General features: G+C 42.9%; 3 protein-coding genes and 1 long non-coding RNA gene across 15 annotated transcripts in view; 1 reads left to right on the top strand and 3 right to left on the bottom strand.

Annotated features, from left to right (window-relative positions):
- stat1a (signal transducer and activator of transcription 1a) overlaps positions 1-10,107 on the bottom strand; it is a 15,624-nt gene extending 5,517 nt beyond the window's left edge. For 4 of the 11 annotated variants that reach the window (XM_085795024.1, XM_085795033.1, XM_085795074.1 and 1 more), the window contains exons 1-17: positions 9,986-10,106; positions 8,599-8,729; positions 8,369-8,513; positions 8,188-8,283; positions 7,773-7,856; positions 7,582-7,660; positions 7,398-7,489; positions 7,138-7,289; positions 5,518-5,676; positions 5,320-5,412; positions 4,811-4,870; positions 4,678-4,698; positions 4,497-4,587; positions 3,960-4,001; positions 3,777-3,866; positions 3,285-3,383; positions 3,063-3,198 (exon numbers count right to left, since the gene is read on the bottom strand). In XM_085795024.1, the coding sequence (XP_085651150.1) occupies positions 3,063-3,198; positions 3,285-3,383; positions 3,777-3,866; positions 3,960-4,001; positions 4,497-4,587; positions 4,678-4,698; positions 4,811-4,870; positions 5,320-5,412; positions 5,518-5,676; positions 7,138-7,289; positions 7,398-7,489; positions 7,582-7,660; positions 7,773-7,856; positions 8,188-8,283; positions 8,369-8,513; positions 8,599-8,726 (1,567 nt within the window). In that variant the 5' untranslated portion in view covers positions 8,727-8,729; positions 9,986-10,106. Of the gene's footprint in view, positions 1-3,062; positions 3,199-3,284; positions 3,384-3,776; positions 3,867-3,959; positions 4,002-4,496; positions 4,588-4,677; positions 4,699-4,810; positions 4,871-5,319; positions 5,413-5,517; positions 5,677-7,137; positions 7,290-7,397; positions 7,490-7,581; positions 7,661-7,772; positions 7,860-8,187; positions 8,284-8,368; positions 8,514-8,598; positions 8,730-9,985 lie in introns of all 11 variants that reach the window. The other 7 variants (XM_085794988.1, XM_085795007.1, XM_085795041.1 and 4 more) reach the window with 4 other exon arrangements.
- Positions 10,108-13,104: 2,997 nt separating this feature from the next.
- Positions 13,105-18,388, bottom strand: LOC146990512 (growth/differentiation factor 8-like). The gene is made up of 3 exons (XM_085794953.1): positions 17,972-18,388; positions 14,960-15,330; positions 13,105-13,606 (listed from the first exon to the last, which is right to left on the bottom strand). The coding sequence occupies exons 1-3, from the start codon at positions 18,315-18,317 to the stop codon at positions 13,226-13,228; spliced, it is 1,098 nt and encodes a 365-aa protein (XP_085651079.1). The 5' UTR covers positions 18,318-18,388; the 3' UTR covers positions 13,105-13,225.
- Positions 18,389-31,740: 13,352 nt separating this feature from the next.
- LOC146990511 (uncharacterized) lies at positions 31,741-33,257 on the top strand. Its single transcript, XM_085804019.1, has 4 exons — positions 31,741-31,829; positions 32,301-32,463; positions 32,546-32,747; positions 32,956-33,257. Exons 1-4 carry the CDS (start codon positions 31,741-31,743, stop codon positions 33,255-33,257), a joined length of 756 nt encoding a protein of 251 aa, XP_085660145.1.
- Positions 33,258-46,501: 13,244 nt separating this feature from the next.
- On the bottom strand, positions 46,502-47,621 carry LOC146990510 (uncharacterized). 2 transcript variants are annotated; one of them, XR_015037890.1, is made up of 4 exons: positions 47,521-47,591; positions 47,311-47,419; positions 47,136-47,204; positions 46,502-46,572 (listed from the first exon to the last, which is right to left on the bottom strand). It is a non-coding gene; the product is annotated as an uncharacterized LOC146990510 (long non-coding RNA). The 2 variants fall into 2 exon arrangements; XR_015037889.1 differs by having other exon boundaries at positions 47,311-47,621.
- Positions 47,622-61,802: the final 14,181 nt, after the last annotated feature.

The raw sequence follows: 61,802 nt of genomic DNA, 5'->3' as shown, positions 1-61,802 counted from the left end.
AATACACAATCCAACAACTCCACAACGCTCTGGTGGACAAGTTGTGACCTGCACATTCACCACGCTATGAGATAATAACACAACGTTACCAGACAGAGTTGTTTTAGAGGGAAATGCAGAGACTGCTTGATGAAAAACTGTCCCTGAAGGCAACACGCATCAGCGGTTTTGCATGAATTTCCCTCTAAAACAACTGTCTGGTAACGTTGTGTTATTATCTCATAGCGTGGTGAATGTGCAGGTCACAACTTGTCCACCAGAGCGTTGTGGAGTTGTTGGATTGTGTATTTGATGAGTTTGATGAGGGAAACCAAGAAATCCCATGAGCCTCCGTAGCGTAGCTCTGAGCAGCTCACGGCTCTGCTCCGCCGTTCTAAAAACAGCTTGCACTGACAACTAGAAAAAGCATTTCCAAAAATGGAAATGGTGTGAATGCTGAAAGCCATTGCTGAACCATGCTGAATTAGCAGAATAAATTGACAAAGACATGCGGAATGGCATACAAGAAACATGTCCAAGGAGGGAATTGAACCCACAACCTTCAGTACATCAGCCCACTGACCTAACCACTTCACCATAGTTAGATTCAATGAGAGAAGAGTAAAAGAAATCCATGTATAAGAGGTCACTGACTTCTGAAGAGAGGTTGAGACTTTGATGAATGTGAGATTTTTCAATGATGCTTAAAAGAAAGAAAGAAAAGAGTATAAATGAGCCATTAGAAGTTTGTCTACAGATGAGAATTTGAATGAAGTCTATCAGAAAGTACCACATGAATGAGGCAGGAATCGAACCCATGGCCTCATGATCAATAAACCTTTACTCTGCCATTTCACCACAGAGAGCACACACCTAAACATGTTGTCATTGATTGTGATGATGTGCTGCAAACTGTGGCGCTTAACGAACACCTGTAACCAATTGAAGGTGGGGGAGGGGAGCAGAATTCAACATAACATAACAAGAGTGCCCCTCTTGGATTTGAACCAGTGACCTTGAGGTTGGCAAGCAGCCACCTTACCCATTGGACTACAGACAGAGCTGTGGAGAAGGGAGGTTGAGACTTTGATGAATGTGAGATTTTTCAATGATTCTTAAAAAAAAAAAAAAAAATGAGCCACAACAAGTAAGTAGAGGACCTTTTTTGTGACTTGTGACTATTTTTTGATGAAATCAAACAAAGTATAATGCCCATTCCAGCGAATTAAAAAGTTGAGCTCCTGCTACTCTGCTGTGAAATAAATTGCATTGGGCTGAATGGCAGAGAGAGAGGAGGAGGGAGAAGAAGAGGGGGAGGAGGGAGAAGAGGAGGAGGGAGGAAGGAAAGAGAAGAAGAGGAGGGAGAGGAGGAGGAGGGAGGAAGGAAGGAGAAGAAGAGGAGGAAGAGGGAGAGAAAGAAGGCGGAAGGAGGGAGAAGAAGAGGAGGAGGAGGGAGAGGAGGAGAACGAGGGAGGAAAGGGGAGAAGAGGAGGAGGAGGAAGAGGGAGGAAGGAGGGTGAAGAAGAGGAGGAGGGAGAGGAGGAGGAGGAGAGAGGAGGGAGAAGAAGAGGAGGGAGAGGGAGAGAAAGAAGGCGGAAGGAGGGAGAAGAAGAGGAGGAGGAAGAGGAGGAGGAAGAGGGAGAGAAAGAAGGCAGAAGGATGGAGAAGAAGAGGAGGGAGAGGAGGAGGGAGGAAGGAGGGAGAAAAAGAGGAGGAGGAGGAAAGTGAACTTAGTGGAGACATGAAATGATGTGGTAATGGTTTAATTCAACCAGTTACTCTTTCTAAAAAATATGTTGATGTTCATCTGGCCTCTAAAAAATAGAGGAGGACCAACCTCCTCTGACTCTATGGACCAGCACATAGCCAGAACAATACAAGTACAATAGTTGATCACCACAAAACCCCTCCATGTGCTAATGATCTGATTGAATACACCTGTGTGGCAGCCTGCACCACTGCTTACCTTTTACTGGGTGGCACTGTGTGTGTGTGTGTGTGTGTGTGTGTGTGTGTGTGTGTGTGTGTGTGTCTTGATGGCCACCTGCACAACAGAGCAGGAGCAGAACAGTCAGTTTTGAGCTCGGCGCAGCTCTCCTAATGACAGCCAAAAAACAGAGAACCGTACCTCTTATCAGAATGTGGTAGAGACTATCTGCGCAAGGAGACCTTCCTGAGCATTCTGATGTGCATTAAGTGTTTGTAGGACAAATACTTTTCTTGCCGTCGCAAGGTAGAAAAGGGGGGCATTTCTGTTTTTCTAAAAAAATCAGCTCCTACTTTTCTATTGAAGTGGATGAGCCACTGGAGCGGGTCTAGCTGCACAATTAGGCTCATAGAGACAATTCTGTAAGTCTGTCTGCTGTTTTGAGCACATCAGATGAGACACGACAAGTGTGGCTACAAACCGTGAGGAAATCATGTGTCTAGAGTTTAATTTGTGGCCGTGCTGGCAATTTATCCAGAAAAAATCCTGAATGTTTTTTCGATCCCTCTCACTCTAACGATGATGTCACTCACTCTGACCCAACCCCATACACACTCATTGAAAAGTGTGAAATTTGTCAGAAATCCTCATGTGCTTTTAAAGGATTTATCTCAAAAACGGTACAAGCTATGAAAAAGTTGTAAATACAGGATGAATACATTAGAAGTTTGTCTACAGCTCAGAATTTGAATGAAGTCTCTAGCTGAAAGTATGTGGACGCTTTAAAGGCTGAAAGAAGTAAGAAGATTTGAAGAGTTTCAAGACTGTTCCAATGCATTCTCTATGGGGAAAAAAAAAATCAGAAATAGTTGAATATTGCAAAAAGTATGAATAGTTGAAAAGAGAAAAGACATAGCACACCTGTCCCGAAAAGGCTGAACATTTTGATATTTGAATTGTTGAAATAGCACAAAGTATGAAGGACTAGTTACATGACAAAGAAAGGCAGAAAATGGCCGAACCGAATAACAATAGTGTGAATGCTTCCAGCATTCACACTAATTAAAGGTAACGAACCTACTGCTATGACTATAGGCAATGGGTCAATTTGCCAAAATGTTGAACTATCCCTTTAAAAATGGAGTCACACACTCACCCAGCAGTTTGTCGGCCAACATGTTGAGCTGCTCCTGGTTCAGGCCTCGCTTGGTGACGGAGGAGAACTGCCAGCTCAGCACCTCGGACAGCTGGGACCACTTGGCCGGCGGCGGAGACAGGAAGAACTTCAGGTTCTGACCACGGAGAGAGAGAGAGAAGGATCCGTTAGTCACAGTGGAGTCGAGTGTGTGTGTGTGTGTGTGTGTGTGTGTGTGCTCACCTTGGGCTCGGTGGTCAGCATGTTGTACCAGAGGATGGAGGCCCAGCCGCTGGGCAGCTGACACACGTTGGAGATGACCACGACCGGCAGAGACATGGCCTACCATGACAACGACAACGACAGGAAGTGAGCTGAAGCCTGGTGATGTCACTGTGACACTCTTTTCTTGAAATCATTTTCCAGGACATTTTCAGCGGCTCCAGTGTGACTGGCATGTTATTCTACATCCTCTGTCCCGTTCATGCTTTGGAGAAGTCTTCTTTTCCACAGTTGTACCTTATTTTGTACATTTTTGTTTCTATGTTTCTTCCTCTCTCAGCCCAGAAGTCTGGTTTAAAGATGAACACAGCTTTTCCAGGACATTTGACTTTTTTTCTCATTTTCCATGTGTTTTCCACGACTGGAAAATTGGTCAACCATTTTCCAGGTTTTCCTGGTTTTCCAGGACAAGTGGGAACCCTGTGTGTGTGTGTGTGTGTGTGTGTGTCTCACCTCCAGCTTGATGTCGAGACCCGACTGGTTGAGCTGCAGCTCGGACTCGAAGCTGAGGGAGTGGAGCTCCTCCGTGACGATCAGAGGTCCCTGAACACACCACGGCAACACTTCAGCTCTTTTCTGCCCATTGATTGATGATGTCACAGTATTTTTTATTTTACAGTTTCAGTCGGTTCTCACCTCGTTCGTTCTGTTCCCGGCGACTTTCTGCTCCTTCAGTTGCTGTAAGTGAAGAAACGACATGGAATAAGAGACCTGCACTCCAAAAACTCAAAATCTTTCCAAGAATATTTGTCTTATTACTTGTCGAAATGTCTCATTTCTAGTCAAAACTAATCTCTTTTCACTTAAAATAAGACTCATCACCTAAAAATGAACTTGTTTTTAGATAATTTTCATTTGTTTCAAACAAATTTTCACTTGAAATAAGTAGAAAAATCTGCCAGTGAAAGCAGGTTTTTTGTGCTTGTAATAAGGAAGAAAAAACTTGCTCCACTATCAGATTTTTCTACTTATTTCAAGTGAAAATATGCTTGAAAGATGTAAAAAGTGTCTAAAAACAAGCTGCTTTTTATGTGATGAGTCTTATTTTAAGTCTAATGAGATTTGTTTTGAAATTAGAAATGACATTTTGACTAGAAATAAGACAAATATTCTTGGTAAGATTTTGAGTTTTTGCAGTGTGAGTGTTTTCAAACAGCGGTGACGGACTCTCACCAGGTGTCTGAACTCCGCCGCCAGGCTGCCGTTCGACTCCTCCATGTTCATCACTTTGGTGTTCGTTCCCAAGATGTTGAACTTTCTGAACCTGATGAAGAGACGGATCAATGAGCTGATCGGCTGCCGATCAATAACTCACCTGAGTGTTTGTTTTGAGGCTTCGGTTTTAGACACGTACCCTTTCTTCTCTGTGACGTCCCTGAGGAGCAGAGTTTAGTTTAATAATAGATTTAATATGATGAATGAATGAATGAATGAATGAATAAATGAAGAGTTGGTTGAAGCAGCAGAGAGACGTGACAGGAACTCACTTATCAAACACAGCTTTGACTCTGAGCTGGTAGTTGAACTCCTGCAGCTTCACCAGGAACCTGCAAACACACACACACACACTCAGACAGGAAGTCGCCACAACAGGAAAAACCTCCAGAGTTAAAGATAAAGCCTTAAAGGGATAGTTTAACATTTAGTCACATCCTCCTCTCACCATAACCCCTATAGTCACAGCAGTAGGTTCATCACCTTTAAATATCGGTGCATGTTGTTTTGAGATCTGCGGAGGGATTTTACATAATTATCTCATAGCGTGGTGAATGTGCAGGTCACAACTTGTCCACCAGAGCGTTGTGGAGTTGTTGGATTGTGTATTTGATGAGTTTGAAATCTCAAAACAACATGCACCGATAAATAAAGGTGATGAACCTGCTGCTATGACTATAGGGATTATGGTGAGAGGAGGATCTGACTAAATGATGAACTATCCCTTTAATGAACCATCAGACCTGGAGAGTTCATCTATAATGAACTAAAAGTTTCTCACCTCAGCTTCACAGTGAACTGGACGCCTGTTTTCAGCACCAGCGGCCTCTGAGGGTGGGTGGGCATACAGGGCTGCCTCTCTACAACCAGAGAGCTACACACACACACACACACACAAAGGTTTGAGCCGTACGATCAAACTCTGACTCTGATTGATAACCGATAGTAAAGGAAGGCGATGGATCGGCAGCTGGCTCACTTGGACAGCAGGTTCTTGAGCAGGTCGAGCGCTCGAGCCTCCAGGAAACTCTTCTTCTGTGTGATGGGGTCGCTGTCGTAGGTGAACTTCTGCTCCAGCTCCTGCAGCTTCTTCAGGTGCTGACGGACCTGCTGGAGGCTCTCGGCCACGGCTGTGAACCTGCAGCAGGAGGAGGACGAGGAGGAGGAGATGAAGAGGAGACAGAGTTTAGTTTATTATTATGGATCCCCATTAGTCTCTGCCTCAATAAAAAAAAAAAAAATATATATATATATACATATGCTCAATCCGAAAACATACACATATACAAATATTACATACATGTTAAAATATTTAAGACATTCAAGACAATTCTCCAGACCTGTCCTGCAGCAAACAACAACTACCGTACTTTCTGGACTATAAGCCGCTACTTTTTTCCCCGCCCCGGTGTCCCAGCTCTCGTCTCTGCACACCGTGACACAAACGCGCTCCGTAACCTGTAATCTTTTGTTTATGATGGTTAAGACTACACAAACACACAGGCCGTAACATCGTATATGTTATGTAAGGGATAATGTATAGTTCGGAGGTTGTTATGGAGAAATAAACCCCGACAGGTTGTATGGAACCCCGACGTTCAGTGGATAACCTGAACGTTATCCACTGCTCCATTTATTGATTTTTTGCCGGCTTCGTTGTCAACAGATGCACATGGAGGAGAGGAAAGCGAGCGCACTTGCACAGTTCCCTACTGTCTTTCTGTGTAAATATCTCATGTTACAACATGAAAACCTGCAGCTTATATTCAAGTGCGGCCTATATATGTATTTTCATTTAAAATTTAGCTGGTGCGGCCTTTATTCAGGTGCGCTCTATAGTCCGGAAAGTACGGTACAAATGACACATCAAGCCAAACTGGGAAGAAAAGAAGAAAAAAAGATGAATGAATGAATGAATGAATATGACAACATAATAAAATAAATGACAGTTTAAAAAAGAAAAATACAGAAAATAAATGAGGCAGATGTATAGAAGCCCATAACCGACTAGGAAAAAAGAACAGAAAAAAAAACCAAATCTAAATATTAAATGCAGTCCAAAAAAATCTCTTCCTGTGAAAAACCTTCTTTTAGTCTTTTCTGGAAACCAACTCTACTGGTGATTGAGACCAGATGCTAAAAACACCTCTTAACCCTCCTGGTGTCCACCTGGGTCAAGGAAGGAAGGAAAGCAGGAAGGACAAAGGAAAGGAAGGAAGGAAGGAAGGAAGGAAGGAAGGAAGGAAGGAAGGAAGGAAGGAAGGAAGGAAGGAAGGAAGGAAGGAAGGACAAAGGGAAAGATGGTAGGAAAGAAGGAAGGGAAAAAGGAAGGAAAGACAGATGGAGGGAGGGAACAGATTTGTTCAAGGAAGGAAGGAAGGAAGGAAGGGAAAAGGATTGTGGAAAGAAATAAGGGAGAAAGGAAGGAAAGAAGGACGGATGGAGGAGGGGAACAAATTGGGTCAATTTGACCCAGAAAGACAACAGGAGGGTTAAGGCTCATCTAGTTTCATGGTAGGAGGAAGAGGAGGAGGAGGAAGAGGAGCAGGAGGAGGAGGAGGAAGAGGAGGAGGAGGAAGAGGAGGAGGAGAAGTCTCACCAGTTCTGCAGCTGGTCCACGCAGGCGTTGGGCGGTCCTCCGATGCAGGCGATCTGCTGCCGCTGCTTCCACTCAGGAAGCTCCTCGGAGATCAGGTCGGACAGCAGCGCCTGGGTGACGTTCAGCAGGTCGTTGAGCTGAGTCACCACGTCCTGAGGAGGAGGAGGAGGAGGAGGAGGAGAGCACAGGTGCATGATGGGACTTGTAGTAAAAACAACACCACGCATCCGACACGGCAAGAAGTGGCGGGTTCACCTCACCTGTCGCTTGGCCTTCAGCTCTAACTCCATCCTCACGATCACCAGCTTCTCCTTGTCCAGCTCCTTGGGCGTCATGCCGTTCATCTCGTTCTCTGCTCAGACAGGACGCCACGCATCCATCAAACACACAAACACACACAAGCGCGTAGATAACCGATCGATAAGCAACGACGACGCTCCTCACCTCTGTTCTTCAGCGTGTTCATTTTGAAGTCGTACTCGTCCTGCAGGTCCTCAACGTTCTTAATGTTCTGATCCACGATCTGGAGATTTGGAGATATTTTATTACATTTCATTCACATTCTGCATCAAAAATGAATAAATAAAAAATGTCTTTGATCATCTGACGGACAGAAACATCAAAGTCCAACTCACCTGCAGTCTGTCTCTCATCTCCTTCACCTTGTTGTCCAGCTTCTGTTTCTCCACCACCATGGCCGACACAGAGACCTCGCCCTCCTGCTGTTGAAAAATATTTATTAACTCTTTTGATCATTAACTCTTTTTCTCTGCCGATTAGCTGAACACATCTCATCAGTATTTATCGCCAGAATAGATGTAAATTATGCATCAATCATGAAGTAAAGCAATAATAAATGCAGAAAACAGAGCAGGGGTGTCAAACGTGAATTTGCAAAGTGTAAAAAATTCTCATTATTTATACGTTATTATGCTTTTATTTTACTCATACGGTCCAATTGAGATCAAACTAAAACTAAAATGAGTTTAACGACCCTGAAACAGAGTTGTTTCCTCATCATTTCAAAATAAAAGCTGTTCTGTTTTGTACCTCGGCGCTCTTTGCGCTGGCCAGGATCTTCTGCTCCTCCTTCAGGTTTCTGGAGATGATCATAGCCATGTGGACCGGATCTTCCTGGAACCGGTCCTGTGGGAAACAAAACGACAACAAAGTTTCAGCTCCAACCTCCGACCACAGAGCAGTTTCTATTTTAACCTCCTCCAGCTCCGACCTGCAGGTTCCTCTTGATCTTGCGGATGTTGTGCTGCAGCAGGAAGTTGTTCTCCAGAGCGAAGCGGCTGTGCTGGTCGTCCAGCTGAGCCAGGAGGTCGTGGAAGCGGACGGTGGCCAGCGAGTCCTGCATCGCCACCGTGTCCCTGTGGAAGATCGCACACATTCAGTTTTAATGTGGCAACTCGTGTGGAGAGAAAAAAGGAGGAAGACGGGAGTTTGACTTCTCACCAGTCGATGCTTTCGATCCACCTGCTCAGGTACTGTCGGATATCCATGGGGAAGGAGTCGTCGTACAGCTGGTCCACCTGCTCCAGGTACTTACAGTCCAGCATCTGGAGCTGACACCACTGCGCCATCTTCTGGAGAACAAGAGCAGCTTCATGAGGACAAAACAAATCATCTGATTCATATTTATTAGTGCAGTGCTCAGCAGAATCGCTGCTGCTGCTGCTGTTAATGCTGCTGCTGCTGCTGCGGTCGGACACGCTTCCTACCATGATTTTATTTCAACATTCTGCTGTTGAAACTTCCCAGTTCATCGTTTCTTTCTCTTCCTGTTCACTTCACATCGGTGTAACATATCCTGTGAGGCGTCTGAGCCCAGTTCCTGTGTTTGCGCTGGACTCAGGACTCCAGACTTACTGTTTTTACCAGGAGCACAAGCAGGACATTTAGGGGTGCACACTGTAAATCGACTTGCAAAGCAAATATTCACAATTTACTGCTTACACATGTGCAATTTACTTGCACTGTGTCAGATTTTAGCAGGAAAACGCCTCCATTTAGGGTCTGAGTCTGCAGCCCTGACACTCCTCCAAATTAGAAACCATTAGAAATCTGTGAGGATGGTGTTTAACCTCGGCTTCGGTGAACAGTTAAGACGTCTACAGGAGGAGACGAGACATAATGTGCACCTGGAGGAGCTGGAAAACATTCAATTATTGTTGCATTGCTCATTTTTTAACATTTTAACTCGTATTACTTGGTGACTATTACTATTACAAAGTGAAAGGAGGATGACAAACAAACACCTGGTAGGTTTCAGTTTCCCCAGCAGCAGCAGCAGCAGCAGCAGGACACACCTCTACACAGGGGAGTCTGCATGTGGACAGTCTGTGTATTTACAGCTCCCATTGATTATTGATTATTAACTACACACTTTGATGGAAAAACTGCAGTTTTAGTGGTGCAATGTGTCACAATCTGCAGGTTTAGAGGGGTGACACCATCACCTGCCTTGGGCCTGTAGTGTGTTACTGTTCACTACGTCATGTAGTCGGACAGGTGGGAAGTCAACACCTGAACGTGTCAGACCCTCGGGTGGTGGGCGGTGACGTGCACGGTGAACCAGCGTAATAACTAGTAATAACTAGTAATAGAGTACAGCTGCATCTGTAATCAGTAATGACTAATTAATATTTCCAGGTGTGTGTTTGTGTATAGAAGTTGATAATATAAACGCACAGGTGTTTTTGTCTGACTTGATCGACTGGAAAAGCCAAAGTTGAACAGCTCAGTTTGTTGCAGCGTTATAAGACAGTCACGGTAAAACCACAGAGAACAGGTTCAGGGTTAATTAACGTCCCTAAAACAGGAGATAAGATGTTAAACTTACCTTTTATTTAGAGGAAGTGTGTGCAGTTTGTCGCAGGAGCGGAGTTTTCCTCCCGAAAAAAGCCCCGAGTCTTCCAGGTAAACCGACAGCCTAGTTTTTAGTGTATCTAACTGTACGGAAGCGCCGTCAGCCAATCAGCGCGTGGGATTCACCACATGCGCCCGCCCCATTGCATGCGACAGCCAATCAGAGCGAAGACGCGACGGCTGTTCTGTCAGTTAGCTCGCCTCCCCTCATCAACAACTACAAACCATCAGTGTAGTGTTAATTTACCGACAACAGCAGAAAGTTAGGACAACAAACATTTAGTTCTATGTTTTTTCAGACTTTAACTTTATAAAACTAAATGTAAAACCAGTTTTTAATGATTTAAAGGCCGACAATACAAAGTATTTACATGGAGGAAAGCCCGTACACAGAACAGCGCACAGTGACCACGTGTTTTCAGAGAAAGAGAAAGTAAGCCAAGCTCTATCTGAAACCAAAACTTATCTATTCACAAAGACCCGTTCATCATGATCATACTGTCCAAAACAAGTAGAAAATGTTTTAAATTAATTTAATAATTTAAAAGAAATACAAAATACTGCGTATTATTGTACAATAAAACTTTATTTATCAGCAGGATATGGTCAAAATAAAAAACAGCAAGAAGCACTTTATCACTTTTAGGTTTATGATTGAACCCAATATGATAAAAATAATAATAATAATAATAACAATGATGATGATATAAATGTTTTTATAGAATCATTCAACTGGATTTATTTGATAAGACTGAGATGTCTGAAGATGATTAATGAGACAGAAAAGTTTGGAGATGTTTTCCTCTAAATCAAGCCTTTTAATAATATTCTTTTCATTTACGATTATTTACAGTGGGTACAGTATTTTATTCAGACACATGGGAGGATAATACAGCTGTTAATCAACAACACTGAAATAAACCAAGTAGGCTATCCAAGAAGTGCAGTTTGCAAAGCAGCTGCTAATATTCTTATTAATGCAGAGACATTAGTAATGACAGTGAATGTTTTTCACACCTGCAGATGTCGGCTGTGGCTCCGACTTTTTTGCAGCACCAGGTATTTGGGACCTGGGTTACATGTGCAGATCAGTTTCTTCACTTCAGTCCTTCAGTGCAGCATCAGCTCATGTGTCTAGATTGTGAGTCTAAATGGCAACAATCAAGTCGTTCATGTAAAGATAAATACACAAATGCAAGATAAAACAAAAATGCTTAAACATTTTAAAATCAAAATGCTTGTTTGTTTCGTTTCGTTTTGCAGAAAAAGCCTCCGTGCACCAGTGAGCGTGTGTGTGTGGGCATCGCTGCAGCCGTGCCGTGTGTGAAGTTAACTCCAGTTCACCACAGTCATAGTGAATCTGTGTCACTGGTGGACGTTCTGTTCCAACAGCACAGTGAAGAAACTCCCCGTGAAGCACAACAACAGTCAGGACATCTGCACACAGACCAACCCCCACTCCCCCCCCGAAGACATCGCTGCTCTCTATCTGAGGTTGGGTTTTCAGTTTGTGTTGTTTAAAACCTTTTATCAAACTTTGATCCAAAACATTATTCTGATCCTGGCTGTTTGGTGGATTCAGGAACAAAATGTGATTTAAATTCAATTCAAACTGGTCAAATGAACAACATTTATAATGTAGCATATATTCATTGATTATATCCAGATTTCCATCCCTTGTTTTGTCATCCAGGTTCACGTAATCCATCTTTGTTTTACTCCAGTTGTTCAAGGCACAGTTGGACTGAATCAGTCTGATCCACATAAACTTTTCAACATTACTAAATCTGTATAATGGTCAAATAAACAACATTTATAATGTAGCATATATACATTCATTGGTGTTTGTTTTTCAACTGGGAAAAAAGTAAAGACGGACTAAATTATCCTGGATGGAAAAACAAGGGATTTCAAAATCTGGATAATCTTGATCCACATTCAACCTTTTGAACAAGTGGGCCCTGGAGATTAAAGTGTGGAGTCATTTAGATCATGATGAGGTGTTTCACACAGCTGACCCTGGGTCAGTGTCACAGGCCACTTCAGAAATACACAATACTGAAAGTGTGAGGCGTTTCAAACACAACGTCGCCATATAGGAGGCGACCTTTCCCAAGATTCATTGCGCAGCAGGAATGAAAACAATATGGCCGTCAGAGAGTTGTACAAACGTTGTCTGCAGGAGCTGTGATTGGTTCTTAGTTTCTGTCACATTTTCTTGCTGCAACATTTTTCAAACTTAACGAAAACACTTTCAGCTGCAACTCGAGTTCATTATTGTCTCTATCTGGGGCAGAGAGCGGGCGGCATGTCAGCCCAGAGTCACTCGGTTCATGTTTTTCAAAATAAGACGCCCTGCGGAGGTTTGTTCTGATCAGGGCTCAAATCAGGACACGTTTCATAAGACAGGAAGCAGCAGGAGTGTGTCCACGGATCAGCGCACCACGGAGCGTTCATGGATGAAAATCAGCAGAGTTGCATCTGATTGAATGTTAAAACGGAGCAAATAAAGAAGAAGATGGTGAAGCTGGGAAAAAAGTTCATGATTTATCCACAGTGTGCTGCTGACCTGACCTCACATCCTGTCCGTACGGCAACATCTTCATCTCTGAGGACACGCACTACCACCACCACCAGCATCACAAGGCAACAATAACTTAAAGGAGACATATTCTGTCCCTTTTCCACAAATTAAAATAGTTCCCAGGTGTCTTAAAGACATATCTGTGACATGCTTTGGTCAAAATACCCCAAGGATCAAACATCACAGCTCAAAACAGCTCTGTTCAGAACGGCTGGTTTCAGTGCCTGTCCCTTTAAATGCAAATTAGCGTCTACTTGCCCCGCCCCTTTTACTGAGGGGTGGTTTTATGCAAATTCGAATCCTAATTACGTCACTGGAAGAGAACTGAGGGAACAGCTCGTAAAACCACGTAGATTTCAACCTCAGGAGCCTGAAAATTATAGATTTTTTTTGTCAATTCTCACATTTTGGAGGCTGGAAGGCAAAACAAACACGCAAATATATGATAAAGAGCCTTCAAGAAGTGATATTTCCCCTTTAAAGAAGCTATGATCACTTTTTTTTCAATAATAACAATGGATGGAGTGAGAATGTGTTGTGCTTGTGTCTTTTTCTTATTTTTTTGGGTTCGGATAAAAGAATAAAGTCTGAAGCTACAGAGGAAATCCCCTAAGTCCTGCAGGAGTTCCCTCAGGAGCAGCCGCAGTGGTCCACCACCATGGACGGGATCTTCCCGTAGATGATCTGCTCCTTGCGGTTGAAGTAGAGCATGTTGATGGGCGACATCTTGGTGGGCGTGCAGCAGGGCCCGGCGCTGCCCCGCGGGTTGGCCTTGTTCACCAGGTGAGCGTGCGGATACTGCTGCAGGTGCATGAACTCGCACTCCCCCGAGCAGTAGTTGGCCCGGTAGCGTTTGGGCGCGATGATCCAGTCCCAGCCGAACTCCTCGAAGTCCACGGTCAGCGGGTAGCGGCAGCAGCGCGTCTCCGAGGACTCCTCGTCGCAGTTGAGGCCGGAGTCGCGGCGGGATCTCTTGGGGCTGTCGAGGATCTTCACCTCGATGAACGGTTGCTGAGGAGGAAAATACAACAACGTCACGTTTCATTCATAAAGCTGAGGTGAAACATCTGGACCCAGTTGTTCAAAAGGATCAAAATTATCCAGATTTTCATCCCTTGTTTTGTCAGGTCATCCATCTTTAGTTTTATCCTGGTTGTTCAAAGCATCAGTCTGATCCAGATACAAACTTTTCAAGATTAAATTAAAATTTCAAATTTTATTTAAATGTCCTAGCCTGACAAGCCAGACTATATCATGAACATGTCTAGTCTGGTAACGACCGGTAGACCTCGGCTCAATCCAGGGGGCGGGATGAAGGCTGTCTTTTAAACTGCCTCTGCACCAATAGGGTAGCGCTACGACCAATCAGAGCAAAGAGCAGGATGACGTCGGTAGATTAAACTTTTCCCATATCCCGTCGGCAAAACACCAAATACATCCTTCTTTGAAATGACTGACTTCAGTGCAGTTTCTTGCTCAACTTTTAAAGGTGTACAGAAATGGCCGTTTGTCCTGTTTGTCGCGCCGAGTTGTCACGAGCTGCAACCCGAGTTTACCCGAGTAAGGAAAACGAATTTGATTGGTCGTTATCGAGCGGGCGGGATATTCAAAGCTGGGGGGCGAGACCGAGCTCCGTGTGTGTGTGTGTGTGTCTCAGACGTTTGAATGATGGATTACGGATCCAATATCAGTGGCTGGTGAATCGTGTACAGGCTGACGTATAATCCGTGCGCCTGCATTATCCAATGCGAAAAAAAAAAAACACACTTTCATCCCGGATTTACTCAAAAATAGAATTTTGCACAAAGTTTGGGCTACATCGTCTGAAAGATGAGTTATCACATTAATTTTATGATTGAGTGGGCTCAAATTCAGTTCTCTTTTCTGTACACCTTTAAAGAAAATGACAAGTTTAATTCTTTCAAAGTTGATGCCAACGCCAATTCAAACGATTCTGCAAGTATGTCGTCATTAAGCCCGCCCAACGACTCTCTAAACAGATAGAGCGCTGTGATTGGTGAACACAAACGGTGTTGGAGACTCAAAAAGTTCCTATGGCTCGTTTCTAGACCTGCGGAGCAAATAGATTTGATTTCTAGGCTACCAAACCGCTGGGATCTGAATAATCCTGATGTTTTGGATCAAAGTTTTCCTGATCCGACTAAAAGTTTTGAGCAACACAAACCAGATTATAAAACCAAGACTGGATCACGTGATCTGATCCGATCTCAGAATCTGTTTTAAGTTTTGAAACGACACGTTTTCCAGATTTGATCGGATCCATTATCAGGTAACTTTTGAACATCTGGGCCGTGGTGACGTCGCTGCGGCTCCAGATGTTGCAGCTGCTGCCCTGCGACTCACCAGCCCCTCCTCGCCGGGCTCTGCCGAGGTGATGGCCAGGTCTTCTCCTCTGGAGTCGAAGGCGTTGATCTCGACGCTGTAGTTGGTCTCCGGCTGACGCAGCCAGACCTGCAGCAGCGACTTGATGTCCACGCTCTGCCAGGAGCTGGCCCCGGCGTCCGTGTCGATCTTCAGGGAGCGGACTCGGACCCGCGTGTTGTTCCCCTCCCTGCCGGGTTTGAGGTGGGAGATCTGCAGGAAGACGGTGGTGACGGCGTCGGCCGGACGCAGGTGCACCCACAGCTTGGCGCTCAGGATGTTTTTGGGCTGGATCTTTGGACTGAGGCTGAAGAGGCAGCAGGAGAACAACTCGTCCTGGGCGATCGGATTGGCTGGAGGAAACCAATCAGATCACAGCATGATGACCTCATCACATAAGAGCAGCTTTAAAACTTTGTTTCTCTACAACAACATGAACACCAATGTGTCTCCATATGGATGTAATTATATGATTTAATTATGAGACATAGATTTCACCATGAAACTTGCACCAAGTTTATCACTTACATTAAGACAAATATTTTTTGTATATGTTTAAATATGCAAATGAGGCGATATCTAATGAAATATGCGCTAATTTGCATATATTTCCAGAACAGAAATCTGAACAATGGATGAAGCTACTTTCAAAATTCTTATTTTGTTGACATATTAGAGTCAGAAGTTTTTACAGAGGAGGATTTTGGATATCTCTTTTTATCACTCTGTAAATGAGAAAATACTGTCACCAGCCCTAAAAACAATTCTCCATGTTTTTAGGAATACAATGTTGTATAAATGAGGCTGTGAATGATACATCAACAATCCCCTCTGTAAAAACCTTTAGAATATAGAAAGGGATCAAAGTGGAAGGTTTGGTGTCTGTAAGTGCTGCTGAAGTGGAGATTTCTAGCTCAGAGTCTGAGTCTGAAAAACTCACTTTAAAGACTTGTACTACTGTAAAATTCAAAAGGAAATGACGATTTTTGGAGCCTATAACATGAAAGATCATTGGGCCTCATTCACCAATATCTTCTTAAAGCAGATAACAGCGGCACGGCCGTTTCGGCTAATGCTGTGTTCAAGGCAGGCTTTTGAAACCGTAAGTTACAGCTTCAAGTCACAACTACGACTTGGTAGCGTTCCAGGTAACCCGTAGCTCGTGTTTTTACCGTCCTGTTGTCTGTGAAAGTTCCCTATAACGGCCACTCGTAACTTCCGACCCGTGAACTCGTACCAGATCGAACTGGTATGACTTCACAGGAAGGAAAAACACAAAGTACGAGTTTCCTTGAACGCACCATGAGTTAGCAGCCCCCGCCCTTGTCAGGCATCAATTGGTCCTCGTGCTACGTCACCACATTCACGCGCATCCCTTGGCTGCACACACAGCCCTTCATGCCGTTCTCTCCCCTCATTGGATAACACTTGTATCCCACAAGGAAAATTTTCTCCTCGGGTTACAGCAGAGCAGAGTGACGGAGAGACTCGTGTTTAGGCTGAAATACTTCATGTAAGTGATTGCTGACGGAAAATAGGACTATTTAGGACTTATATTAACAAAAACATTCCACTGATATCTGCTTTAAGAACCTTCTTAGATTCTTTCTTAAGTTGTTCTTAAGAAGTTCCTTAAGAAAACCCTACGTCAGATTCATCAACGCGTTCGTAAGCCTCAGAATTGTTCGCAGCTGTGTTCCTACTTGATGAATGCCAGCTCCTCTTAAGTTGAGGGCGTGTGCCAGGTGAGTCTAATTAACATAGGATTAGCATAGGTAACTGCCCCATCAATGCCCGTAAAAGGGCATGAGACTGCAGGGCCGTGTGCACACAGCACCCACAGGCACTGAGCAGAGAAGATGAAGTGAGAAAGAAAGTTGAAATGCTCAAATGAAAATCTGGGAGGGAGCACCAGACTCCAAACATAAAAAGAACTAAAGTAGTGAAGTGGCGCTACTGTGGCAGGAATTAAACAAAGAAACAAACAAAAGGCTTATATTTAGTTTATATTTTTATATTTATATTTAGGCTATATTTAGTTGCGTCAGCAGTGGATGCAGCTCTTCGGTTGTTATCAGAGAGACCACACTCTCACGTGTGCCATCATAAATATCATCATATTATCACATATGAAAAAAAAAACAGTTGTGTGTAGTGTGAACACTTACAGTAAGTGCACTGTTGCAGCCCGCAATTAGGAAAAAAATAAATCATATCGGCAGCTGTATGCCCCCCCCCTCCCCCAAAAAAAGATATGATATGAATTTAGTGTCTGTAATGTTTTTTAAGAGACTGCAATGATTTGTCAATTATTATTATTAATATATATGATTATTAAAAACATCATAAAAGATAAGAAAATAATTCTTATTCAAATCATATAATATCATACAACTGCAGAACAAAAGAAAACGCTATAATCGGTTATTTTTGCAGAAGTCTCAGCACCTAAAAGTGCGTAAGTATACTCCTGACTGTTCTTAGATTTTGTTCTTAGTTAAGAACAAATTCTGGATAAGAAAACATTCATGAATGCCACAATCTTCGTAAAAGGTAGGACTTAAGAACAAATTTGTTCTTAAGAACGGTTCGTGAATGAGGCCCATTGTTCAGAAGAGAGAGACAGAGCTACCTGACAGACGAAAGAGACTAAATTAAGGAAAATAAAAACCTTATTTTGGGTTTTCTACAATTTCTTTCCTCTATTCTGAAAGAAGACATGATAAAGAAGCAAAACAGCCCAAAATCTCAAAATTGATCCGTGCATTTTCGCCTTTCGTGTCTCGCTTTAATATTTAAATAACCCGAGATGACAACGATAATCTAAAGAGATTATATTTTGTGTTTAGCAGGATACAAACGAGCTGCCTGTCCGTGACTGTTTGGCGAAAAAAAAACTTTACGCACAAACTTTACGCACGGATTTCGCTTTTTACGCACAAAAAAAAAAAACATAAAAAGAAGCTTTGCTTTGGTTTGGTTTGGTTTAGTTACGCATGGTGGCCATGGTGATGATGGTCTCCGTGGTCGCGTGGTCCTCGTCCTCCACGCGCGGGTCGTACTGGTCCAGCAGCTGCGTCAGAGGCGGCGCTTTGGGCAGCAGCTGGCGGATCATGTCTCGGCTGATGTTGGGCGCCTGCTCCAGCCGCAGGATGCTGAGGATCTGGGACCTGATGTTGTGGAGCCGCATCTGCTTGCTGTGCTCCCGGAAGTCGCAGGCCGAGCACTGCTCTCCGCTGTCGGCCGCCGCCTGCAGCAGCTTGGGGCTCTGCTTACTGGGCTCCATGGACGAAGCTGCAGCTGCGGAGAGGACGACGGCCACAAGGAACCAGAGGAGCATCCTGGGCAGACGGAGAGAGAGGCCGGAGCGGTGACGCCGGCTGATATGAGTCTGGCCCTTCTGTCCTTCTCCGCTTTATGATTGGCTCCCGGGAGGAACCGTTTCCTTTTTTTCTTTTTTTTTAATCAGATGGGACATTTAAAGAGGTAGCAAAACTTTATGGTCAATATCCAGATGATTCAGTTCAGGATCTCCACTTCAGATGAGATCAGATCTGAAAATGCTTTTTATTTGAACAATTAAAAACTGGAGTCACTAAATAAAGTTGCTTTAGCTGCAGGATAAAATCAGCTCAGATAAAATAAATAAATAAATAAAAAAAACACAGACCATCATCGCCCTGCCCTGCGAGCTGTGTAAACTCCCACCCTCTGCAGGGACCCTGAAGGCACCGTCACCTGCTGACCTCAGGCCTTGTATCTAGTAAACAGACATGACCCACTTTCTACTTCTGTTTTCACCTGTAGCTCTAAAACTTTGGTGTTTTTTATTAGTTCTTTACTTTTTATTGATCTATTTCAATAAAATGAACTCAAAATAAAAATTAAACTGAACTGATTCAACTCAAAACAGACGGTAAAATAAAACTTCTGGGTCACATTATGGATCTGGAAAACATGCACAAAGCTCAAATATGGATTTAAATAAAGTTTATTCAACTATCCAATGAATTAAAATAGAGATCAATGACTTATAACTGTAAATGACAGGTCAGGGGACACAGGGATGTTGTTATGGGATGGGTGGGACGGATCGATGTGCTCCTCCTCCACTCTGCAGGAGGAGGAGGAAACTTTAAATCAACCTGCTCTCCGTCCACACCGGCCTTTACATGTGACAGTGGGTGGGTGGATTTCCTCCCCTGTAAGAGGCCGTACCTGGTTATTACAGACTGGTTTAACTGTTGTTGGTTCAACAGAAGCTCACAGGTGGTTATTTAGGGGGAAACACTCTTCTTCTAACCGCCACTTGGAAGCTGCCATGAGACTGAGAGAGGCTCTGTGAGATGGGATGTAACCAGTCCAGGAGCTCGGAGGAGGAGGAGGAGGCCGAGCGAGGAGGTGAAAGCACGGTCTTCCTGCAGGAGGAGGTGGAGGAGGAGATGGCATCCGACTGCTCCTCGCCGCTCCCTCCTCCTCCTCCTCCTCCTCCTCCTCCTCCTCCTCCTCCAGTTGGGACACGAGTTCTGGATTTTGCCCACAAGATGTCGGAGGATGTGTTGGCTCAGGCGCTGCAGCTCTGCTGGCAGGTGGAGGCTCGGCACAAGGACCTGCCGTTTATTGACGACGAGAGCGACTATCTCGTATGACAGAGAGATAAAACTGGAGACGTCATCAGTACAAACATCAACACATGTCTGAGCTTTTTCTGTCTCGGCTTCAGGAGGAAATCAAGCTTTCCTTTCCAACAGCATAACTCTCAGGTCTGGTGTCTCCTCCTCTGTGTCTCTAACCCTCCTCTCCTCCATGTGCATTTGTTTTTTTCAACGAAGCCGGTGAGAAATCAATCCATGGAGCGGTGGATAACGTTACACTCCAAAAACTCTAAATCTTTCCAAGAATATTTGTCTTGTTTCTTGTCAAAATGTCTCATTTCTAGTCAAAACTAAACGTTTCCCACTTACAATAAGACTCATCACCTAAAAATGAACTTCTTTTTAGATCATTTTCATTTGTTTCAAACAAATTTTCACTTGAAATAAGTAGAACAATCTGCCAGTGAAAGCAAGTTTTTTTGTGCTTGTAATAAGGAAGAAAAAGTGTCAAAAACAAGCTACTTTTTATGTGATGAGTCTTATTTTAAGTAGAAGTAGATTTGTTTTGACTAGAAATGACATTTTGACTAGAAATAAGACAAATATTCTTAGTAAGAGTAAGAGTTTTTGCAGTGTATTTATTATCTAGCATGTTACCATGTGTATATCTGTGTAGTCTTATCTATCATAAACAAGAGATTACGGGTTACGGGGCGCGTTGCGTTTGTGTGGCGGTGCCGCAGAGACGAGAGCTGGGACACCGGGTTGGAGGCTCTGATCTTACAAGGTTGGAAATCCTGCAGAGTTCCTCTTTAAAGCCCTAACACTTCCCTACGGATTATTTCTCTCCTACATCTGGACAACTGGACTAATCAAGTGAAAACCTGCAGATTGGTTGGTTTGAGGAGGAGGAAGACGGAGCCTGAGGCCTCGGAGACGAGTCACGTTGCACAGTGTCTCCTTCATTTACTGTGGGACGTGGTCGTGTGTCACGCACCTGTTGGACAGGACGACCTTGTCACTCGACGTGTTTACCAACCGCGCAGGCAGCGTTTCTGTGGACATGACAACAGAGGCAGACTGAGGGCGGCTCAGGGTTAAGTCAATGTTTCCCTGCTCGGCCTTTCATGTCTGACTTTGGCAGCAGAACAGAAAAAAAAAGACGACACAGAGAAACACACAAAATCATGTTGCAATGAAAACGACTAAAACTGCATTTAAATAAAGTTCATTTTGACTTTTAACATCTGTTTGAACTGTAAAATCATTTGTTACCTCGTTGTTTGCAGGAAGCCTCTGTTAAACCCACAGAGGCTCCATGGTAAAAACTATTCACCTGCACATTCCTGTTCCTTTCAGGTGAGTCATTCACCTGCACCAGGAGGCGGAGCTACACCTGTCACCTGAAATGACCTGCAGCTCCAGACTGCAGCGAGGAGGAGGAGGAGGAGGAGGAGGAGGAGGAGGAGGAGGAGGAGGAGGAGGAGCTCTAAAGATGTTCTGTAGTTACATAACAAACAAACATTATAATTATGATTACATAACTGAATTGTTATTTGTTAAATAATTTATGATCTGTTGCTACATTTACTCAAGAATCAACATCTTTACTCAAACTCAAGATAAAAGGAGAAGCTCAGATTAGACTTGAGATTTTTAAAAAAGACTGAAACATTATTTCTGTTTATGTTTTAAGTAGATTTTATTTGTTTCAAGATCAGAAATACAGCAGCAACAGAGCAGGAGTGTTGGGTATGTGCAGCACAGTTCATCCCAGTGCAGAAGACGAGAGCAGCGGCAGGCAGCGTCTCAGTGTGTCTGGTGCCTGGAAGACAAGACAGAGGGAGGTAACACTTTACAATAAGTACACAGAGTTAGAGTAGTTACTGAGGAACTAAGGTACAAGATTAGAGTAGTTACTCATTGTGATATCTCACTTTACTTTAGGGTCCAAAAAGAGTAACTAATGATTAAGTAATGGTTAGTAACAGTAATTTGATTAGGATTTACTGAAGAATTGACCATTAACTAATAGTTAGTTCCTCATTAGTTCCTCAGTAACTAATTTTCTGTACCTTATTTACTTTTAATTTATTTCTCACCTTCCTACCAGTTTCCACGCCCGTGGCCGCGACCACGCCCTTGCCCGTGGCCGCGCTTATGTTTGTGTCTGCGTCCATGTTTTCCATGGCCGCCGCCGCGCTCGTCATCACTGCCGCTCTCTCCACTGCCGCTGCCGCTGCCGCTGCCATGGCGACGATGGCGAGGGCTGTGGTCACGACTGGGGCTCCCATCGCCGCTCCCATGGCGACGGCGAGGGCTCCCATCGCCGCTCCCATGGCGACGGCGAGGGCTGTGGTCATGTTCGCGGTCTCCATGGTGATCGGGGCTGCGCTCGTCCCGGCGGTGGCGGTCATCGTGGTCACGGTCGCGGTCACGTCTCCTGTCACCATCTTCACGATCTTCTCCGTGCCGATCTCCTCCATGCCGATCTCCATGGCGATCTCCTCCATGGCGATCTTCATCCCGATCTCCATGGCGATCTCCTCCATGGCGATCTCCTCCATGTGAGCCCTGGTCGCCCGGCGCGGGGCCGAGGTCGTAGCCCGACGGGTGGCTGTCTGTGGAGAGACGAGCACAGAGGTGAATGTAGAGGAAACACATCTGCAACATCTGGAGAGACGGTTGTCGTTGGCATGGCGATGATGATACGATGTCTCACCTGAGCTGCTGCTGAACATTTCCTGTCTGTGATCTCCTTATGATGCACTATAATTAAATAAAAGAAGAGGAGGAAGAAGAGCAGGGAGGGGCCGTTCAACCAGTTTGACTGAACAGAAACAACATTTAAAGACTCAACAAAGAACAATGTCGACATTTTTACAAACCAACAAGTCAGTTTTGTTTTATTTTTTTGTATTTTTTTTAAGCATTTTTATATTTCCAAGTTGTAGCCTAAACAATTTAAAACTTTTTCAACCATAAAATCAATCCTTTCTGTTTAATTTCCCATAATTTAACAGCACAAAAAACAAAAACAACAGACAACTTTAATAGATAAAGTATAACGTAGAATAAATAAATAAATTGCAGAGGAATACAGTGGAATCAAGCATCAATAAATAGAATGAATAAATAGATAGGTTATTAATATTGACCAGTAAGATATACCATACATGATAAAATGGAATAAAATCATTATAAAGAATTTAAGAGACGAATAGCGACACTGAATTAAAATACTGTCGTCGTCCTCCATGAAAACTTTTCTAACAACAGAAGATAAATCTACTTACATGATGTGAGGAGCAGTCAGCAGCTTCTGTCGGTGCAGAGGAGACGATGACACTGTAATTAATAAACTCAACAGCTGCATTCTTGTGTCAGCACGTCAGTGAGCAGGAGGCGTCCACCTTTATTTGTCATTCAAATTAAAGAGGAGCACTTCATTTATGTTGCCTCCTTTTTTATTGTTGTCGTGTTAACAAAAAGAAGAAGAAAACTAAAAGGATGAATGTGAGGTGTAAAAACTGACTGAAAGAAACAGACATCTCTATTATTAGTAACTTCTGAATGAATCAAAGACTGAGAGCTGCTCTGGATTAATTCAGATAGATAGATAGATAGATAGATAGATAGATAGATAGATAGATAGATAGATAGATAGATAGATAGATAGATAGATAGATAGATAGATAGATAGATAGATAGATAGATAGATAGATAGATAGATAGATAGATAGATAATTTATTAGTACAGACTCTGGGTCCAGTTAAAAATACAACAATAACAACAACATACGGGGTAGCCTAGCAGCCCCTTATTAAGAGACACTTCTACCAGTGTTTCCAGAGCAGTGACGTGTAACGTGTGGCACTAAATGCAACGTTTGTCAGTTCCATCACAATCTGATTTTCTGAGTTGTTTAGGCGACAAATGAACTTATACATGATATTTCTTAAGACAGACTGGAGAGTGTTGACTCGAGCATTCACAAACATTTCAGTGGCGCTGGTCCATCTGGGCTGTTTTAACAAGATTCTCAAAGAGTCATTATATGCCACTTGTAGTCTCCGAAAACTCGTTTTTTTGTAATTTGTCCACAGATGTGCAGTGTACAGCGGTGTGCAATAAGCTTTAAACAGAGTCAGCTTCACATCATCAGAACAACAGCCAAATTTCCGTTTTAGCACATTTGCTTGCACATATAACATGCGAGACTGACGCAGAATGTCCTCGTCATCATTATATTTTATGTCATGTTGTTCTCCATACAAAGAACACACATTAAGAAGCTGCTGCAGGCCAGCTGAGCTCGGACTAAAGAGCACACAGTCATCCGCGTACATAAGATGGTTCACCACAGTACTGCCAACCATACAGCCAGTTTTACACATTTTTAACTCTTTTGACATGCTGTTCATGTAGAAATTAAATAAAATGGGTGATAAAATGCTCCCCTGTCTGACTCCATTACTGACATGAAAGGGGGCAGATACACAATTATCCCACTTCACCTGCATTGTTTGGTGAGCATACCAGTAAGACAGGATTCTCACTATGTATTTTGGGACGCCTGCTTCACTCAATTTATTGAATAACTTCCTATGGTTCACGCGGTCAAATGCCTTGGAAGCATCTAAAAAGCACATAAACATGGATGAGTTTTTTCTTTTGTAGTTACTCAACAATTCTTTTAACACATAGATACACATATCTGTACTGTGCTTAGGTTTGAACCCAAATTGATTTTCTGCAGCGGTAATTAATGCATTGACTCTTTCCAGAATAATTTGTTCACCAACTTTAGACAAGACACTCGCAAGAGCAATGGGTCTGTAATTGTCTGAGCTGCATACTTTCCCAGATTTATCCTTGACAACAGGAACCAGCAGCACTGACATCATAGAGTCCGGCAGACAGCCATGGACCATGAAGGCAGTAAAGCATAGTGCAAGCAGAGGAGATATCCTTGAGCTAGCAAATTTGAGATGCTCAGCAGAGATAGAATCCATACCTGTGGATTTATTGACTGATAGGTTTCTGATCACTTGATACACCTCATGGGTCTTGATTGTACTCACACTTTCAACATTATTTACTTGATAGCCTTCAGTTGGAGCACAGTTAAATAGTTTCTTATAATGCTGTTGCCAGAGTGCAGCAATTGCATTAGCACCAGAGACTCCATCTACTGTACATGGTAATGAAGGTCTGCAATTATTGACACGATTTACCTCTTTCCAGAAAGCTTGGCTGTTTTTATCTAAAAGTTTCTTGGCCATGGAATCGGCCCTCAATGTTTGCTCATTTTTACTGATGTAACGTATAGCATATTTATATTTTGCGTTTGTATGCTTCTTGTATTCAAAGATAGGTCCCTGTCTCGGTTTACCAGCCATAGCCCAGGATTTAGTAGCTTCACAGGCTTCTGTATAAAATTCAGCAACATACGTGTTCCACCCAGGTCTAGGTTTACCCTTCTTTTTTGCTTTAAGAAGAGGCTCGCTGGCTTTGAGTAGAGCTGTTACAATATCAATGTACACTGCAGAAATATCCAATTTATGATTAATGTTAGAACAATTAGTATTTTTACAAATCAGTGCCTCTCTTGGCAGATATATATTACTCAACAGTTGATCAGTGTGAGCAAAATAGAAAGCAATGTCTTCCTCTGGAAGAGAGGACCAGTCCACATGATCAGGAATAAAACACATTTTACAGTGTCAGGTATGATGTCCCATCTAATGCTCTTCTTTAGAGGGATGTGATCTGAGGTAGATACATTATATAAAATTTCCATGTTTGTCAGAGAAGTGTGAACAGCTGTTGAGAGACAATGATCCAACCAGGATGTGGTGTGCCATGCCTCACTTATATACGTGTAGCTTTCAGATGGCAACATCTCCCTGCTGGACAGTATTAGATTATTATCTCTACAGAGATGGTTCAGATGGTTAGCAAATACAGATCTACTGTCTAAAATATCAGCATTCATATCCCCAACAATAAAAACACTAGTAAATTGCTCATTTATTAAGAAAGAGCTGATAAACGCCAACTTATTCATATAGTCTTCTTCATTATTCTGGCATTCATATGGGGTATAGACATTTAGAATTACAATTTCCTTGTCAAGCTATGTCAAGTGTATGGCAATGCACCAGTCATTCACTACTGAGTCCAGTTTCTTGTTCCACAGGATTGCCACACCTCCTGGTATTCTGCCCCTTTTTATACCCAGGCTGAGGTCAGTGGTGGACTCACCCGCGCCATGGAAATTGTCATTAATTGAATTCAGTCCTTTCAGATCCTGCTTAGCTAGAAAAGTTTCCTGTAAGCACAGAATGTCACAGTGCTCCAACAACTGGTCCACAACAATGCGGCGCGCTTTATCCTCTGCGCTCTGCCCTAAGCGCAGGCCACGGCAGTTGTAAGACAGGACGCTTATCTCCATAGCAACATCGGGCCTCATTTATCATTGTGGATACACGTTTTTTTACACGCTCTTTCCCCCGTTTTGTGCGTACGCACTTTTCTCCGCCTAATTTGGGATCTATCAAACCAAAACTTGTCGGGAGAAAGTGCCGAAATTTACGACCAGTCCGACCATGGCGTACCGGCATTTACACGCTTTTTGAAGAACAGGAGGAATTGGCGACGCCGCTGCTGAGTCAGAGAACTGCAGTATGCGAGGGAGAGAGGAGCGTGGACACTGTTTGAAGTAGCAAGTGGTGGTGATGATGACCCCCCCCCCTGCCCCCACCACCACCACCACCACCACCACCACCGCACACGTGTTGACGTCGGCACTTTACATGAAAAGCACAGCGACTCAGATTTTTCCCCTGTGCATTTACACTAGTTTGCTCCTAAATACTGGCTTTATAAAACGAATTTCGTTTTCTTTTGATATCATATTGATATTTCCCCCTGCATGTAGGCTACACCTCTTCCACAACCCGTCTGTCCAGTCTGGAAAATAATGTCTGCGACGTGCGTGTGTTACGTAGCCAGACTGGACACACACAAAGCAAGCAGCAAGCCCAATAATGTCGGCGCAAATCAAAGCAAATGAGAAAACATGATCGATATTTTTTGTGTGAATAATATTTATTGTATTTAACAAAACTGGGTGCTGCCCAACATCATTTTAGGAAAAGTCACAGACTGGTGGACTTCAATGTTTTTTTTGTTTTTTTTTAATATATAGCTATGCACAAATGAAAATCAAAGTCTTCCAGTGAACGGAAGTTGGGGGTTAGTGGAAAGGGGTGCAAAGTACTGACTGGCAGTGGAAACCCTGCTTTAAATTATTATGACATAATCTAAAATAAGGGGCAGAATAAATATGATTCTTCTTCTTTCTGTTCTGTTTCATTTAGATTTGGGAGTTTTTTGTTTTTATTGTAGCCTTTCAATGCAAGATGATGTTTCTGACTGATATTGCCGTGTTACCGTGTATCTCGCTTTCAGAGAAATTCCGCTTCTTCCTCCGCTCTCCGTCCGTCTGTTGTCTTCACCGTCTTCCACTGACGTCATTCCACACGTTTCCAGAGTGCACATGGCTACTTAATATGCACGTAACTGATTTGCATTGACCACATATGGTTGCGTGGGGCCGTTTAGGGGGCTGGGTATGAGTTTTACACGCTCTTTGATAAATGAGGCCCCAGATCTGGGGCCAGATCTGGGGCCTCATTTATCAAAGAGCGTGTAAAAGTCCTCTTAAATTTTCAGTATGACGGAAAGGCAAAATGTGCTTACGACCAAAAAATATACACTCTTTTCAGATCTATCAAACTCCGCGTACACACGGCTGCACGGTATTTCCCTTGATAGATCACACCGGACCTGAGAAAAGCGTGGATGAGAACACGCCTCATACCCAGCCCCCTAAACGGCCCCACGCAACCATATGTGGTCAATGCAAATCAGTTACGTGCATATTAAGTAGCCATGTGCACTCTGGAAACGTGTGGAATGACGTCAGGGGAAGACGGTGAAGACAACAGACGGACGGAGAGCGGAGGAAGAAGCGGAATTTCTCTGAAAGCGAGATACACGGTAACACGGCAATATCAGTCAGAAACATCATCTTGCATTGAAAGGCTACAATAAAAACAAAAAACTCCCAAATCTAAATGAAACAGAACAGAAAGAAGAAGAATCATATTTATTCTGCCCCTTATTTTAGATTATGTCATAATAATTTAAAGCAGGGTTTCCACTGCCAGTCAGTACTTTGCACCCCTTTCCACTAACCCCCAACTTCCGTTCACTGGAAGACTTTGATTTTCATTTGTGCATAGCTATATATTTAAAAAAAAAAAAAAAAAAAAAACATTGAAGTCCACCAGTCTGTGACTTTTCCTAAAATGATGTTGGGCAGCACCCAGTTTTGTTAAATACAATAAATATTATTCACACAAAAAATATCGATCATGTTTTCTCATTTGCTTTGATTTGCGCCGACATTATTGTGCTTGCTGCTTGCTTTGTGTGTGTCCAGTCTGGCTACGTAACACACGCACGTCGCAGAAATTATTTTCCAGACTGGACAGACGGGTTGTGGAAGAGGTGTAGCCTACATGCAGGGGAAAATATCAATATGATATCAAAAGAAAACGAAATTCGTTTTATAAAGCCAGTATTTAGGAGCAAACTAGTGTAAATGCACAGGGGAAAAATCTGAGTCGCTGTGCTTTTCATGTAAAGTGCCGACGTCAACACGTGTGCGGTGGTGGTGGTGGTGGTGGTGGGGGGGGGGCGGGGGGGTCATCATCACCACCACTTGCTACTTCAAACAGTGTCCGCGCTCCTCTCTCCCTCTCACACTGCAGTTCTCTGACTCTGCAGCGGCGTCGCCAATTCCTCTTGTTCTTCAAAAAGCGTGTAAATGCCGGTACGCCATGGTCGGACTGGTCGTAAATTTTTGCTCTTACTCCCGACAAGTTTTGGTTTGATAGATCCCAAATTAGGCGGAGAAAAGTGCGTACGCACAAAATGGGGGAAAGAGCGTGTAAAAAAGCGTGTATCCACAATGATAAATGAGGCCCCTGGGCTGTCACGCCAGTACCGGGCACATAGGCACATAATCACACACCACAGGCTGTATTGCAGGAAACCGGGAGCGTGGTTTACCATCTAGTCCAGCAGCTCCAGAACCAACGCCTCTAGGCTGGCGTGGCTCAAAATAACGTCTAACAAAAGAGCCAGCCGACCACAGGTGCGGATCATACATCTCTGCTACATTGTTACATTCAGCAGTGACACAGAAAGAGCTGAATCCACTTCCAGATGTTTCAATTTTACGACAGATCACCTCCCGTCTCAATTTGTCTTTCAAATAGATGGATAGAGTGTCGGCATCCAGGTTAGGATCAAACTTTGAAGCAAAGACACTCACCATCTTCGTTGTAACAGTTTTTACCTACTGGCCGTGCCCGTTCCGATGATTCCCGTCTTCTTTCTCTCTGATCTCGCTGGCGATTTACCCCGATGAAGTCTGTGCTGCACCGCAGGATTTCCCGGTGCTGGCTTAACACGACCCGCCTTCTTCACTACCGTGGTCCAGGCAGGAGATTGTGTTTGCCCCGATGACCGGGCCGCCACAGTTGGGGTCAAAGCTGTGGTCTCCCGCTGGACAGTTGGTGTTAGGGCTGTGGTCACCGTCTCCCTCTGGACAGTTGGTGTTAGGGCTGTGGTCACCGTCTCCCTCTGGACAGTTGAGTCTGCAATCCGTTCGGCAGCCGCGGGCTCCGTCGCTGGGGGGAGCGGCTGCTCCACGGTCAATCGCCCATCAATGGCCGCCGTCACCTCCCGCAAACCTTCACAAACATTTGACTGGATTTCCAGGGCTCTCCTCATGCAACAGATCTCACCGTTCAATTGTTCCATTCTGCCCAGCAGTGCCGAAACATCTATATAGTTGAATGACACGGGTGGCAAATCGTCCAGAAAGTGTGACACGAATCTCGGGACGTCCTCCCCACACTCATTCAGCACTCTCATGCACAGTTTAACATTATTACTGTCTTTCTGTTGGCCTTTGTTGGTGATACAACGCTGAGACGTGTTAGGGCAGACCTCAAACAACCGCGGTAAAGTGAGCCGCTGTTTGATTTTCGTTGGGCGCGCGCTACAGTAAATACGGTAAACACGGTTCTCGAGCAAAGTGAAGGTCCTGAAAGATACATAAAGCCTATGTGCTTTTACTGGAGAAATGTGGAGGAAAATCACTTACAAGATTAATCAACTTTTTAGTTATATTTCACTGTCGTAAAGGGGAGAAAAATCACCTTTCATCGACATTTTACTGTAGAAATGTGGAGAAAAATAACCTTAAAGTCACCCCTATAATAAAACCCATTTACAGTATGCTGACCTTTGACCTTACGTCAGATCAATTCCTTCATAGGTGTCTTCCTCATCTCTTTTGAATATTGTTCCTGACATCTCACTCTACTTCTGGTATCATTTTGGTGGCATTCTACTGTAGAAATGTGGAGAAAAATCATTTTAAAAATCCCACCCATAATGATTTATTATTATAGGGGTGACTTTAAGGTTATTTTTCTCCACATTTCTACAGTAGAATGCCACCAAAATGATATCAGAAGTAGAATAAGACCCCAGGAACAGTATGCAAAAGAGATGAGGAAGACACCTATGAAGGAATTGGTGTGAGGTAAGGTCAAAGGTCAGCATACTGTAAATGGTGGGATTTTTAAAATGATTTTTCTCCAAATTTCTACAGTAGAATGCCACCAAAATGATACCAGAAGTAGAGTGAGATGTCAGGAACAATATGCAAAAGAAATGAGGAACACACCTATGAAGGAATTGATCTAACGTAAGGTCAAAGGTCAGCATACTGTAACTGGGTTTTATTATAGGGGTGACTTTAAGGTTATTTTTCTCCACATTTCTACAGTAGAATGCCACCAAAATGATACCAGAAGTAGAGTGAGATGTCAGGAACAATATGCAAAAGAAATGAGGAAGACACCTATGAAGGAATTGATGTGACGTAAGGTCAAAGGTCAGCATACTGTAACTGGGTTTTATTATAGGGGTGACTTTAAGGTTAAGGTTATTTTTCTCCACATTTCTACAGTAAAATGCCACCAAAATGATATCAGAGCATAGGCTTGTGAAGGACTTCTGTCCCGATGACCAACTTGCTGTTGAAGTGGCTCAAGGTATCATTGAGGTAATATAAACTTGCCTATATTGCTTCAATGTGAAGTTGTTTTGCAGTGCTTTACGTTAATGTGATTTGTTGTATAGCAGATAGATCACAGATAAAGAAACACATAGTCTACACATTAATCTAATACTCCCACATAATAATGTTGATGTATTCAAAATAAATTGTCCCAATTTGGTCTTTAAGAAGCAATTTCAGCACCAGAGCAGGTTCTTGGTGGAAAATGTTGGCCTAAAATGGTCCAATTACTTTGGGTTTGGTATATCCATGTTCAGAATGATTGCATGAAACTGTATTTTGATGCATAAACACATTCTAAATACATTTTGATTAAAAAAAAATAGCAATAATGTTGTTTTTTTAAAGAACTTATACACTCAACATTTACTTGTCACAAGCATTTTTGTGGTCTTCATGCAAAGTGCCTCCGGTTTGAAGGCTGTCCCTGCTGTCCTCTATGATTGGACATTTGAGATGTCATGTGATTTTGATCATGCAATATCACAGCTTGTGTGAGCCCACATTTACATTAACTTTCTTTTGCTATAAGACCTATACCCACTTGAGTTTAAGTGTCCCACACATTTGGCAAATTCACCCGTATTGAACATACTGTACATACCCCCCTCTCCTTCAGACTGGAAAATCGTTTGGTCGAAAAATGATGACTGGACATCTGTCCACAAAAGGAGTGAAAGCTTCTGCGGGCAGAGTGGGAAAAATGTTGAAAAATGTTCATCACCCCTACCACACTGAAAGACAGCAGGTAAGGTTTTTTCTGCATTTCAATCAAAAGGTAGACTCTGCCATTTAAGGATAAAAAATAATAATAATTTGTTTTTATATTTTAGGGTGCCAGAAATCTGAACCCCATACCCTGAATGCTGAATACATGGGTCACAAGCTGCATGTAGATCAAAATGAGAAGCTTGTGATGTTTGGGGTGACCCATGTAATGGCTATCGATGGTTTCAGCAAGAAGGTTGTCAGTCACTCCACCATGCCGATAAAGAACAACATTGTCATTTATGACGAAGTGTACAGGTAAAATAACTTCACAAGTGTTTACTACTGAGTTTGAGTTTGGGTTTTGAGTTTGAGCACTTTATTTGTCAGAATGTCTTCTGAAAATGTTCTTGCCTCTAAGGCACTTGCTTCTTGTGCAAAAAAACAACATAATACAACAGACAAACATCAGACAAAGTGTCACATCAGACAATGAACAAAATATAACATCAGACAATTAACAAGATATAACATCGGACAACCATCCAACATTTATTTGTTAATAAAACCCAGAAATTTCTCAGAAATTTCTCTCATTCACCCCCCTCCCCCCACAAGAAATACTGTAGATGGTGGATTATTAAGATAAAGACTTTAAGCTGTATGATATTTTTAGAGTGTTGAATAAATAGAAAAAGAAAACCATGATCCTAAAACCGTGATATGAACTGAACCGCGGATATTGTGAACTGTTACGCCCCTAATGTTTGTCTGTCTGTTTATCCTCAGACCTGCTGTGCTTTCCTATGGCCTATGGGACCAGGTCAGAGTTGACTGTGGGAGAGAATTTTATTTGATGTTATTCATCCAGGGAAGGCTGGCAGAGCACAGACACAATCTTCAAAGGCAGCCGTACCTTCAGACACCTTCAACAAACCCTAACCCTAAGAGTGTCAAGCAATCCTGGTGTCATGGAATTTTTGCATACTTCTAATGAGAGCATGCAGACTGACCTATCCTTAAAACCTACACAGAACCATGTGATAGAGAGAATGTGGGTTGAGGTGAATGCACGAGTCAACTACCCGTTGAAGACAGCTTTGGTACAGCTGGTGGACCAGGAAGAAGTGGACATGGAGGACAGCCTATCAAAGTATTGTGTATCAAACCTGACCTGCCAGATGGCTATTGGCCTCACAAATGTCGTGGCAGCATGGAATGCACACAGGATCCCTGGTATGATTCTGCTAGAGATGTAAAGATAAAGCCTACTGGATTCTCAAAAGCAGATGGGCATCAATACATTTAAGCAAGAATAAAATGACAAATGAAATGAAGTTCGTATTCAATATTGACAACTCCAAGATGCTGATGGATAGCTAAAACAATAATTTTGCCTGTCAGTTTCAACTTAAATCTCACTACTCAATGTCCTGTCTTGCAGGAAAGGGAATCCCAAATGAGCGGTCTAAGGAAGGGTGTCCTGCCAAAATACCTGTGGATCTCCTGCCTGTTGGTGGTGTTGCAGCTGACCTGTATCAGCAGGAGGTGGGGTCCACCTTGAAAAGGGAATCCATTTTTGGACGTGATCCTTTCCCCTCTGAAGCTGCCCAACAGTGGGCTGAAACAGAGTTTAGTTCCCACTTTGACTTGATGACACTACACCAAAATGTAGTTCACAACGACTATGGCCCTTTCAAAGATGCAATTCGGTCTCTTATTGAGATCACCAGAAGATGTGTGTGACCTGTAAATCCATGGTGAAGAAGCAGTAGCATTAGCCACATGTTTTTCAAGTACAGTACAACTTTGTAATTTTTCAAATACAATAAAAGCACTTACTGTACAACCTTACTAGAAATTCATTTTTGAACATGTAAATGAGTTGTGTTCCAAGACAGAAAGAATGTACAATCATAATCTGTTTTATAAACTTACATGGACGACAGCTTATAAGTATTGTGCATCAAATCTGACCTCCAGACCTCAAAATGTTTTGTGGACTAAACCCCACCTACATAGTGGCGAATGGCAAGTATGTCAACCATCAGTTAATCTGTTTTAACTACTTAATTGAACTGATTTTGAAGAGAAAATGCCGTTACCAGCTACTGCTCCATTTCAAAACCTGTTATAAAACACAGCAGTGGACAGTTTAGAGCAGGGGTGTCAAAGTCATTATAGTTCAGGGGCCGCATTCGGCCTAATTTGATCTCAAGAGGGCCGGAACAGTAAAATGATCGCATTTGCATATTAACCTGTAAATAACAAGAACTCCACATTTTTCCCTTTGTACTTTGTGCAAAGTACATTATTAAGATGTGTACAGTTTATGAGCTATCCTTTTTACAAAAAAATATGAACATTCTGAAATTTAGGGCTGGGCAATAACCAAAAGTAATATTGTAATATTTTTTTTAACTGAATGGCAATATAGGATATACATAGGCCTATAGCCTATTTATACTATTTCCATGATGTAATTATGAGTTTCCACCAATTAGCAGCCAGTAGTGGCTTAATATTTTTGTCAGAGGCAAATCCTTAAAAAGGCTGTCAGTTCTAGGTCAAAACCACATGTGGCAAATGACACAGACAATTGTAGGTATTGGGCTGATATTAAATTGTAGCTATAGGAAAAATACATCTCCCTCTCTCTCTCTCTCTCTCTCTCACACACACACACACACACACACACACACACACACACACACACACACACACACACACACACACACACACACACACACCTGTAGCTGCGCTGTCCCTCTCCTCTCTCTCTGTTCCCCTCCTCTGTTGCTTTGAGCTCCCAGCTGTGCGTGGATACGTAACTAGGGTGACCAGGTGTCCGGCTTTAGGCCGGACAGTCCGGATTTTCAATGCCTTGTCCGGCGTCCGGCGCAGCCTCAAGCCGGACGCTTATTTGTCCTCCTTTTTGGAGTTGCACCTGAACGCAACGCTGCATATCGTCCAATGGTGTAAGACTTTCGGTTAAAAAAAAAAGCTTGGTTAAAAATGATTGGCTAAAAGCGGTGTCACTCGATTTCTCATTGGTTGAAAATGTAAACAAGCCGCCCCCTGTTTCCGTGTGCTAGCTGTGTCTCTCATCTCATTAACTGAATGTTAACAAGCCGAAAAAAACGGACCTCATTCAATGCCGAATGGTCAAAAGAGCGCACGCTTGTGAGCAAAAGTAGCAAAGACGATTTGCATGCGTATTGCACACTTTGTTGTGTTAGCACACAATGAAAAGCGGCCATTGCAAGGCATCACGCCGGTGCTTTTTTCCCCTTTTTTTTTCCCTGAGCTGCTGCAGCAGGTGAAGGTGGATTTTGCTGAGGGCTGAGGCCGTATTGAAGAACAGGATACTGAGGACAGGGACTTAAATCAGTTAAAATACAGGTGGACTGCAGCTGCACACACACACATACATAAACACAAATACACTGCAGACATGTCCCCAAAGGACTGAATCACTGTGGAATACACTGTGGACTTTTCAGTTCAATATTCACCTGTTTTGGTGTTTTTTTTCTTACTGTCTTTTGTTGTTTTCATAAAAAAAAGTTCTATATGCTTATTAATATTAAGTGGAATGTGTATTTGTGGCCTGAAATTTTTTTCCGGCACATGTACCACATTGGACAAAAGTGTCTGTGTCAGACATAAAGGTTAAGGCCATACATGTTCTGCTTTGTGGCACTGCACTTTGCAAAACAGATGTAGGCTATTGAATAAATACAAATACTGTGAACAAATACTTTTCGCCTTCTCAGGAATATTTTTTCCTCTTCTGTTACACATACATGATATCATAGATAAATTGTCTTGTGTTGAACAGAGTATCTCAGAATCATTGTATCATGATACCATCGTTATCATGTACAAAATTGTATTGTTGTGGGGAGTACACTAGAGTTGTATGTTGCAATTTTTATTTCCTCACTAAATGCCGCAAAGTGTCCTCCTTTTTGGTGTTGTGGAAATGGCCACCCTATACGTAACTACAGGTTATATCTGGCTTATCACCGGGCCAGTTCTGCCCCCAGGCCGGTTCTGCCCCACCAACCCGACCGGACACGCCGGTTCGGATCGAGAATTTGCGCTAATGAGTCCGGCCACGTCGCGCCGGGGCTTCATCAGCAGGTCGGACCGTGTTGGGTTTTAACTTTCAGGCCCAGTGACGCTAGGGATCCACTGGCGTCAATGCGATTTCTTGCCGGACGCGACGCCTCTGAAAAAACGGACGCTTCGGTAGGCGGGAACACAGACCGGCGAGTTAACGGACAGTGGACAAGCAGACCCCCGCCCCCCCGAGCTGTTCTCTATCTCGCTCCCCATTGGACAGCGACCCTGCGTCGGACGCATTCATTTGCATAAAGTTGAGCTCCGGTCAACTTTTGGACGCGCCGCAACTGCTCGAACGGACGCGCCGCGTACCCAGAATGCTTTGCGGGCGCGTCATTAACGGTTTGACGCGTCCCATAGAAATGAACAGGCAGCCGCGTCGCGGCGGACGAAACGAACGCCAGTGGATCCCAGGCGTGAGAACTCGAGCCGAGCTGGGCCAAGAGCAGGACTTTAGCGGTGAATGTCGGTGCTGTCCTTACACTACGCAACGAGCCGCTGTTGTTGTGTTGTAGTAGTCAATACGTGAGAGTCGGCGGCTCTGTGTCTCTGTTGTCCGCTGCAACTTGAGGGAGGGAGGGAGGGAGGGGCGGGGGGGAGAGGAGAAGTGGCGCTCACTCAATCTGTGAGGGAGGGGCGGGGGAGTGAGCTCAGCAGACTGCTGAGAGAGGGCCGAAAGAAACGGAACTCCAACATTTGTCCCGCGGGCCGGATTGGACCGCCTGGCGGGCCGGTCCCGGCCCGCGGGCCTTGACTTTGACACCTATGGTTTAGAGCATAGGTGTCAAAGTCAAGGCCCGCGTGATAAGCCAGATATAACCTGTAGTTACGTATCCACGCACAGCTGGGAGCTCAAAGCAACAGAGGAGGGGAACAGAGAGAGAGGAGAGGGACAGCGCAGTTACAGGTGTGTGTGTGTGTGTGTGCGTGCGTGCGTGCGTGCGTGTGTGTGTGTGTGTGAGAGAGAGAGAGAGAGAGAGAGGGAGATGTATTTTTCCTATAGCTACAATTTAATATCAGCCCAATACCTACAATTGTCTGTGTCATTTGCCACATGTGGTTTTGACCTAGAACTGACAGCCTTTTTAAGGATTTGCCTCTGACAAAAATATTAAGCCGCTACTGGCTGCTAATTGGTGGAAACTCATAATTATATCATGGAAATAGTATAAATAGGCTATAGGCCTATGTATATCCTATATTGCCATTCAGTTAAAAAAAATATTACAATATTACTTTTGGTTCATATTGCCCAGCCCTAAATTTCAGAATGTTCATATTTTTTTGTAAAAAGGATAGCTCATAAACTGTACACATCTTAATAATGTACTTTGCACAAAGTACAAAGGGAAAAATGTGGAGTTCTTGTTATTTACAGGTTAATATGCAAATGCGATCATTTTACTGTTCCGGCCCTCTTGAGATCAAATTAGGCCGAATGCGGCCCCTGAACTATAATGACTTTGACACCCCTGGTTTAGAGTGAGTAGAGAGAGTACATTTACTTGAGTAGGCTACTGTACTTAAAGCAGAAGTAAGTGATATATTTGTGTTAATATAAGTCTTAAATAGTTATATCTTCCGACAGCAATCACTTACATAGAGTGTTTGGTCTGAAACACGGGTCTGTCAGTCCCTCTGCTCTGCTCTGAGCCGAGGAGAAAACATTTATCGTATCCTACAGTTTTTATCCAATGAGGAGAGAGAACGGCATGCAGGGCTGTGTGTGCAGCCAAGGAACGCCGTGAATGTGGCGACGTAGGGACGAGGACTGTTATGGTGCGTTCAAGGAAACTCGTATTTTTCCGACCGTGAAGTGGTACCAGTTCGATCTGGTACGAGTTCACCGGTCGGAAGTTACGAGTGGCCGTTATAGTGACTTTCACCGGTAAAACAGGTCGGAAAAACACGAGTGGGTTGCCTGAAACGCTACAAAGTCGTAAGTTGTGACTTGAAGCTGTAATTTACGATTTCAAAAGCCTGCCTGGAACGCAGCATTAGCCAAAACGACCGGACCACTTACTTCTGCTTTAAGTACATATCCAGAGGATTTGTACTTTACTTGAGTATTAGATTTCTTTGGTACTTATTACTCTTACTTGAATACATTTCCAAGACAAATATTAGTACTTTTACTGGAGTTAATTTGTAGGAAGGCTGAAAAGTACTGGTTACTTTCAGGTATTTTTCTAAAATCCTATTGGACACAAGCTGTGTTTGTCTGTGAAGGAAACCCTAACCCCTAAAAGCAGCACATCAGTGCAGCTGCTTTCAAAGAGTTCATTCTCACTAACAAGAGTTAAAAGGTCCTTACATTCGTTTAGAAACAATTAGAGTCATTCATTGATGTGAAGAATAAGACATTTACTCTTACTCTTACTTTTAACTTTAAATTTACATTTGAAAGCATGGATACTTAAGTACCTTTAAAAGCAAGTACTTTTTTACTCTTACTGGAGTAACATGTCGACTGAGCTACTTTTACTTGTAATAGAGTAAATTCTGACCAGTAGTATTTGTACTCTTACTCAAGTACTGGGGTGGAGTACTCTGTCCATCTCTGATAAAACATCAAAGATTGAACAGGTAAAACGACGACCCCCCGAGGCTATGCTCGCAGTGCGACACCTGCTGGTAATTCTTGGTAAATGCACAGCATGGATTTTACAAGGGGAAAACATAAAAGTTGTTATTGGATCTCCGGGGTGTGGAGAGAGGATTTACACATAATGTTCAGTAAACATCACACTGGAAAGAAATCTGTCACTGATGTAATCTTAACAATGATAATATAAATTGTATGCTGGCGCCGGAATGAGTTTTGAAATGGGCCGAGTCCGACATAGTGGGAAAACGAAAACTGTGTAGATTCATTGATAAAACTGTCGGGCACACAATGCCCTCAAAACACAAACATGCAAGAAGTGGTGCAGTGTGTTTCACCGGCGAGGAGCTGTCATTACCCGAGAATTGGCAAGAAGGCAACGACTTCAACATGGCTGACCGAGTGACGTTGTGGAGGGGTCAGAGAAGCGTCCAGGTACGCGAGCTGGATGTAACTCTGCAAAATGTTTCCAGAGTATTTAAGGTTAGTAACATTACAAAAAGTACAATTTCACTGAAAGGCCGGGTTGGTAAATTTGGAGTTCCAGCCAAATTTGAAATTGCGCACGCCATATTTATGTCTTTAATGTTATTTTTAACATTTAAAAATGTGCTTGAAAGCTCAGTTTTAATTTGTTTTGCTGTGAATGGCCGTGTGCGCGCCATTTCTCACGGAAGCACACAGCACAGTGATCAGGGCCAGGCCTTTTTCCAGAAGGCGGGTTGAGTGAAACCTTGTTAGCCTTGAGTTTAGGGAAAAACGTGGCTTTTCTGTTCCTGAAAGAGAGCCAGTGAAACAAACATTACTGCTATCATCTCGTACCCATGCCCCGTCAATTATTATTACTCCTCCATGTATAAAATTTTAAACTCGTAATACAAAATGAAACTTTGGACTACACAGGTTGTAACTGTCCAAACAAGATTTTTTTTATCATGCTAAATAAATTAACTCCACTGCCACTCCCGTGCAGTCCTGATCATCTCATATAAAACTCCGTATAGGCGGTATAGGCTCCCTCTAAAATAACCTGCAAAGAGAAAAAGTACAGCATAGATATTAAGAACTGAGATGGAATAGACAATTGACCTATTAAGTCTTGTTTAGAAACAATGTGACTTTTTAGTGTAGTGATTAATGTAGACATGTCTAGTTCCACCTAGGTTTGATGTTAAACGCCTTCTTATGCCCACAGAGACCCAGCAGAGGCATGTAGAGCCTTGATGATGTTATCATATAGACCTTTTCAGAGAGTATAAACAAAGACAGGTGTGGCTCATTAGAAAACGCTCTGGTACACTAAATGGAATGGAGCCTTAATTAGTATCCTTGGTAACACCTGTATTTGCTCTGAAAAGGTCTATAAGTCACAAAGGTCAACAACATGTTTTGGATCAGTACAGTTCATATTAAGACATGTTATAGCGTCTCTCGGCAAAACAACGTGATTTAATAAGCTGTCCGTTAAGACAGTATAACTATCAATGTTTTTCTTAGACAACTTAGCCCAATTTAATTTCTCAGAGTTTACAGTATTCCCAGAGTCCACCAAGAGGGGCACAGTCTCAACATTTAGCACCATAGCTATTGGTATGTGGTCAGAGGTAGCCAGACCATAGCAATGAGCAATGTAAGTGTTGCTCATGGTTTGCTTGTTTGAAAAATTTCAGTCGTCTCCTAGGTAACCTGAGGCTGAATTACAGTTTTTTACGATTGAATAAACACAATTTTGATTGTTTTGTTTTGTTTAGCAAAACCCAACACACGAATAGCACAACCACATACCCAATTAGCAAAACACCTTAACTCCTTTGCAAAATGAACCACTCTTGTAAAAACTATACACTAACTTATCAAAACCATATTTTTTTACCATATGAAACACACACGTTGCATATGACTTAACTCTGTTTGCACCAGTTACACTCTGCTGTTGAAAACCTTTAACACTTTCGGCTAATTCTGCTTCTAAGTGCATAGAGTAGTATGGGTGAAGCACACAGTGAATTTGCAAAACATTGCTCGGATTTGCACAACTGTAAACACATTTCCACATTTCCAGTCTGAATGCCCTTATGACAGATGCCACGGTGAATCTGCTGAGATTTGGCTGGACTCTCAGTCCAGCCTCCCTCAGCGTCAATCCATGGTTCACAACATGGTCCACAAGAGTTGCGCGAATTTCATTGCTTATAAAGTTGGACCTCTTCTCCTTTGAGCTTCACCTACTCCTGCTTGAGGTCTTCCTCTTCCTCTTCCTCTTCCTCTTCCTTCCATTTTGGTTAAGCTTGGTAAACTCACCTGCTGCATTTTTATAGTGCTTAAACCTGATTGGTGTGTCTACAATTAAGCAATCTTGTGTTTGCACACCTGATGGCAGTGTTCAATCAACTGGCTCATAGGTGTGGTAATTTGACAGTCAGTGCTTTAGAATAGCAAGGAAGTGACATCTTGATATACACTATATTACCAAAAGTATTCGCTCACCCATTCAAATGATCAGAATCAGGTGTCCTAATCACTTGGCCTTTGGTGGAGGAGGAATTATGGTATGGGGTTGTTTTTCAGGAGCTGGGCTTGGCCCCTTAGTTCCAGTGAAAGGAACTTTGAATGCTTCAGGATACCAAAACATTTTGGACAATTCCATGCTCCCAACCTTGTGGGAACAGTTTGGAGCGGGCCCCTTCCTCTTCCAACATGACTGTGCACCAGTGCACAAAGCAAGGTCCATAAAGACGTGGATGACAGAGTCTGGTGTGGATGAACTTGACTGGCCTGCACAGAGTCCTGACCTGAACCCGATAGAACACCTTTGGGATGAATTAGAGCGGAGACTGAGAGCCAGGCCTTCTCGACCAACATCAGTGTGTGACCTCACCAATGCGCTTTTGGAAGAATGGTCAAAAATTCCTATAAACACTCTCCTCAACCTTGTGGACAGTCTTCCCAGAAGAGTTGAAGCTGTAATAGCTGCAAAAGGTGGACCGACATCATATTGAATTCTATGAGTTAGGAATGGGATGGCACTTCAGTTCATAGAATGAGTAAAGGCAGGTGAGCGAATACTTTTGGTAATATAGTGTACTTCTGTGTCTAATGCATAGACGTGTGTGTTAGTGTTTCAAATCACGGTGTGTATTGTTTTGCACAAAGTGTGAACGGACTCATTGTGCTTACAGTGGTGCAAATCTGGGGCCAAGTTTTGCTCCTTGAGTGTAAGGTTTTGATAATTGGGCAAAACTTTAGATTTTAGTGTTTATTCAATCGTAAAAAACTGTAATCAAACAAACACTTTGCATGGCAAAATATGATGGTATCTGTAACATAAAGAAATCACATGGATTCTAACAAACTAGCTAGTAGGCTTAAATTACATGCTTTCTGGAACTGGGCTCACACTTGTGTATTGGCAGTGTATCCCTGACAAGCACCCAGAGTTCAGACCAGCAGGCAGAGCCGCAGTTTAAGACGCCCCTCTGCTGGGTCCCTCTTGTTGTCACCCACCCAGCCTATAGAAACTGTGTCTGCCTCGAGGCTGTCTAAGCCTAAACCCCAATCTAGAGGAGTTGTTTATAGCAACTTAGTTAAAATCAAAACCACTGCTCCAGCAAGCCAAACTAATAGAACTATTAAATGTGGTTTGCTCAACATTCGTTCTCTCCCATCCAAGTCTCTCCTAGTGAATGACTTAATTACAAGTCACCATATTGACATATTAACACTCACTGAGACCTGGTTGCAGCAAGATGAATATGTTAGTTTGAATGAATCTACCCCTCCTAGTTACATTAACTGTCATGTGCCTCGTAACACAGGCCGAGGAGGAGGAGTGGCTGCTATTTATCAGTCAAATCTGATTATCAACCCTAGACATAATAGTTCATATAATACATTTGAAAGCCTTACTGTCAGCCTCTCTCACCCAGACTGGAAAGCAGAAAAACCACTCTTACTTGCTGTAGTGTATCGTCCTCCTGCACCTTATTCTGAGTTTCTAGAAGAATTCCCTGACTTTCTGTCAAATTTAGCAATGAGTTCAGACAAAGTCATTATAGTAGGTGACTTTAACATTCATGTGGACGTCGATGATGATTGTCTGGCTACTGCATTCAAGTCACTTTTGGATTCAGTCGGCTTCTCTCAGAGGGTAAACAAACCCACTCACACTTTTAATCATATCCTTGACTTAGTACTTACTTATGGAATAGAAGCTGACCATGTCACAGTTCTTCCTCAGAACCCCGTCTTGTCTGACCATTCTTTAATAACATTTGAATTTACTTTAACAAATTATATCCTACCTGGGAAAAAATCCCGCTACAGTAGATGTCTATCTGACACGGCTGTTTCTAGATTTAAAGAGCTTATTCCAGCAGAGCTTGCTGCCACATCCTGTAACCATATTATGGGCAGTGATGCTGACTTCACCACATTCTGTAACCATACTATGGGCAGTTATGCTGGTTTCACCCCCACACAGGTGGACTATCTTGTGGATAGCACTGCAGCAGCACTCCTTGGAACACTTGATGCTGTAGCTCCCCTCAAAAAGAAAGTTATCAATCAGAAAAGAATAGCTCCCTGGTACAGCCCAAACTTGCGCGCTTTGAAACAGAAGACCAGACAGCTGGAAAGGAAAACACATTCCAGCCAACATGAGGAAGACCGTCAAGCCTGGAAGGATAGTTTATTAATATATAAAAAAGAACTCCGTAATGCTAGAAGCAATTACTATTCATCTCTAATAGAAAAGAATAAGAACAACCCCAGGTTCCTTTTCAACACTGTGGCCAGGCTGACCAAGAACCATAGTGTTGTTGAGCCATCCATCCCTCCAACTCTCAGCAGCAACGACTTCCTAACTTTCTTTACCGAAAAGATAGTTAATATTAGAACAAAAATTGCTAGTAATGGCCCACAGATTACGGTACCCATAGAAGCACCTCCCAGACTTGGTACACACTTGGACAGCTTCTCTCCCATCGACCTGTCAGACTTAACTTCTGCAATTACTTCTTCCAAGTCAGCCACATGTTTGCTGGATCCAGTTCCGACAAGACTACTTAAGGATGTCTTCCCCTTAATTAACATTTCTTTTCTGAACCAAATCAATCTTTCCTTAGCCACAGGCTACGTGCCACAGGCCTTCAAGGTGGCTGTCATTAACCCTTTACTTAAAAAACCTTCTCTTGACCCAGATGTCCTTGCCAACTATCGGCCTATATCCAACCTTCCTTACATCTCTAAGATCCTTGAGAAGATTGTCCTGGAGCAGCTACATGAACATCTGCACAGCAACGAGCTCTTTGAAGCTTTCCAATCTGGATTCAGAGAACACCATAGCACTGAAACAGCACTTGTCAAAGTCTCTAATGATCTTCTTATAGCTTCAGACAGAGGTCTCGTCTCTGTTCTTGTACTTTTGGACCTCAGTGCTGCATTCGACACCATCGACCACAGCATCCTGCTGCAGAGACTAGATCATGAAATAGGGATTAAAGGAACTGCCCTAAAATGGTTTAAGTCATACTTATCTGACAGGTTTCAATTTGTTAATGTTAATAACGACCACTCAGAGTATAGCAGAGTTACGTATGGTGTACCGCAGGGTTCAGTCTTAGGGCCAATCCTCTTCATTCTTTACATGCTCCCATTAGGTGGCATCATCCGGAAGCACTCAATCAATTTTCACTGTTATGCTGATGATACGCAACTCTACTTGTCCATGGAGCCAGATGACAGAAGCCGCCTCATCAATCTGCAAGACTGTCTGAAAGACATTAGATCCTGGATGTCCTCTAACTTCTTGCTACTGAATTCAGATAAAACTGAGGTTATTGTGTTTGGACCTAAACATCTCAGGGACACGTTCTCCAATCAGATCGCTACTCTAGATGGCATCACCCTGACCCCGAGTACTACCGCGAGGAACCTTGGAGTCATTTTTGACCAGGACCTTTCCTTTAGCTCCCACATAAAGCACGTGACTAGGACCGCCTTCTTCCATCTGCGCAGTATCACTAAGATTAGGAATATCCTCTCCCAGAGTGATGCTGAGAAACTAGTACATGCATTTATCACTTCTAGGCTAGACTACTGCAACTCTCTCCTGTCAGGATGTCCGAAAAAACTCTCTAAAGAGTCTCCAGCTGGTCCAGAATGCCGCAGCGAGGGTTTTGACAGGAGTTAGGAAGAGAGAGCACATCTCTCCCACCTTAGCTTCTCTCCACTGGCTTCCTGTGGGATTTAGAATAGACTTCAAAATCCTTCTGCTGACTTATAAGGCTCTTAATGATAAAGCTCCAACCTATCTGAAAGAACTAATCATTCCTTACTGTCCTACCAGAGCACTCCGCTCCCAGAATGCAGGTCTGTTAGTGACTCCCAGTATCTCTAAAAACAGACTGGGAGGTAGAGCCTTCAGTTACCGGGCTCCTTTACTGTGGAACCAGCTCTCTCCATGGGTCAAAGAGGCAGACACTCTAACTACATTTAAGTGTAGACTTAAGACCTTCCTTTATGACAGGGCTTTTAGTTAGGGCTGGTTCAGGTAGCTCTGAACCATTTTATAGCTACGCTGCTATAGGCTTAGACTGCTGGGGACACATCTGGTTACACAGAGCCCTCTCCTCCTCTTCTCTTCTCTTCTCTTCTCTTCTCTTCTCTCCTCCCCTCCCCTCCCCTCTCCTCTCCTCTCTTCTCCTCAGTATATTTTTGAACTGTCATTTTCTGTTGTACTTTGTAGTTTGGCCTTGGTGTCTCGCACTCTCTCTGTGTTTCCGCAGATCCACCGGAGCTCCATCTCTCTGCACCAGCCGCCGCCTGCATGGCCCCCCCCCCCCCCCCTCCCCTTCCCCTGCTGTTAGACCGGCCTCCCCTTCCTTCCCATGGACCAGTCTGCCACCCAGCCCTCCCATCGAGCTGGCCAGCTCTCCCTGCCCCCCCCCGCCCCCCCCCCCTCACCAGAGACTGCCTTCATCAACTCCTGCTAACATTTCCATATTTCGCACATTCTGTGACAAACTGTAAACTGTTTTCTTGTCTGTAACAACATCTATTGCACGTCTGTCCGTCCTGGGTGAGGGATCCCTCCTCTGTTGCTCACCCTGAGGTTTCTCCGACTTTTCCCTGTTAAAAGGGTTTTCCATGGAGTTTTTCCTCAGTCGATGTGAGGGTCTAAGGACAGAGGATGTTGTTACGATGCCATGTAAAGCCCTTTGAGACAAACTGTTTGTAAAAACGGGCTATACAAATAAAATTGCCTTGCCTTGCCTTGCCTATTGGCAATGTATCCTCTTTCAGATGGACAACACTGTCATAACATACCCAATCATTCCTCAACTACTGGATGTTGAGGTTTTTTTTCTCATTGTTTAGTGTATAATATACAGAAAAACCAAACAAAAAACACATTTCACAGCTCCCATTAAGGGCTGACTTGGTACACTGATCAGGTTTCTGGAGCTGAAAGCTGTTCACTATGACATGGCATTTGATTACAGACAAAGTGCATGAGTAAAAATAACTACGTATTAAAACATAGCCTACTGATAATGAAGTCTGAAAGAGGTGTGTGTGTGTGTGTGTGTGTGTGTGTGTGTGTGTGTGTGTGTGTGTGTGTGTGTGTGTGTGTGTGTGCGCGCACAGGGTGAGTGTGAACAATGGAAGTAGAGTAAAAAACAGACCTTGTCTGACTTACCTTGTCATCTTTGTTTTTGCAGGTGATTCCATCAACAGTGTACATGATGTCAGTGCTTGGTGAGCTGATTTTACCCAGCGCCACAGGATTTTTCGACTTCATTGATTTGGGCGGCAGGTATGAGGTGTGTGGGGAGGATGCACCCCCTCCAACCCCCCCCACCCCAAACATATCCAGCACACCACCACCAAACCAGTTCCGCTTTGGAACCAGGCCGGTGTCCGCTGCCGCAAGCCGCCCAGGACCAGGACCTGCACCGGCAATGGTGCCAAGGACCTTTACAAGGTTTGTTCTGATCTCAACCAAATTTTTTCGAGGGAAACTGGTCCAAACAATGAGGGCAACCTTATACAATTATTTGTGACAAAATTAAACAGTTGTATGGTAAAATGAAAAGTGACATAAACTAATTCAATGTATCTTCCCATTTCTGGTTATCTGTCTGTTACCCTTGGTTCAAAGATGAGCCAGAACTCCAGTATAAAGTTTTAAAACAACACTTGTTTCTTTATTTATACAAAAGTTATATTCAAATCTATTTATTTATTGGCACATGTAAAAGGAGCAATAATGATTAAAACATCTCCTCTAATGATCAGGATACAGCCGGCCTGGCTCCCTCGGGCTTACTGCGAGTGAGAGAGGGGATAGACAAAACAGTGATTTATAACATTACACACACGCACCTGGCAGTTACTATAACACGGCACCTCTATAGAGCAACCAGACACTGCACACGCTCAAATGCAACTCCTGCCGGTATACACAGCAAACCCCTAAGCCCCTCGAGTTAAGGCAGACTGAGCACACTTGGAGATGGAAGCCGACTTAACATGGTCAATAGGTGGGAGAGTGGTAAAACAAACAAAACAAAACAAAAACAAACAAACAAAATAAATGACGGCTCAGCTGAACAGCTCCGCTCTGTGTAACTTAACACGAGGCCATCAAGGAGCACAATCCTGCTCCGCGGTAGCTGCTCAACTGAACACATCAACCAAACCACAAAGAAGAGGAAAAAGGAACAGCAGTCAGGCCATGCACAGCTGCTCCTCATGCACCTACAACACAAAACAAATACTGCTCACAAACAAACATTTAGCAAGCAAGCCATGCAACATACAAGCTATAAAACATCCATCATGCAATATTACAATACAGACAACACATGGAATAAAATTAATTATGTTACCATACGACTGTCACAGGGTGCACACACACTGATCTGACCGACCCTTGTTGGCTCGCTTCCCTCCTGTAACTGTTTCAGTGACAACAAAAATGCAATATGGTCAGCATCAACATATTCACACACACATATGCTGGGGAAACAGTGGACACTTTATTATGCCTAGAAATCAACATACCTCCTGTTCACCAGCTCATTCCTACCCAGGAGCCCAACCTGCTCCGTGTTTCAGTGTATGCGCTGGGCACTTGTTGTGCAGTTTAACATACAGGAACGGCACCTAACAACTTGAAACACACAACCACACAAATGTACTAATGTCGTGTGCCTCTACATATATTCACAATTTGCCAATTCTCAGTATGGTCTGAAAACTCTAAAAACTTACGATCGGCAGTGCCCTCACACAATCCTCCTCACCAGCCTGCAGCAAATCAGCCGGTGAGGACTTCAGACAGACAGCTGCCTTTCTGCCTGATTAGGGCCTCCTTAAATCTGCCTGTCCGAATTTATAACCCCGCCTCCCTCCAGCGGCTACATGTCCAAAGGAGCATAACCATTGGAAGGGTGGAGAATGGGGCACTTGTGGCTGATGGCGGAATGCTTTACATTGCCTTCCTGGAACACGAGGCAAGCGTTTCGTCCATTAGTCAGAAGGTGAGGCAGGAGTTGCAGGCGGAGGAGGACATGGTCCTCTGTGACCTACAAGGAAACCGCCTGCTTGAAGGTGCCGGGACCACAGGTATGTTTTTATGAAAACTTTAATCCTGCTTTGTGTCACTGATATATGTTGACGTTAAATTGGATGGAGATTAGCATTGCAGTAACTATTTTTTTAGTGAAGCTCTATTTTACTACACGTGCTGAACATAAAACGTGTGGTCATGGTTGCAGAAAAATATTTCCCTTAGTCTGATTAAACTAACTGGCAACTGCTGACTTCACATTGTTAATGTTAAACCACAAAGGGTCAAAAGGTCAAAATTCAGCCACAGTGAGTTTAAAACATAGCCACCACTAGTTGTAGACATTGTGTCAGGAGAGAGCTGCACATTACAGGCTACTATTTTATTTATTATTTTGATGTGGAACTAGCTTTATGAGCAGAATAGGGAAAATGTAGAATTTTAAGTGTTTAATGTGAGAGTCTTTATGACTTCCAGCGTCCCTGTTTAAATGTTCCATGTGTTTGCACTCCTGTTTGCCAGGAAGGGGCTTTCTCTTGATTTTGTCTTCCCTTTATTATTTAGTTGTGTATGTAATCTGAACTACATTGATTTGCAAGAAGACTGTAAAATTTGACAAAGTGCTTCAATTGATTTCCAGATAATTTTACACAGTTCATTTTTTGTTAATCTTGTATTTTGTCTTTAATTTTGGCGACAAAACGCTAGAAAAATAATTGCACTGCCAGACAGTGCATACCAGGAGATGGTGAGGAGGAAGAGGAGGAGGACAAGGTAAAAAAAGAGGAAAAAATGCTCACTTCTTTCATCCTCACACTCCTTTCTGACACCAACTACACACCCACTCAACCAATAACTCATTCTTCTACCCGGCCTAGGCCGCATGTACCGGACAGTCAAATTCAGAAGAGCCTAATGCCTGCACACATAGCCACCCTAAATAATAGACCTCGCTGACATTCTCCTCCTGTCTCATACCTGCTGCCATGTCTGCCGGAGCTAACTTTTATGAATGTGTGATTAACCTATGATGTGTCTGCTTTCTGTAGTGTATTCCTTTGTTTGTTGCTCATGTGTGTGTCTGCACATGCAGTCAAGTAAAAACAAATCTCCCCTCTGGGGCAAATAGAGTGTATGATAGTCGAAACCAACTTCCCACCAAAGACAGTCCTTTAAACGACTGTCGTTGGCACTTGGAGCACAAAAGGGAACCAGTGACATCATCACCCTTGTGAACGCCCACACAAGAGGTTAAATAGTGAGTCTCCACACCAGATAGTTGGACCAGTCCCAGCCTGGTCAGATGCGTACATGAACTGATGAAGCCTCTTGGATGAGAGGTGAAACGTCTTCCTAGACAAATAACTAAGTCCAGTTGCGTTCGATTTAACCTCCTTTGAAATACTATGACCTGGGCAAATGAGAATATGCACCGGCGATATCAATAGTGACATTTTATGTAATGCACAGACTGTTGCATTGTACATCTAGGCTAAATGTGACAATACAAGCAATTGACAGAGACCTATCAAAATTCTTAGTCACACTAATTACAATTATGGGGATGTTCAACAAAGAAGTTAAGATGTCACAGTCAATCATGAATTAATGATAATGCTGACAGGTTGAACAATGAAAAGATGAAAGATTACTCTGTGGAGGGGGGATGATTGTGAAACTACATTGTGTTGGTTCTTAGTGTTTAATTATATGTAGTCATTTAAAATGTTACTTTCATAAAGAGGTCATTAGAAACTGAAATGTGGTTGAGAAATTCAGCTGTACATAGTGTGTGTGTGTGTGTGTGTGTGTGTGTGTGTGTGTGTGTGTGTGTGTGTGTGTGTGTGTGTGTGTGTGTGTGTGTGTGTGTGTGTGTGTGTGTGTGTGTGTGTTCAGCTACATATTTTGGTAGTATTGTGACAAGTGAAGCCACAACTGCGATGTGTGAACTCACTTTCTTGTATGTCACCTTGACCCCACAAACAGTCGCGTATACTGAGGCTATGGAGAAGGTCGAAGAGCTGCTGCTGGCATCGGAGGAGCTACCAGCAATTTCAAAAGCACTGAGGGACCTAGGGCATGTGGCCCATAGTACAAATGCCAGCATGGTGGCACTGGACGAAGCACAAATAGCGAACATAAAAAATACGCTAAAATGCCTGATTTGCCGGGGTAAGTGACTTATGTATTAATTGCCAACCAGAAAAAACACAGTACATAGCAAACACACCGAAAAATAAAAAATTATTTCAAACTGTAGTGCACATCCTTGACTGATAAAATGAGAATTGTTTGTTTGTTTGTTGCTTAATTACCGGTTAATAAGTGCAAACAAGTTTTTCAGTTTGTAGGCTGGTAGATGGGACAGATATTACACACTTAAACCTGTTTAAGAACACATTAACAATACAACACTTGTGTAAAATTGTCCTAACAACCCAATTAATTCCTGTATCTTCCAGATGTGATGGACAATCCAATAATTGCCCCATGCTGCAGGAGCTTGGTTGGGTGCCGGGCATGCGTCACGCAGTGGGTGGCGAAATCCACCCACTGCCCGAAATGCCGGGACGACACCTTTGCAGAAAGGAGGTTTGAGGTCATCGGAATGGAGGATGTGGTTGGACCACTGCGTCCATTGGCCAGAAGTTAAAAAGTTAAAAAATGATTTGTTCTTTGTGTTCTGATTTTTTTGTTCATGGTTTTAATTTTGTGTTATCTATTCAATTTGTTTAACAAATTCATGTAATCTAACTATTTAATTTGTTATGTTTAATTGATCACTGTTATGTTTAATTGATCACTGTTTGTTCTTATGTCATTGCTATTTTGTTTGTGTTCATTAAAATGTATCTTGTGTTCATTAAAATGTATCTTTATTTATACATATATATATATATATATATACGTGTATGTTCTTTAAGACACCCTGTTATGACTATGGTGGAGAGGTTACTTTGAATGGTTTTGTAATACAATTATTAAATAACATTTTAAAGCATGTGGACAGTAACCCAAGTATCACAATATTTAAGTAACGTAATTTACCGCTAGTTTTATGTTGTAGGTTACAAATACAATTATTTTACATATATATGACTGTTTATAGGTTCACATGAATAGGTGAAATGCATTATAGCAACATTGCTTAATGGTAACTTTCCCAACATGAAATATAAGATAAGGCACATATTATAACATACCTGTCAAGTTTTGGATTTGAAAGTAAGGGATATTTTCCAGCACCCATTACGAGCTGTCCCAACACCCCAACCAAGCTCCTGTATGTCTTACATTTTACAGTAAGGCAGATGTGCGAGACAGCTAAAATCAGTCTTTTGTATTTTTAAAACTAGCACCGCCGTTGCACACTTAGGCCTACTTATAACCGCCATGAGTCGTTCATTGGACGAACTGTAATAAAGCGTTAATTAGTGCTGTATAGGGGTTACATTTGTCGTAGTCTTTTAACAGCTACTCTGGGCCATGAAGTAGGCTGGGGGGGGGGGGGGGGGCTTCAATGTATTTTTGAAATAAAGTTATGCACAAATGAAAATCAAAGTCGTCCAATGAACGGCAGTTGGCGGTTCTAGAGGCTAATACCAAGTAAGAAGCTGGTTGTTTCCTTTGCTCTGGAGCTGGTGGTTGCCGTTTGATGTGCAGCACAGTTGGATGAGTTTGACCACAGACTTTGCATGTTAAGCGCCTCTCGCATTCACGACTTATGTGACCATCACACAAGCATGCAAAGCAAACTCCCCTTTCCCTCAGAAGTTGAATTTTTTCTTTGTGCCCTTTTGCACTGAACTGCTTACACTCCTCCAACGTGTGACTGTGTGAGCAGCAAAGGCATCCAGCTTCGACTGACTCTCCAAACTCTGCCGGTGGCTCCTCCTCCTTCTCTGGCAATGTCATAGATGTTACAGTGGTGGCAACGATGTTTCCCTTCACCATGTGTCCAGGATGTGATTTAAACCTTGTGAGAGTCTTTGTGCCGGTTGCCCCAGATACCGGATCCTGGATGTCGCCAAACAGAGGATCAGAAAGAATTTTAACATGACGCTCCAGAAATGCAACCAAATCAGCAAAGCGAGCTCTCTGTTGTGTTCTTTCCACGACCCCATAGGCGCTGGTCCTCCATTGCTCCCTCAACTTGTATGGCAGCTTTGCAATGACAGCTCTCATATTTGCAGGCATATCCAACTCTTGCATATACTCCAGCTCCCCCATTACATTGCAACAGCCACGCAAAAACAAACAATACTCTTGAAGTCCTTCAACATCTTCAGCCTTTATGGACTGCCAGGCTAGAACCTTTTCCATATAAGCATTAGCAATCTTACATTGATTTCCAAAATGTTCTTGCAGCAGGACCTTGGCCACTGCATAGCCGCGAGCAGGAGCCAGATGCTGACAGCTACGTACCAGTTGTTGTGGCTTTCCTCTGGTAAATTGCTCCAAATAGAAAAGACAATCTTCTGCTCCTGCTTTATCCTCCACTCCTTGCTCAAATGCCTTCATGAACGCTCTGTACTGCAGAGGGTTCCCTTCAAACACAGGAATCTCTCTTAGTGGCAGAAATCTTGTTATTTGCTGTTGTACCAAAGCAGCTGTTATTTCGTTTTGTCTGCGCATGATGGTAAGTATGTCTTCGGATCCACTTTGAGGCTGAATGGATTGATGGGTGATTTGAGGTTGAGTGAATTGATGAGTACTTTGAGGCTGAGTGAACTGATGAGTGATTTGAGGCTGAGTGAATTGATGGGCGCTTTGAGGTTGAATGAATTGAGTGATTTGGGGTTGACTGATTTCCTTGTTTGATTGAAAAGTTGTCATTTGACCTTTAAGTTGGTGTGAATTTCTCATGCTTTCTTGCTGGTCATGCATATTGTAGTGATGTTCAGAAGCCATTTTAAACCTTGAGCCACGTTCCTTTGGTTGCACATGAAGTGGTTTATTTGAATTTATTGAACACTGTTGTTGCGTTGATTTCCACATTCCCGGCTGATATTCATTTGCCAAAGGATTTAAAACAATCACAGGCTCACTCTTCCCCTTTTTCTTTTCTAGGTAAGAGCTCATTGCACCTTTGGATCTTGAACCAGTACTGCTCACCTCAGAGGATTGCAACACTGCCAACTTAGCATTTGTTGCAGCTATTTCCACTTCCAAGTCAAGCTGTTCTCGTTTCCTCCTCAATTGTTGCTCTTGCTCCTCCAATGCATGCCTTTACTTCAGGGCTGTAGCACGGGAAATAAGAGCAGCTTTATCAGCTTCAGCTATTATGCGTGCAGAAGCAGTGCTTGATCCTACACTGGCTCTACTTCCTTTACTTGAGCGTTTGCTTCCCACATTAGAAGCGCTGTCATTTGGGCAGATGTCATCCACCACCAGCCCATATGCATGTGCATTGTTTTCATTGTTTGTGACGGCACCAGTTTGATTGACACCAACAACCTCATTTTCGTTTGCATTACCTTCATTGTTTGAAACACCAACATTTTCTTGTGTATGACCATCAAAGTTTGCAACACCAACATTTCCTTGCATATTACCTTCAAAGTTTGTAACACCAACATTTTCAAAGTTTGCAACCCACACTTCAGCATCATGAAAACACTCATTCAAAGACAGCAATTTTGCTTTAAACCATAGCTATTTCATGTTTTTCTTGCTCATCACTTGGCATGAAACCCAACAACTGTTCATGTATAGATTTTGCATCATCACACAACCCTTAATTCATACAAAGCATCACAAACCATTGTTTTGTCACCCTTTGTGATTAGATTTTTCATTGAGTCTCGTATATTGCTAGCTTTATTCAGCTTAGCCTTTCGTTCTGCTTGCAACCTTGAAAGTTTATCGGCAAGCGCCTTTTCAGTCATTACAACCTTTCGTCCACTCGCGGTTTCCATTCTTCTTCAGTCAGTCAGTCCACAGTTCGCAACAACAAAGTTCACGCAAAGTCACTCACTTATTTGTTTCGTTTACCAATGCATTGGATTTATTCATTCCCCCCTAATTGTATGCACACAGGTCAAATGGCCATTGTTGTGTAGCGCTATTCATACCTCGGCATCTGCATCCGTGAGCTGGGCGCCATCGGTGATCAGCTGATCCGAGCGTGCTCCGCTCCCTCGTCGCTGCTGCGGTCTCCAGCTGAATCGCTGCCGACGCCTCCACAGCCGTAGCCGAAGTCCGCCGCCCGAATCGCTGCAGCCGTTCCTCCAGCCGAAGCCGAACTCCGCCCGTACCGCTGCGGTGGCTTCTCCGGCTTTGTCGAACCCGCCCGACTCGCTGCGGCCGCTGCCGAACTCCGCCTCAGACCCAGACTCAGTAGCAACGGCAGCTCCTCCACTCGTCCTCCCACTACATGGCTTTCTTGGGCAGCGAAGGCCCACAGCTCCCACGCCAACAGTTTCCCAACGAGTTCAATGGGAACAAGGTTTTGACAAGTATAGCGGCCCTTTGTCACTATCGACGCACGCTGCGGTTTAAAGGGCTTTACGCGTGCCAATGTAAGTGTAGGTGTATGCAGGTGTAGCCAAAGTGCATAACACAGCAACTGTCCAGTCAAAGCTTCTCCTTTGTTGCAAATTTATTTATACAGCCGACTCGAATACTCACTAAACACAACAACACATTCTCTCTGTGGCAAAACACGACATGGCACGGTCAAAACCGTATGAGTTCCTCAGCGTGCGCACCTGCGCTGATTACCCACCTACATTTATCACTTCAGACCAATGATCTGAACAGAGATCGCCACCTACTGGCACAAAATGTGTATAACATCACAAAACAAAGAAAATGACCAATTTGGCTCCTACACCAAGTGTTACACATCCTTGAAAGGACAATGAATCCTATCTATCTATCTATCTATCTATCTATCTATCTATCTATCTATCTATCTATCTATCTATCTATCTATCTATCTATCTATCTATCTATCTATCTATCTATCTATCTATCCATCCATCCATCCATCCATCCATCCATCCATCCATCCATCCATCCATCCATCCATCCACCCACCTACAGTACGCTGAAGTTAGTCTCCGATTCGTCAGCCACTGATTGTCGGTTTTTTTTGTGACACTTCTTGATGTAAGACATTTTAGACATTTTAGGTAAGACATTAACTTTGCCTGACAACCGCTATTGTATTTGTGAAACGTTTATTTTATTTGTGAAAACGTTAAGGGAAAAGGGGGGGGGGGATCGGAGGCTGGCGAATCGGAGGCTATAACTTCAGCGCGTTGTTGCAACTTACAACAACGCACTGCGGTCACGCCAGCCGTCTCTCGTTTTCAGGCGGTCAAGCCAGCCGCTCCAAAATTTTAAGTGCGCACTTATTACAGACTTTATGGTAAACGCACAGAAGCGAGTCGGAAAGCCAGCGCGAACTTAAAAAGCGTGTAGGAACTTCCGGTTTTCAAAATAAAACGTCAGTGTTACATTTGAAATATAGCCTATTCAACATTCATAAGATAAATAAATAAATAAATGTGTTCAAATGCAATAAAAAGTGGTGAGTGTGATAGAGCAAGCTTAGATCTACCATCCTGCGTTGATTCTGAGCCAACAGGTCACATGACCTGGGAGTTATTAAGCTATAGGCCTAATGCTCATATTTACAATATGACAGGTAATAAAAATTCATAAAAAATATTAAATGTGTCCAAATGCAATAAAAAAGTGGTATGTGTGATAGAGCAAGCTTAGATCTACCATCCTGCGTTGATTCTGAGCCAACTGGTCACATGACCTGGGAGTTATTAAGCTATAATGCTCATATTTACATTATGACAGATATTAAAAATTCATAAAAAATATTAAATGTGTCCAAATGCAATAAAAAGTGGTGTGTGTGATAGAGCAAGCTTAGATCTACCATCCTGCGTTGATTCTGAGCCAACAGGTCACATGACCTGGGAGTTATTAAGCTATAATGCTCATATTTACAATATGACAGGTAAAAAAAAAATCATAAAAAATATTTAATGTGTTCAAATGCAATAAAAAGTGGTATGTGTCATAGAGCAAGCTTAGATCTACCATCCCATGTTGATTCTGAGCCAACAGGTCACATGACCTGGGAGTTATTAAGCTATAATGCTCATATTTACAATATGACAGGTAATAAAAATTCATAAAAAATATTAAATGTGTCCAAATGCAATAAAAAGTGGTGTGTGTGATAGAGCAAGCTTAAATCTACCATCCTGCGTTGATTCTGAGCCAACTGGTCACATGACCTGGGAGTTATTAAGCTATAATGCTCATATTTACATTATGACAGATATTAAAAATTCATAAAAAATATTAAATGTGTCCAAATGCAATAAAAAGTGGTGCGCGTCATAGAGCAAGCTTAGATCTACCATCCTGCGTTGATTCTGAGCCAACTGGTCACATGACCTGGGAGTTATTAAGCTATAATGCTCATATTTACAATATGACAGGTAAAAAAAAATTATAAAAAATATTTAATGTGTTCAAATGCAATAAAAAGTGGTGTGTGTGTCATAGAGCAAGCTTAGATCTACCATCCCATGTTGATTCTGAGCCAACAGGTCACATATTATGGGAAGCCATTGAGGTAATAATGGCATAATTTATTAGAAATTAAAACAAAATAAATAAATAAATGAAAAGTGCAACAGTTTCATGTCAATTTAAAAAAAAAAAATCAACACATACCCCAACTCTTCTTTTCTTTTCCAGTGTAAATAAAAAATAAATAAATAAATACCACTAATAATAATAACAATATTAATATTAACATTTAATTTTTTTTATGAATTTTTATTCGCGCAACGCAGGATGGTAGATCTAAGCTTGCTCTATGACACACACCACTTTTTATTGCATTTGGACACATTTAATATTTTTTATGAATTTTTAATATCTGTCATAATGTAAATATGAGCATTATGGCTTAATAACTCCCAGGTCATGTGACTTAGGCTGTCTTTACACTGCACGGTTCAAGTGGCCCAATTCCGATTTTTTTCTCTCAAGTGGCTCAGATCGGATCTGTAACATGAATGTGTAAACGGGACAAATGCGCATGGAATCGGATATTGTCAGATCAGATTCAGGCCCCCGTTATATGTGGAAATAAATCAGATACAAATCGGATCTCTGCCAATGCGTCTGCAGTCTAAACAGACAGATCGGATCTTCCTTGGCAATGCGTGTCATACGTCATCAATGATAATATTAATTCACGTGCTCACGCGTCTCGCTGAACCTCTGTAGTCCGTGATTGACACGTGGGGCTGACCTGGACTACCGTGGCCAGCTGTGGCCAGCTGTAATCAGAATTTAAATGTGTACACAATGTATATGTGCAACTATGTGAGAATACCATGAATGAAATAAATAAAAATGAAATCACTGTCACAGGCGTTACAGTGTTTAATAAACTCGTCGTCCCTGTAAATGAGGGAAACCTCAGTGACCAACGAGTTAAAATAAAGGTTTAAATAAATAAAAAAATAATTTTTGTGGTGTCCGCGCGTCTGTTTTTTCCCCCTCACTAGTTCTTGTTTTCATATAGCCACTACAGTAACATTCATTTCTATGCGGATCGATACGAGGGCAAGCGAGGGAGCGCGAGATAAACACCAGATTTCACGTTTTCCTACCGGCAAAAACTGAACCGAGCCGATAAGAAATCAAGAGAGGAAAAACAAACATTGTATACAAATGTGTGAGGCTGTCCCGTCCTCACGACGTGAGCGACGGAGGATCAAACGGTGGCACAACTGTCACCGTCACTCAGCTGCTCATCTCACAGCAGCTCCGCTCCACGCAGCCACTTCACTAACGTTATTTTGTAACGTTCACTTTGTAAGTGACGTGTTGGATATAAACTCTGAACACCAGACTCACCTTTGTTTAAAAATATTCTTATATTATTACGTGACAATTTCCTGAAATCACTAGTTTATTTCCAGCGGGTCGTTTCATGCAAGCACAGCAGGTGTAAATGCAGATTATCAGATCTGGGTCACTTCTGATAGAACATGTAAATAGACCGTCAAAAAAATCGGATATAGGCAACAAATCGGAATTGGGCATCAAGACCTGCAGTGTAAAGACAGCCATAAAGTCTGTAATAAGTGCACACTTAAAATTTTGGAGCGGCTGGCTTGACCGCCTGAAAACGAGAGACGGCTGGCGTGACTGCAGTCATATTTTAGCTCTACTCTAAAACAAATAAAACACAAGTGATTATCCAAGGTCACCGTGACCCAGATAATTGAGATGTCCCACCGCTGTGAAATCAGTCTGAATCAATCTGATACGGCTGCAGTCCCCCTCTCCATTCACTCTACCTGTAGCCTAAAACAGCGCCACTCTCCATTGCAGCTACATTGTGGTCAAATGTGGAATTGTCCCAAAATCGTTTGACCTGCAATTCAGTATGTTTCCACCTAGTGGCTACATTTGTCACTTACTTCAAAGGAGGTTAAATCGAAAGGAACTGGACTTAGTTATTTGTCTAGGAAGACGTTTCACCTCTCATCCAAGAGGCTCACCGGCCCACTTGTCACGCGTTGCGTGAATCTCGCTCCCCGCGAGTGAAATGGCCACTTTGAAGTAGTAGCCTACCTACTGTAGCCTATAGGTTGAACGAAGTTACTGTACAGTCTTTGTCACTGTACAGAGTAGACACTCTGTAGCCTACTCACTAGCCTATAGCCTGGCCCTATAGGCACACCCCTCGCTTTCAATAATACACACGATATGTTGTGAGCCTCCGTCGTAGTAAAGCCCTCAGATCTACTCTTCATGTAATAACTGCGCCACCTTGTGGCTAAACATCAACTAGGCTACACTGAAGTCATCATAACTTCATAAGTTCTCATTTTCATTATGAATAGCCTACTATTATTGTTATTTGAAGCCGTGTCAGTCTTGACTGTGGGTGATGGGGTCCTCTATGTCTGCTAGTGTCTGTAGCCTACTAGCCTACAGTAATATTTTTGTCGACATTATCAAATTGAGGAACTTTTATTTTGAAGGGCACAGGGCAAGGAAGCACACTAGCCAATCAGAGGACCCGCCCACCCACGGAAACAAAATATTGAGTGGTAAATTTGTTTTGTTAAATAAGAACCAAAAACGAGAAAACAAACTGAAATTTTGATTTCCGTTTTTTTTCCAAAACGAAAAAACGGCTTGTTTCTGTCATGAACAGGCAGTCAGATAGGCAGAGGTTTCCAAAATCGAGGGGCAAAAGGCAGGTCGACGGAGGTACGTTTTATCAGTCTGTTTTCTGGGAATAATTGACATAAGGAGAAACCAGAAACAAGCCGTTTTTTCATTTTTTCGTTTTGGAAAAAAAAACGGAAATCAAAATTTCAGTTTGTTTTCTCGTTTTTGGTTCTTATTTAACAAAACGACTTTACCACTCAATATTTTGTTTCCGTGGGTGGGCGGGTCCTAGTGTGCTTCCTTGCCCTGTGCCCTTCAAAATAAAAGTTCCTCAATTTAATAATGTCGACAAAAATATTACTGTAGGCTAGTAGGCTACAGACACTAGCAGACATAGAGGACCCCATCACCCACAGTCAAGACTGACACGGCTTCAAATAACAATAATAGTAGGCTATTCATAATGAAAATGAGAACTTATGAAGTTATGATGACTTCAGTGTAGATGTTTAGCCACAAGGTGGCGCAGTTATTACACGAAGAGTAGATCTGAGGGCTTACTACGACGGAGGCTCACAACATATCGTGTATTATTGAAAGCGAGGGGTGTGCCTATAGGCTAGTGAGTAGGCTACAGAGTGTCTACTCTGTACAGTGACTGTACAGTAACTTCGTTCAATATAGATACTACTTCAAAGTGGCCATTTCACTCGTGGGGAGCGAGATTCACGCAACGCGTGAAATGTGAGTGACAGTGATCATAAACAAGAGTATTATGACTGATAGCTCCCCTGGTAGAACAGCTCCCTCATTAAGCTGATCCATCCACTAGTGTGGGTTCGAGTCTCTGTTTAGGTTGTACCATTAATTAATGTGTTTTCTTTTCTCATCATCATTATGATCACATATGGCTTAAGTTTGAGCAAATAAATGAGCAAATGAGCATTAATTCTCCGCCGGGCCGAGGCACCAACTTCCCTGCTTGTGTACATGTTTATAGGGATGTGAACGTGTACTTAAATAGCCTATGTACACGTGTACACTGTGCATTTTCCTGGCCAGCACAGGTACCAGGAGACCAAGACCCCCTGTCATGTCGGTCCTCCACCCTTCCTGATCCGCCGCAAGTTGCAAGAGCCCCGCGGAGCCCAGTCTCTCCCTCCTCTCCCACTTCAGCACCTGTCCTGGGCTGTCAGTCTGCAGGGACGGCGCGTGTCATAAGCCGTTGCAGACAAATACGTACACAAGCAGGGAAGTTGGTGCCTCGGCCCGGCGGAGAATTAATGCTCATTTGCTCATTTATTTGCTCAAACTTAAGCCTTATGTGATCATAATGATGAAAAGAAAACACATTAATTAATGGTACAACCTAAACTGAGACTCGAACCCACAGCGGATGAATCAGCTTACTGAGGGAGCTGTTCTACCAGGGGAGCTATCAGTCATAATGCTCTCGTTTGTGATCACTGTCACTCACATTTCACGCGTTGCGTGAATCTCGCTACAGTACAGTAAGTTACTGTACAGTCTCTCACTAGCCTATAGGCACACCCCTCGCTTTCAATAATACACACGATATGTTGTGAGCCTCCGTCGTAGTAAAGCCATGGATGTATTATAAAGCCCTCAGATCTACTCTTCGTGTAATAACTGCGCCACCTTGTGGCTAAACATCTACACTGAAGTCATCATAACTTCATAAGTTTTCATTTTCATTATGAATAGCCTACTATTATTGTTATTTGAAGCCGTGTCAGTCTTGACTGTGGGTGATGGGGTCCTCTATGTCTGCTAGTGTCTGTAGCCTACTAGCCTACAGTAATATTTTTGTCGACATTATCAAATTGAGGAACTTTTATTTTGAAGGGCACAGGGCAAGGAAGCACACTAGCCAATCAGAGGACCCGCCCACCCACGGAAACAAAATATTGAGTGGTAAATTCGTTTTGTTAAATAAGAACCAAAAACGAGAAAACAAACTGAAATTTTGATTTCCGTTTTTTTTTCCAAAACGAAAAAACGGCTTGTTTCTGGTTTCTCCTTATGTCAATTATTCCCAGAAAACAGACTGATAAAACGTACCTTGGTCCAGGTCAAAGGGGCAAGCAGGGTCATACACGAAAACAGGCTATGGCTTGGTCTATGATAAGAGCTGGGACGAGGACTGTGAGGTACAACGAACTGGCAACTAGACTGTGAGACACACAAGGTAAAGTACAAGAGGTAATGAGGGAAGATGGGAAACAGGTGGGGAGAACAATCAGGGAGCAGGTGTGACAGGACGGGGGAAGGGCGTGCAGGAAGTAAAGCTAGAACAGAGACAGAGGGTTAGTGATTTCAAAATGAAACAGGAAAGACAAGACATAAACATGAAATGTGCAATAGCAAACAGAAACTTGACAGACATGACAGTTTCTGGTTTCTCCTTATGTCAATTATTCCCAGAAAACAGACTGAAACGTACCTTGGTCGACAAAGATGCCATTTTGGATTTCAACCCAGGCCAAGTAAAAAAATAAAATAAAATAAATAAATAATAAAAATCTTAATTTAGCCAATTTCATAACACATGACAACAGAACAGCAGCAGTCACTGTTAAAATCCTGACTTTATATCCATAAATAAAATTTCACTTTGCTTTATATCAATATTTACATGTCAAGATCAATGCAAAAAAAAAGTAGCACCTATTGATAACTGATTTGTGTGATATAATTGATATTATGAGGATATAATGTAGACTAATTTCTTGTTAATTTCAAAATGGACACAAGTCCCCATTCAATCTGGATAGTTTATTATTATACT

Source organism: Trachurus japonicus, chromosome 2 (assembly GCF_045865225.1).
Source record: "Trachurus japonicus isolate A0001 chromosome 2, Traja_1.0".
Taxonomy (NCBI): Eukaryota; Metazoa; Chordata; class Actinopteri; order Carangiformes; family Carangidae; genus Trachurus; species Trachurus japonicus.
Note: the sequence above shows the minus strand (reverse complement) of the source record. Positions and strands in the feature narration are given on the sequence as shown.

Excerpts from the sequence above, each read along its gene's own strand:
- LOC146990511 (XM_085804019.1), top strand. The coding sequence starts at position 31,741 with ATGGCTATCGATGGTTTCAGCAAGAAGGTTGTCAGTCACTCCACCATG. Across the intron at positions 31,830-32,300 it reads ATTTATGACGAAGTGTACAG|ACCTGCTGTGCTTTCCTATG; the intron begins GTAAAATAACTT and ends GTTTATCCTCAG. Across the intron at positions 32,464-32,545 it reads CAAACCCTAACCCTAAGAGT|AACCATGTGATAGAGAGAAT; the intron begins GTCAAGCAATCC and ends AAACCTACACAG.
- LOC146990512 (XM_085794953.1), bottom strand. The coding sequence starts at position 18,317 with ATGCTCCTCTGGTTCCTTGTGGCCGTCGTCCTCTCCGCAGCTGCAGCT. Across the intron at positions 15,331-17,971 it reads CATCACCATGGCCACCATGC|CCAATCCGATCGCCCAGGAC; the intron begins GTAACTAAACCA and ends GGTTTCCTCCAG. Across the intron at positions 13,607-14,959 it reads AGCCCGGCGAGGAGGGGCTG|CAACCGTTCATCGAGGTGAA; the intron begins GTGAGTCGCAGG and ends TTTCCTCCTCAG.